Below are 72089 nucleotides of genomic sequence, written 5' to 3'. Positions count from 1 at the left end.
ATGGATCAAATGATCAAATTGGGTCAAATTGACTGTTGTTAGACACCTCTGCGGATGTGGTTCCCCTCAGGTCCTCCTGTCCCAATCAGAACGTAGAATGCTCCACACTAATGTTTACAGAGAACTGAACTTCGGATCAAGTCTATATTCAAGCCTACCTTTTATCAAGTCCACGTCATCTTCAAATCACAAAGGTCTAAATCTAAATCATGTCCAAGTTGCAAAGGTCCAAATCCTGAGAGTCTGAGTCAAAGTCCAAGTCCAAATGAGATCTTGCGTCAATCTTAACACAGAAAAATACTGTGAGAAATTTGATAACATTCAAGACTCTGTTTATGGCATGGAACCCTTTGCTTTAGTAACCATATAAAGAGTTTGACATGGTAGCATACGTCTCTAAAATTGTCTTTGCACAGAATCTGCAGGCTGACTCATGTTGTTTTTTGACACATTATGGCTAAATCCAGATCTCAAAGGTTGGTAAAACCAAATTTTTAGAACCCCGGTGTTGGCCGACAAAGAAAGAAAAAAAAGTACCGTCTTTAGGGCTGACATTTAATCAATCAGCTGGCTATTTTGACGATTTGAATTGCTAATTTCACACTTATTTGAAAGGTGATGTTAATTTTCAGGAATGAAAATAGCTGGACGCGTTCTTGTTAGTAAAACAATTGCGAGTCAAATGGCCGAGTCTGAGTAAAGTCCAAGAGGAGAAGCGGTAGTAAAACAGGCCAAAATCCAGATGTTAGTTGGGGAGGCAGAGCAAGACTACATGCATACAAGGTGCATGGGAGTAGAAGTATGTCTTAATTTGAGAGCAAAATAAAGATAATTGTTATGTCAAATGTTAATTTTATTTAGCATTTAGTTTGGGGTGACTCACTCAAAAAGATGAAAGCAGGTTGCAAATGGCTCCCAGGCCATAGTTTGGACATTCCTGGAGTATATCAAACATCCCTATTGCATCGAAGCGCTATTTTGAGTATTTAAGAACATACAGATCTTCCATTCTGTAGGACAGGTTAGAAAAAATGGTGGCGAGGGGGGTCATTCCGTGGTCGGAAAAAGAAGATATGCTCGAGATCCCCGTGGTTGTAATTTATCCGGCGGGAAAAAAACGGCGTGACTAATCTGAGCGCTTCAAAGCAATCAGAAAGTCCCTCGCTCTAAGTCAGCCCCGTCCACCTGGGAATAATAATTGAGAGATCGCGGAATTACCGCTACAGCATTTACCTCTCTACCTCATGTCTTCTTTTGACCACCCAGCCAGCATCGGGACCCCCAGGTTCATTCTTGGCAGACAAAGTCCAAAAGATCTTCCCTCGGGATGGAAAAAAAAAGGAGCACTGTGCTATTCTGGGATGAGGTTTGCTCCTAATTTAGCTGTTCCGCACCTTCCGCTAGAGTTAAATCACCTTTATTTACCCAGCAAATACTAAATATTCATTAATGTCACCTCCACAATTCCTCACATTCTTCCACATTATTTTATGTCACTCCTCTCGGCAATCCCATGAGGGGTTTATCCTTCCAGAAATAATCCCAAAACCAATATTGACGCCGGCTAAAGATTGCGGTGGTTGCATGAACAGAGGTGGAACGAGGAACAACGGAGCATCAAAGACCTTGAGGTGAAGAGCTCCTCTCGTGCATTTTTAGACCGAGGGCAAACAGCAAAGTCTCCGAGATGCTGTGAATGCTGAGAGATGAACATTCACTGGAAAGCTGTTTGAGCATTTATTCAATATCCTTGACCCACACATTAAAGTGTATATAGCAGAAATCCCTTATTAGTAAGAGTGAAACAAACAACGGTTTGAATGGGAAAAACTTTTTTTTTCATGTTTTATTCCAAAAATGCAAGTGCATCAGATTGAACCGAATTGGATCATGACACTTTCAATTGAATTGTAATCCCGCTCAGTCAAAAGAAATTAGATCAGGTTTCAGATGTTTCAGGATTAATTTGCACTACACCTACCTGCACCTCTGACTCAGCACTTACTCAGCGCCACTATTGCATTTTCCATCCCATCCCATTGTTGATTGTATGTTTGTTCTGTGGTAATGCCTAACCACCTTCCTCTATGCTTTTGACATAAATGGCGATTAAAGAATCTGAAATTGTTCCTTTTTGAAAGCGAACCATCCCTGAATCGTCTCAAAGACGATTCACATTTTGTGGAGGGATGCACAAGCCTGCTACTAGTCGTGTCCAAAAGTTTTTCTTTGTGGGCCGCATTTACAAGAATTTAAAGACACTTTAACTTATCAAACACATCAAAAATCAATCAAGCTATACATATCGTCGGTATACTGAGTTTTAAAAAAACTGCAACGTCAAGGCTTTCCGTTAAAGGTGATGACGTAAATCAGATTTTTTTTTTTTTCCACACTACTGTTTACCATCAAACCTTTTTTACAATTTTAAATAGCATTGCCGGGCATTTCAAAATGTATTTTTCCTACATAGCGAGAACCTCAAAAATGTGGATGTCAGTCCACAAATGGCCCCTGGATCATGACTCGTGGCAGAGTGGTCGTCTCCCAGCCGAAAGGCCGTGGGTTCGATCCCCCGACCATCAAGACCATGTCTAAGTGTCCTTGAGAAAGATACTGAACCCCCAGTTGCTCCTGATGCTGCGTCGTCAGTCGGTAAATGACTAGTTAGTGTAAAGCGCTTTGAGTATCTAAGGTAGAAAAGCGCTATGTAAGTGAAAGTCCATTTACCATTTACCATCATAGTTTGGACACAGGTTAGAATGATTCAGCGCACTAGTAGAATGTGTCTTATCCCACCTTTTCCCACTATTGCTAGCACAACGTAAAATCTAAAAAATCACTCTGTTGCATAAAAATACAGGCTTAAACAAGTTTTTACACTTAAACTTATCACATAGGGAATTCGGCCCATTAGCGGCCCGCCTCTGCAGAGGACAGACTTGGCCGGGCCTGATCTCTACGGGCACTGATCCCGTCCTCACACGGAGGTGATGAAGGGAGTTTGTGTCCTTCCCTCTCGCCTTTATGAACCACACAGAGGTGAGGAGGCACTCAGGGGACACGGCGGCTAGCGTCCTAGGCCGCCGCGTTCACACGGCCGGCAGCGAGACCCCAGCGAGGGTGAGCTCAAAGCGCTGGTGCCAGCCTGTCTTGCCCACTGCCTGCCCACGGTTGCACTTTTCAACCAGCTTTCCCATCTCTTCGGGTTCATGTCGGATGTGAGTGTGGAGGTTGTCCTTTGTGAATTTTGATTGCGATGCGTTCACGCTCTTGTTTTGGATGAACCAGCAGTGCCCGCCAGCCCAGGTGCCGGTGAATGAGCCCCGCCGTCACAATGGGCCTTTAAATGATGGCGCATCAAAGCCGCCGGTGTTGATTGAGTGATGGGATGATGTGCCCTGCATGAGGGTAAGGGGGTAGGGCCTCCCCTGGCTTCAAAGCACCACCATAGAGGCTTAGCTTTGCTTCTGATTGGCGTCTTTGGTTAAGTGCTGCGGTGGCGTTCAAGTCAGTTCCACGTCACTGGGACATAAAAAGGTTGGGTTAATGGGTCTTTGCTTCATTGCAATGTGATCCTGGTGGGACAGAGTTACAATAAATTGGGTAAATCCAGGTACCAAGTTCAGCGTTGGACAAACCTCAAGGGGCTTATTAACTCGTTCAAGCCTAAAGGCGTGTTTTTATGTCAGGAGTCCAGAACATTTAATCTCAGGTGTTCATGTTTTGTCATTGTAAGTAATTCGTTATTTTGGGTAGTTTAATACTAAAATAATCAATTCAATAATCGATTTTTAATTCCTTTAGATATTTAAGTATTATAGCAAGTAATTTATTATCAATTCCTTTAGATATTTAAGTTTCTAGTAAGTAATTTATTAACCCAGTAATTCTTCGTCAATGTTTTAGTACCATTTTCAGACTATCCTTTAGAGCACAGGTGTCAAACTCAAGGCCCGGGGGCAAGATCCGGTCCACCATATCATTTTATGAGGCCTGCGAAGTGCCTATTTGACTTCAAGATTCTGGCTAAAATACCAAACTTGCAAGTTTTTTTCAACCTTTAAATTTTTTGGAGGGCAAAAAAAATAAATTCATTTTTTTCGTCCCAATTTCTTCGTTTTTAGCCTCTGATTTCAAAACTACATTTGTTGAACACACTTCAAATTTATTTCACTTCGCCGTCATACTGGCCCTCTGACAGAAACTATGACTACACTGCGGCCCACAATCAAAATGAGTTTGACACCCCTGCTTTAGAGCAGCCCTTGTCAAATAGAATAAATAGGATATGATATATAGAATAAAGCAAGGATTGGCATCATCATTTTTTATGCACTTTGATGCACTTGGTTATTTCAGTTTTAGACTAACCTGTAACTTGTATAAACACTGTAAAAAGTAACTGTTGATTAACTTTTTTTTTCTTTTGTTCATGTTAAAAAAGGATGCAGTTCAAGGTATATTTCTACTATTTTTTTAGACAAATTAAAAAATGATATCATGAAATAACTAGAACTGAATGCCTGGACGCTTAAAAAAATGTAAACATATCCCTTTAGGATTGAATGTTAAGAACTAAGCTGAGCACGCTGTGGTGCGTACCAGATTTCAAAGACAAATAAAAAGAGGATAGATGAAGATGGAGTGAGATAGGATGAGTGAGAGATAGCTAAAAGAGATATTTGATTTAATTGGAGAGCCGCAGGATGCTGATGGACAAAGGACAGTGAAGGATGATGGAGGAAGTGGGAGGGGATGCAAGATAAAGTGGAATATCTTGAAGGAGAGCACTCCAGCTGCTGTGTATCAGCATGGCTCACTGCCTGCCTCCTGTTTGGACCCCCAGAAAAAATACCTCAGGGTAAGTTTAAACAATACAAATACAATAACACCGACTACAAATTGAATGAAACAACAAGGAGAAAACGGGTCACGCACAGCGACACGAAAATTAGAGGAACTTCAGGAATTTGTCGCAACTAGTTTTTGAATAACTAGGTCCAGCGGTCTGCGTGTGTCTTATGCCTATGTTATAAGGAAGGATTGTAAAAAAATGAACTGGAAAAGGACAAGTTGGGGGGGGGGGGGCAAATTGATCAACACCAATTGGATGTTTCCTACATGTGACAACAATCTCCCATATTCATTTTATATCCTGGCGATCAATAACACAAGGTCGAAAATATTACCAGGAACAGGATGTCCCTCATAAAAGATAAGATGGACGCTGGCTAGGGAGACTTCATAGAGAGTTAGCGCAATTGGATGTGCTATACACGACAACAGTCTATCGTATTCTTCACACTGTATGTCAAGGCTATAGGGAAGGATTTAAAAAATTACTAGGAACATTACCTACCACCAAAAAAAAAAAAAAAAACATTGGCAAAACTGGTCAGAGATGCCACATGGCGAACTCAATGAACTGGATGTGCCCTATGTGTGAAAACAATCTTCCATCTTCTTTATAATTTCCTGGCTATGGGGCAGGGTTTAAGAAATTACTGGTAATATCACATCCCTCCTAAAAGACGCAAGTCAGAGAGGACTTGCTGTACATGACCCCGATGTGCCCTACATGTGAAAACAATCTACCCTCTGTGTCATATATCCTGTCTATTGCTAAGAATCTCACAAAGTAAGACACAGAACGCATCTGCTTGACTGGCTCCGATCTCTTTTTAGCACAGCCAGACTGGCAATGCAACGCATGTGTGGGGCAGCAAGTGAGCCTCTTTGTTCAACAACCAATCCATCCTTCATTTCAGAGAGGTCGCTCACTGACAGAGCACTCAGCCATCATGAGAGAGACGAATGAAGACACTTTGTACCTTTAAGAGAGACAGAAAAAGAGAAGGGGGGGAAGTGAACTGATAGGAGCCGGAGATAACAGAGAACACAGTCAAGAGGCTACAAGTAAAGCAATAAAACCATATTTGAGAGGATGAAAGAGGCCAAATGTGTTAATTGAGGATTCATTTAGTTGGGGTCGGGGCGGTGGGCTGGGGGGTGGTGGACAGCAGGTGGGGCAAGGGTCAGGAGTTTGAGCTTAAAGCGGCTGACAGACAAGAGAGATTGATGCTCGTTGAAAAAACCCAAGCTCTCTTCATCTCGGCGGCAACCCTGCCTGTTCCTCAGGGGACCCAACCCCGTCTCGTCCCCAGAGATCCCCATGCTGATGACAGCCTTCTTCTATCAGGAACCAGGTTTTTCTTGCTACGGTTGGGGGTTTATATCCATTCCTCCAAGGGTATCCATTGGAATACATGGTGGTCTGCATGAAATGCTCACATGGCCCGTATGTGGTCCTCAGGCCGCTGGAGGAGGAATAAGTTAACAGCACAGGAAGGGCCCTGTCATATACTGTATTTTGTTTCAATTAGTCGTGAATTCCTGCAAGGTGACAGGCAGGGTGATGTTGCCATCTTCTTTTGAAACACGTAACTTCTTTATCGCTTTATCGTACAACGGTAACCTCAGATGTCTAATGGGGACGTTTTGAGAAGACATTTTCATACCATATCAAATAGAGTTGTAATCCCAGAGTTGAGTCAATTTGAATATTTAAGTATTTGGACACTGCACTAATATATATATATATATATATATATATATATATATATATATATATATATATATATATATATATATATATATATATATTCTCCATACTTCCATCCATCCATTTGTAGTGCTGCGTATCCTCACAAGGGTCACAGACTTGCTGGTACCTATCCCAGCTGACTTCGGGCAGTTGACAGGGGACATCCTGAACTGGTTGCCAGCCATCTGCAGGTCACATAGAGATGAAACACTATTCATGCAGCCATGCTGGCTCGGGGAGAACATGCAAACTCCATATAGGAAGCTGTATTTATATTTATATTAGATTTATTATATATATATATATATATATATATATATATATATATATATATATATATATATATATATATATATATATATATATATATATATATATATATATATATATATATATTTGATCCTTTTGGGATTGGGATTGGGGGTGTTGGAGATGACAAGATCAAGGTGCGGCTTGGATGTAAACAGAAAATCAGCGGCTTGTTTGAAGCCTACCACCAGGCCACGTTCACATTCCGGCCCACACTTCCACCCTGTTTCCTCCATTGATTGGAAATGTTTATCACATTACGGAGAGGTCAAAGTAGGAGGAGGGGGTGGTCTCAGGAGAGGGGGGTCTGGCCACTGATGCTATCCAGAACCTGACCACAGGCGCAGGAACCTCTTTGGTTGTAAATTTAGGAAGGGAGTCAATGGCGCTTTGTTATGAGTGCCTTCATTAACTTTATGTCCAGTAGCGGCTCTCCTCCTCTTGGATCTGCAGACTCACTTGAGGCAGAGTTGAGGCTCTGTGATCTGCCTGGGCCTTGCCGGGAGGCATTCTGGACACCCCTTCACCGCCACTCCCCCCCTTTCTTGAATGACAAGGCTGGGACCTCCCTTCCCTGCCTCCCCATTTGACCCCCTTGTTGGCCTAATTGTATGTAATGCCAGTGTCATGCCCCACCCTCTCCTCCATCCATTCGAGCCCCCACCCCACACATCTCCTTGGGCTCTGAGAGGCCAATTATTCCCTTATTGTTGACACGGACAAGCTGACAGTCTCCCTCCCACATAACTCCTGTCCTCCCCGTCCACTCCTGCGTCTCCCTTCCATCTTGCCACGGACCACCTAGGTGTCTGTTGCGCAGCATCATGTTACTTCTACTTCTATTTTGTGTGTCTATGTGTGTGTCATACACGCTCTCTGCATACCAGCCTTGAACGGCAATGATGATGACGCCTCCAGGCACAACCGTGACGGGAAGAGCCGCGAAGGGGGCCCAACTTACCTACGATCAGTGGTGGGAAGCCAAAAAAACCCAACCAAACAAAAAAAACCTCTGGTCTTTGGAACCTCGATTTAAAAGTCAGGGAGCCAAGATTAAAATGATTCTTGAAACCTGTAGAACTCCTTTGTGAAGTGAATACATAGTATGTATGCATACAGCAGTTTCATCACTAAATACAATTCTGAATCTGTCCTTTGCGGTTTGAAGCATGTATGCCCTCACATTTTCAGGTACTTCCGGAGATGTGACGTCACAAAAGTCTTGTCACTAGGGATTTCCCAGCCATTTGACCATGTTAGCAAAGGTTAGGCTTCTGTCGGCTTCTGAGTTTAAAATAATATTGCTCGCCATTGAGTATTGCGTGTAGGGCATGATAAAGTGTGCAGTGTCTGCATGGTTGATTTCTAGCTATTCCTACGTTCCCGGTAGCCCTAGCGATGGTTGGAGGAACTTCACCTGCTTAATCTCAAGTAGGCTCAGAAACACTTGGAAAGTGTAATAAAACCTAGTTTATAATCATACTATCGTTGCTAATGTTTGAGATGTGTCTTGTATTTACGAGCTGTATCATAAGACACAAGCGCCTATGAAATCCCTGCTCCCTGTACTTTAGCTGTGTAATTGGGAAAGAGCAGCTAGTCCGTTACAGCTTAGTATTTTTGTTTCTATGGTATAAGAACTTTGAACACAAAACAACATGATTGTTTTGTCCTTCCAACATAGTAACCACATTGATGCACATTTTGGCCTGCTCTTGCATACTGTATCTGTACTTCTACAAAAGTTCATGGTGAGAGCACTTTTGCCACTTCTTCAGACCAAATGGGAGATACTGCACAAACAGGCAAAACAGTGGACTAGTTGTTTGCAAATCTGCCTCAGAGAACTGAGGTTCAAGGTTTGAATCTTGGCTCTATCCAGATATGCAGTATGAATGGCTGGCAACAAGTTTAGTCTTCCCCATGCTTCTCACCCAAACTATAGCCTCCAACTTTCCTGTGACATAAATAAGAATAAGCGTTATAGTGAGAGGCAGTAGTTTCTATGTGTACACAGTTCAGCGCGTCAGGGTTTGAATCCTGGCTCACCATAATACATTTATATCATACATTTTGATGAAAAGAAGCCTCTGTATGACTTCTTTTCACCTGTGAATCAATTTGAGACCCGTCATTCAGGGCTACACAAATACAGTAAACTTGATTGATTTATTTAAAAAAGAAAATCTGCTCATTAACCAAGTCTGTTATTAGCGTGGATATGTGTGTCACAAGGCCTTGAGTGGTATGTTCATAAGTTCGGTTTACCAGACACCCCCTCATCACTCCTCCAAAGAATCTGAAACCTGACTCCTTGGACTTCAGTGGCGGAATTATTTGGGTGGGGGGACCCACCACGCTGCTGGTGTTACAGTTTGGCTCAGGTGTCTCATTCGTCACACTGGAGACCGGTCTGAACCTGGACCGACAACTGACCACCCTCCCCCTGTCCTCTGCACCGTCTCTGGGCTCCCGAGTGGAGCAGTCCAGGCCCCCGATGGCTCCCTTGGGTCCGACCTACACCCTGTGGCCCATTAAAAGCGTGCTAAATCACTCCTGTCACGTTTGTCATACACACCTGGTGGCTCTTGTACACCAGAGGAACGATAACTGTCACAAAGTGGCACATGTGTAGGACAAGAATCAAACATAAACATTCCCTTCTTAAAACAACAAGTCACTCGATCGTAAATTCTACGATTTGGTGAGTGAGTGATATTCGATATTGTTCCACACCAGGCCGTTGGATGGCGCTGATGTTTTCAAGAGACAAAGACGTTCATCATCTTCCGTGAAATTCAAGTGTCAGTACAAGAATGTGACAGCCAACACCTGTCTGTTCATTCACATACATCAGTGATGCGAACACCAGTCCGTCGGGTCGTTTGAGACGTTGTGTCCGTATGAGTACTTGACTGGCCCGCCAGCAGTCCAGACTTGTCTCCCAATGACAATGGGTGGCACATTATGAAGCTCAAAATACTGGTTGTAAATCAAGCAGGAATGGGAAAGAATTCCATCTATGAAGCTTCCGCAATTTGTGATTTGAGCTCTTTTATGTGCACGAGAACTCTAAATTCATAGTTTTGAGAAAATCAATTCTGGTCCAGAAAAAAAAACTGTAAACTCACATGCTCCGTTGGTAGAAACTGAAGTGGACACTGAATAAACATGCCTCTAAATTTGTCTCTGACAGGTAAAGTTGGCCTACTTTGTGGTTAAATGAGAGATGCTGTGAAGAAGTGAGCGGTGGATGTTTGGGCCTAAACTAAATGCTTTACCGTGTTAATTGAACATCTAATACCTTGCGCTCCTGTGGTGGAACAAATCTTTCCTTCCTCCTTCCTGCCTTGATAATAACGATGATGTTGATGATGCTGTGCCCCTAACCCGCCCGGGGGTCTCAAAAGCCTTTCTGTTCCTTCCCCTCATCTTTTGCTGACACGCACCGCATCCATATTTAGGTGAGAGGAAAATTACGCGGGCCAGATATTTCAGTGAGCGCTGTGTCAATAATGAGCGGAGCCAAGCTAAACGGGCTTTTGCACTTGTTTCTCTCCTTAATGGCTCATCTAAACAAGCTGGTGGGAAAGGAGGAAGAAGAGGAAAAAGGGGGGTGTAAAGGTGACGAGGCAAGAGGAGGGGGGGGTTGCCAAAATAAATGCATGAATGCCGTCTTTGACTGACGGCCGTCTTTGAAGTGAGCTATAATTGCAGGCCTCTTGTCCGGCCGTGGAGCCTGCGGCCTGGGCTGACACGTCTGGCTCGAGTTGGGCGGAAACGTCACGGCTCGACGATAAACAAAAAGTCGAAAGGCCGATGTGGCGTCATGTTTTGGAGCGGGGCCGCACAAGAAGGAAATCGCTTATTACGTATACAGCTTCTTTGTTCCTTTGTGATTTGTTAATTTCGCTATTGGAGGACTGCATACTCAGTACGGTAACTTAGTGGTTGGCGTTTAGTATGCCTCATTGTCTAGAGGTTCTGGATTTGAATCATGTTTCTGTTCCATGTTCATTTTATTTGATTTTTTTCAGTTAATTTTCTAGTGTTATGCAGAGCATTCCAACCCACCCTGACTTTAAAATACGGTATTAGGTATTTTATTGGGGAGCGTGATACACATTAACAGTTAACTCTATATATGTATAAATGAAGAGTTTTCAAAATGAGGCTTATGATATGAAAATTGAGATCGATATATTCAAATTGAAATTTGAATGTTGCCAAGTTGAAATCCTTAGCTTTGATTAAAACAGGGTTCAAGTTGAGGCAAATTCCTCTTTTAATAGTGCACAATCCCGTATTTTCATAATCTTTTGGGATTTGAAAGTTGAGACTTTGAGGAAGTTTTTTTTGTATAAATATCTGTTAAAACAAATCTGATTTTTTGGTCAATAATTCCAGATTAATCTCTGCGACAGGAAGCTGCTTTGTGAACGTGCATATATACGGTGTAAATACTACAGAAGCTCGTAGGAAGGTGAGAGTGACTTTTATCTCAGTTTTAAAAGCTTCCACAGTACCTCCAAACTATTTGATGACGGGACGCATGGAAGCCTCCCCAAAGAAATCCCTCCAAAATCCTGGAACGGAGTCTCACAAAGGTCCATTCAAGACCATTAGGTAACTCCATTCCACTCCATTCCTTTGGGGGACACATCAACCTGCGTGACTAGCGGTTGCTATCTCGCAGTGTTTCAAATGTCGACGCTGGTGTTTTTTACGGGTCCCTGCACGGTGGTGCCCATGAGACCACAAAGGGTTTCAAAACATGAGCGTTAGATTTAGGAAGAAAAAAAGACGCTTGGCGACCGCAAGTAAGGACTTTCCAGTGCAATCGGGATACTAGGCCCTGTGATTAATACCCCTTGATTTCCTTGTTAGAAAATAAACCACACAAGCAAGGAACGTTAATAAACCAAGACTCCCAGAAGAATATCGTTCACAATGCACCTTTCAGTTGCTCTTTTTATTTTTTTAATGTTCCACTGCTGTACATGTGAAAAATAGGGGGAAAACCCAGCTTTGCCATTCAATACCCCCTCGCTGTGTACATATGTAATTTTTTTTTTTTTTTTGTATGAATGGAAAAGTAAACAGAATAGGGATCAGCCTGGTGTTCCAAGGAGCCAGCTGGGGCTTTTTTTGTCGCACTGATGACAAAAATGCTTCGGCTAATCATCTTAAAAAAAAAAAAATGGTGCTTATTTGATGTTTGGAGGCAGAATGCCAACAGCACATTCCAGGTGGAGCAGCCGTAGTTGCTTCATGCTGGCTTCAAAGTGGCGAGGAGTTATTTCTCAACTGCTTTCAATTTACAGTATACTATATAGCAAACATTTTGGGCCTTGTTGTTTACATTACAGAAATTCTAAAACTACGGTTAGTATTGTATAGTATCAGTCCACATGTGTGGCTCTCGTTTTCATACCTCTCAAAAAAGTGTTTTAGTTGAGGTCATACTTTAAATATCTCTTACCTAGACATTTTTCATATTTTATTACATTTCTAAAATTATTTTACAGGATAATTGACAGTAAAATTCTGATAACAGGTTCTTTGACCATTTATTTAACCTATCTATCTATCTATCTATCTATCTATCTATCTATCTATCTATCTATCTATCTATCTATCTATCTATCTATCTATCTATCTATCTATCTATCTATCTATCTATCTACATATAAAATGGATAAAAGAACTTGTCTCAACATGTACAACAGTCACATTATAAGGTAGCATTTGACTTTAAAAAAACGAATCGAGGGAAAAAATAAAAGATAATCAGCAGGTATTAAAACAGCTGGTACTGACTGATTAAATCAACCAGCTGATTCATCAGTCAGGCCTTTTTGGATTCACCCATTGGGATAATGCATGTCACTTACTGAAGAAATGTAAACAGTATCATAAGGAAAAATATTAATGATTTCTACTAAAAAAAATATGTGAACGTGACTATTGAAAAAAAAAATATATTTTTTTTTAATGAATCCAAATCATCTGTTTATCGAGACGCATCTGTATACTGTATGCATATGGTACATTACATCCATACTGTAAGAAAATGAGATCTTAATCCCTAAATCTACATGTAATCTTTTTCCAAATGTCTTAATCCTTGCTGTAATCCAGCACTATGCATGAGTTTGCATGCGTTACAGTATATGCACAAGCAGGCTCAGTATGGATGGCTGACGCTGGCAGCCATCCAAAAGCAAAACTCAGCCCCCAAGCCCAACACACACACACACACACACACACACACACACACACGCACGCACGCACCTGTGCCTAGCAGGGCCTCTTTCGAAGCAGCCCTACTTGTTTGATCTGACAGAATCTGAGATTTCTCTCTACGTTCACACCTGCACTAATGGTTTAAACTCCAGTGGCCACATGTTGGTTTTGTACGTCCATGTTTGCGGGCCAGTTGCCAGCCCAGATGGCATCTCCAAGCGTTTTGACGTCAACTTTGCTCTGATAGTCAGCTTTTTGACACCTCAAGAGGCAAAATCACTGGAGGGGGTGATGTCTGCAAATGGCATTCGTTTGTCCACTTTGCAGCAAATTCAACGGCTATGCAGTGTGAACAGAATACATCGGAAAAAAGTCAAGCTAACCGCAGTAACATGTGTTCATGCTATGCATGATAGTAACATACCGAGAACATGGTAAAAAAAACAACTTCAAAAATAAATCTTATTACCCAAAATAACACACGGACATCAATGACTTGGTATGCTTATGTTTTAAAGTAGATCTTATAAATTCAAGTGTAGTTCAGTTGCTTATTATCCTTAGTAATACTTACATTGAAAAAGACTAAATTGTGCTGACATTGTAATACACGGGGATTGTTGCCAGTGATGATTGACAGCTCTGTTAGCGGCACCAGATGCTTGCAGTATTCAACTGCCCCATATAAGGTTGGTAAGAGCCGTCAGTTGACTATTCAAAAGCAGTTAGATAGATGCAAACACCTGAATGACTCAGTTGCCATTCCTGCTGGTCACTTTTTAATAAAGCAGACTTATTTGAAAGTGCTGTTATGGGAGATATATGTCTAATGCAGTATCTCCTAATGTTTTTGCTCAGTTTACCCCTTTCATTACATATTCTTAAAAAAAAAAAAAAAACAGCATATATTACTTGTTTATAACTCTAGGATACTTGGAAAATTAGTTTAAAAATTCCCACTTCCATAGATCAGGTTACAGGCCCTGGGATTTTTTTGTACCATCGGTATTATATACTACTACTACTACAACTACTAAAAATAATAATAGTAATAATAATAATATGTAATAATGTAAATGTGCCAGAAAGTGAAAACTATCACCAAACACCTACAATATATAGTCATAAGTGTACTCTATAGTAACACACATACAGTAAATGGCACATATACACCTACCTTGTTGACAGTGGGCCCAGCACTGGCTTGTTATTTGTGAAAAAGTTACTAAATGCCACTTGAATCTGTAGATTGGTGTGTTATAAACCACAAGAATGAAAGGGTTAAATTAAAGTTCTTAAAATTAAAATCTTACATTATGAAATGGAAGTGTGTTTTAGTGTCTTCTAGTCAGAATTTTTCATTAACTAGCTAATAAAAAAAATTCTATATATATATATATATATATATATATATATATATATATATATATATATATATATATATATATGGCAAACAGTCTTTATCATTAAAAAAAACAAGACCTATTTTATATTGAATGTATTACTATATCTGGAAGCACTCAGGAGACGGTGGAAATGTCATCTTTGAACAATGAAACTGTAACCCTGGTCCAGATTTCCCGGGTTGCTTTTTGAAACATTCACATGACAAAAAAACCAAAAAACACTGAAATATTGTATAATACTGTACCTGCATGTGACTGCACAAAGTTTTCACATTAATGAGAAGCATACGCACACAAACACACAGGGGTCATAAATACACCTGCGGCCACAGCCGTTCAGCACCCATTTCATCACTATTCATCCAAACCACACTGTGAGTGCTTTCAGTCTGGGTTCAGAATCCGGGCTTTGGTGTGGTCGGTCGCTGTATAACGCAGAACAAAGTGTGTATGTGTGGTGTGTGTGCGAAGCCTCCATTCCAGCATTTATCGCACACTCACCTACCCTGCTCCCACCAGCCGGCTCAGATGGAACGGGGTTCTGAAATTACAGGCGGTGCAGCCTCCAAATCTCTTCCCGATTCTCCACACATGCCAGACAGCGGGGAGGAAAGAATAACAGGCCTTTACTGCCTTTGGGCCGGGCCCGAGGCTCAGACGCACCCGCAGATAATCATTACAGCACATTCAGGTATGAGGGGGGAAACAGGGGGTGTAAAGGAATACAAATAGAGGGACCGATAGGGCAATGAGATAAAGTCTGGTAAAGGATTGCTCGTGGTGGTGTGTCAAAAGTTACGAGGTGCGATGTGAGTATGCAAAATTTGAAGAAAATCAGAGCATCGGGAGCAGAGTCCTAGCATGTGATAACACTTTTGAGCAACCTCTGAGTTTCTGTGGCGAGTCCTCCAGCATTGACGTCTTGTTAAGCCAACACACAAAGGCAGAAACTACAAATTTGCATGATAGTGCATAGTGCTATGATCATGTCCACCTTTCTCAGGTCCAAGTCAAGTTTGAGTCATAAAGGTCCAAGTCAGAGTCATAAAGGACCGAATCCAAGTCAGGTGAGTCCCAAGGGTGCAAATCAAGTCAAGTCAGGTTCAAGTCCAAGTCAAGTGAGTCTCAAAGGTCCAAGTCAAATCAGACTCCACAAGGTCCAGATGATATCATGAGTAAACTTTAAAACGTCCACTGTAGTTTGATGTGCTGCTAAAATTCTCTTCTTTTAGAACCTGCATGTTGCTATCACCAGTTGCCCTTTATTGGTAAAGCCAAATTCACAATAACCCAGCTGTTGGCAGGATTGAATGTATACTATTCGAAATAAAAATACAGTTTGCCTCGGTCGAGTCACTAAAACTAAACTGTGTGTCTATTGGCCGAGTTTGAGACAAGTCCGAGTCCAATGCCCAAGAGTCAAAGTCAACAAAAAAGTCTGGATTCGAGTCTAACGTCAGACTCGAGTATTACAACCCTACTTCGGATCTTGTCCCGAATCATGATCGTTACACCAATAGGCTCACTTAGTACAAAGCCGCCACGCAAGATCCAGAAGAAAGAGGAGAAGTGGCAGGAAAACAGACCAAAACCCAGATATTTGTTGGGGAGGCAGAGCAAGACTACATGCAAGGGGTGTAAGAGCGAGTCTAATCGCCAAGTCCAAGACAAGTTTGGGTTATATGCCAAGGGGTCTGATTCCAGTCCAAGATGACAAAAAATGTAGAGTCGGGGCTTGGACACTACCAGCGCAATTTCAACTAAATTAGCCAAACCACTTAACATGACTATCTTTTTTTTTTTTCATCCAAATGGATTCTTCCTCAACTTATGTGACGCTACGCTCTGATTTTGTACAAGGCTTGCAAAGCAACCAGTAAAAGTAGATCAAAACAAGCCTTTTCATTTTGGCAACAGTAGAAAGAAAAAGAGGACATAGAATAGACCTGGGTCTTATCCAAAACTCAGATGAAAAGCATGCACACTTACACCCACACATACATACTGGTCACACACACCCAACTCCATTGCTTTCATCTCAGAACTGCATTGACCCATGCACATGAAAATAATTCAGGTAATAAATGTGATGTGGGGGTGGTGGGCTGGTGGTCCTCTCCACATGCAGACAAGGTGCAGACAGATGAAGAGCTGATGGTACTATGTCATATCTGGATGGCAACTGAGTGCAGACGGGATGAAAGAGATAAAAAGCTTGAGTGAAACGTTTTTTTTAAAAAAGAACCAGGGCTCAAGATTAAGGAGTAGCCTACAATACCAAATTTCGAAAATTATCTTGAGCTAGAAAATACTATGAAAGTAGAATGGCACTGTTCAAAAACAAATGACTAGCATATGGCAGCTCGCTAGCACAAAAGGGTAAAAGGAACTGTTTTACGGTTTGGGGTCTTGTGTCCAGATAGACTCATTCACCTACAGTACAAGAGATTAGTTGCTGAAGACCTGAAAACGCCTCAAAAAAAGTGTGATGTCTGCACGATACATGTTATGTAAGGTTATTTTATTTACCACAAGACAGAAAGAGAGATGGTGAATGTAAGAGGTGCTTCAAGGTAGTGCGTGAGTACACTGTTGTGTTTTTCATGATGTTATCCGATTAGCTGTAAACAATTCCGAGCAGAGAATGCAGACACTATCAATTTCGTGTGTCATGATGAATGTCAACAAACCTGAGAGATGTCCCGCCAACATGTCTTGATTTTTGCATTATTAATTTCCTTAAAAAAAAAAAAAAATCAGGTTATGGTAAATGTTAGGTCGTCCACCTTGTTTTTATATGCACTTTTTAAGACTGTTTCTGCCAGGATCTGATGCTATCACCTCTATCGCATACCCTCTTCTTTTTCTTCTTCATGTCGTTCTGTGCTGGTCACAGCTCGCTGACACTCCGTCACACGCACTTGCAGGACGGCTTGGCTTGGGTGGCATTGTAATCATTTTGCGTTTGAAGGCTTGCTGGTCAAGGATAAATTATTCCCGCATACCCCAAAAAATGCTTGGAGTGTTGTGCATTCCAATCTCTGTAGAAAAAACACTAGCCCATACTTCTTTAATTGTAACTGACTACAAAGTCAAAGACAAACTGTATCTCCTCACCATTCTGACACTAACCCTTCCGTTAATCATAATTTTCACCATTCTCTAAACTTCCTACAAAACTCTGACGCTTATGTTCCCAACCCTAACCCTAACCCAAAATGTCTTTATCCACCAATTCGATGTTGGAAATCAGGAATAATCCGGGCATCGTGAAATGTGAGATCAACATGTTGAATAAGCGTCCGAATGTTGTGGTCACTGTCATTGGCTGTTGGGTATTGAATCAGTGCACGGGCAATAACAGGATTTGTCGAACGCAGGTCAACAGTAAGCCGGGAAAAGTCTTGACAATTATGCTCGTTTTGCACATTTCGTCATATGATGTCCATCTGGATTGAAGAGCGAGGGTTGAAAATGTCTCCTTTGTACGATAGTGTGTACAGACCATGAGGGTTTGCTTCACATGGAACTTGATTTTGAGTGAAAAAAAGAAGGCATAGTACGTTGTTTATGTTTTGTTCTGCCCCCATAAAGAGCTTTTCTGTAGGCTTTTTATAACAGTGAGAAATAGTGACTACACCCAGTGGTGGTTTTGAGGGGTATTAGTTCTCATGCATGCACAGAAGGTCCTTAATAGATAATGTCTGTCTGTCATGGTCAGTCTAAGGCATTTTTCCAGTGCCGATGGTTGGACCAAAACCACAGGGGGTAGGCATTGTCACATTTGGCCAACATCGTATTTGTTCACTTAGGCCATAACCCTAATTTAACTCATAAATTTAAGCCAAAGACATATTCAGATAATCCTAACTTTAAATCTAATCGTAATCCTAGCGCTAATACCTCTGAAATGGTACAATGTCAGCCTGTCTTTACGTGGAGTTTGATGTCTCGACTGGTTCATAATAAGCTTTAGAATTGCCAAACACAAGCAAAAAGTATGGTGGTACTTGAGGGTTAAAATAAAAATCTCAAAACTGGTTGGAAGAAACCTTAGACGACAGCACATGGGTTAGAGAGCACAAACATAAATGTAGATTTGATGAACGGAAAACCAGAAGACCCGGTGCAGAGGAATAGAAGATGGTGTTTTTTCTAATGCCAGTACCCTGAGTACCCCGAAGATACTATGGTCATACGTAGGCCGTTCATTGCACATTTGAACTCTCAATTCCAAGTGACGCTCAAATTCATCAGGGTCTGGCCCGAGTATCCCTAATGCAGATGTGATTTTGTTTTCTTTCTCCGCCTGAATTGAGATGGAAGCAAAAACGGTTGGAGGCTCGTCTTCGTCTGCGGCACATCCTCTCTCATGCCGAATTGCAGCCAGAAGGGGAATGCGCGGCCGAGGCTCGGCCAAACCATACCGCAAAAAGTTTGGTGGTGTGAGCTTGTGTGTTTTGGAGTGCATCTGTTTCGAAAAGGCACGTGTTTAATGTAATGCGAGTGGGAACATCATGCGTGTTTAATTTCAAACTTATTGAGCACGTTCTTCTCCTCTTTATTCCCTTTCATCAAATGATGTCAATGCACAAAGTGGGACGACACCTTTGTTCTATGAGCTAAGCCACGGGCAATGTTTATGTCTGTCAGCACAAGGCTCAAGAAACAACATGTCTGCGCAAGCCTTCCATCTGAAATCAATCAGCCATTCAGACACAATTAAAATCCACAGCTGGGACACTTTTTAAGGCCTTTTTCATCAAAATGCCCTCTTGAAGCCGGCATGTGCAAAGGCTCATCTGTCTGTATCTGCGCATTTAAGAATGACGATCTTGGAGCGTGTTTCTTCCAAAGTTATGACATTCCTCAGCATGTCTGCTTTCCGCCTGTGTCTCTCAGGGAAGGTCAGCAGGTTACTTGTCCGTATCCAACAACTCTTGTTGCTTTCCTTCCCGTCAAAGTAGTGGGAAAAAGCATTCGATCTTTCAAGGAGGCTGGACAAACAGGTATGTCATCTTGCAAATTCGCTCTGAAAAATGATCGGGCCTTTCAGCCTGTTCGGAGCCGGCAACTTTAAATATTCAAAGAGTATGCAGACTCTAGAAGCCAGTAAACAAACAAAACCTTTTAAATTGATTGTCATAGGCATAACAATGTGGAATCGCCACAGATGAATGTATTTGCAACAGTTAGTATTCTGGTAGGCAACGCAAACTGTAGCGACAGCAACAGTAGACTCTATGAATCGAGTTAATTAAAGTTACGGCCTATGTTTTTACATGATGGGAAAATGGAAAGCGCTTTTTAATGGATTCGTTATCAGGTGGAGACTATTTGAGGAAATATGGAAGTTCTTGTCCTTATTCTTTGCCAAACTGTTTCTTTTAACTATTTCCTAGATTAATTCAAGAGACAAACCATCTGGTGCGTCAGGTTAAGGGAGAAATATATCTCAAAGCGGTGGACCAAAACTTGAGAAATTACTTCGCAAGCGTCCCATGTCTGTCTTTAAGGACACATCCAGCTTTTCCTCAGTAAGCACAACACACGGAAATAAATAGAGAACAACCAGACAACATGGAACAAGAGGGGAGTGTCTAAGAGATCATGTAATGCGACTGTTAAAATGATAAAGGACGCCGGTGTGAAAGGAAGCGGGGGCGCGTCTACTGTTGTCCTTCTTGTGGATGTAGAAGGCGGTAACGTTATACGCCGTCTGTGTTTTGACGTTTGAAGACTAATGGAAGTGCTCCTAGGCCAGGCAGTTATTAGCCCTCTTTGTGAGACATAAATAAAGGGCACAGAAGCATCACTTTCCCATGATGACCCCATTGCAAGTCTAATGAAGGAAACACAAAAATGTTTTCCACCATGTTTTAATTTGATCACATAATATTCTCTGAGTGCTGAAACCTGCAAATGTAATTCAGGAAATCACAGCTAAAACCAATGGATTGTAAAGACTCACAACACCATGTGTTTTTCTCTCATTCACTGAGGGCTTTAAACCAGACAGGGAAGTAAGTACACTTAAGGAAAATTACAATCCCAAAGTCGATCAAAATTAAGTAACACACTCCATCTAGTACATATTTTACATTCAACATTAAGAAAAGCAACGATGATGTAGCTTAAACATAACATTGCTGAAAAGACAGTCATTGCAGGTGCATTTTGCATCAAATTCATGCTTAGTGAAACTAAGCAAGAATTTCACATTCTTGCTTAGTTTGAGTTGCCTAACCCAGTTTACAACAGAGTTCCATCATTCATTCATTTTCAACAGGTTGGTCGGATTGGTCTTTCAAAAATCTTTCATAAATCTTTTAAATCAAATTTCACAAATTATTGATTGACTTATAGGGCCACTTTTTGGAAGAAAATGAACACCATCAAAATGTGATTCAAGGTTTTGACTCAGCTCCTGTAATGTGCAAAATAGAGTCTCTATTTTGCCAGAAACCAGAGTAGTAAGAGAAGTGAGCACAGGGGTCCCATGTAAATTCAATGTAGAATGACTGTGACTCAAATCAAGCCTTTGACTTGACATAGGCAGTAGTTCAAGTTTGAAAGTAATATGGACAAAATACATTGGGGGTGAGAAATATTGTTTCGGACCGTGGTAGTATTCTGACAGCTTTCATCCTGAATCAACTTAGACTCTGGAAACTGTACAAATGATTACCAGGAGGTCTGATAATTAGTTCATTGGTGTAAATTGTTCTTGTCGTCATCTCTATAATTGCAAACAGAGATGTCTTTTGTGTACTTTCCCTTCACCTGCCCGCAACACCTTGACACTTTGTCCAAGTCTGGCGGCTTTTATCTTTCCTCGAGGTGTCATATCATTCATCTCGAGCAGATAATGTCGCCAACCACACGCCACGGTGTTGTGGTGCGCTTGAGGAGATAAACCGGGTAATATCGTGTTTGTGTAGTCTGTGGGATCTCAGATAGAGTGTGAGTAAACGGCTGAGTTGTCTTGCTATTTGGGGGTCACGTTACACGGAGCGTTACCCTGGCTTACTCTCCGTCTGAACCTGCTTGCGTGTCACGTCTCGAGAGATTGCCATTTGAATTCTCAACTTTAACATGTCTGCCTCCTCCACCGCTCTTGTCGGCAACTAAGTCTGTAAAGTCCTGACTACAAAGGTCTATCTGCAACGTTACCTCTCTATTAACCTCCACACTTCCCAGCCTCTTTTCCCTCTTTCCGTGTGACCTTTTCACCTTTTGCTCTGTTTTTATATCCCGGCCTCCCCCCTCTTCCAAACACAGGAAACCTGTGCTGGAAACTCCAGCTTGTGTGTCACTTCACTTTAAAGTGAGAGTATCAAGCGGGAAAATAAATATGGGAGAGTGAAAGTAGCTGCAGAACAAAGTGCAAGAGAACCAGTATAGCCGCAGTGGCGGCTTCTGGCTGATGTCCATGTTGATACAATGGCTTAGGCCCGAGATGCTTCGGATGCTAACGTTTCATTAAGTTCGCCCGTGATGCTATCACATGCCATTGGGGTGTTAGTAGACTTCCATCCTTGTGTGATTTTTGCTTTGATTGTGCTTTACAGAGTGTAAAAGGCAGACCACCTGAATTTCCTATTCCTCAATGGGTAATCGTCTGGGAAATCCAAAAGGATTAGCTTGTGCCCACCCAAGGTAACGACGTCTTTCAATCATCTCAGAATCTTTGGTTTTTCTTACCTCTGGATCCCAGTGCACGCCTTATGCTGAGCTGACTGAATAATCCTACATGGCTAACAGCATAATTTATCATTGGATCACTGTCTACCTGCAAGGGAACTCCATAACCTTGCAGGAGTTCATGTTAAGTTGAAGTTGAATACCTGAGAAGTTGAACAAAATGGAGTTTAAGCGAATGTTTGTTTCATAATGGGAAACCTCGTAAAAATACATGGACCGAGAAGGACGTTCTGTACCGACCCCGATCGATGCACATAAACTCTTCAGTCAGTGCCCAGTGTGTGTATATTTTTCAAGGATTCGTGTCATAATGCAAATGCCCGAAAATATGAATGCGCTCACTGAAGTGGAGTGTTCTATTTGCAACGGGTCGATATAGTGACTGAAAACTAGCTCTGGTTGAAATAGTTTTGGGATCTCAAACCATACATTTGGAGAATCGAAGAATTTACCCTGTGTAAATTTGATCTTTTCCTTTACCATTTGTGGCCTTTTTAAAGACTAAAGAATTATGAGACGAGCAAAATATCCACTGGAAAAATTAGTGGACTCGTTTAAAATAGAAAATTGAGCATGGTGGAGTGGTGAGGCACATCTGCTTCACAGTTGAGGTTCGGGATTGTATATCAGTTATGATACTGAACGATGGTGAACTTTGCCTGGATAGTGATGAAGTTTTGGGCTCTGAAATATGTGATTCCAAAATATAATTGAGCTAATCTGACAAATTTTGCTTTGAAAGTCAACCAAACCGTCAACTTACCAAGATAATACCACGGTGGCTGGTTAAAATAGTAATAATAATAAAATAAAAGTTTATAGCAGCAGTTTCACTGGAAAGACAGAACTTTTTCCCATTAAAGAAAAAGCAAAAATATACTAAAAGGCCTTTATGGGTGGAAAGAATGTGTTCACCCTGTCCCATGACTGGCTACCTTTTGACCTGATAGGGCTGTAGAAGCTCCAAACCGTTTTTACCTGATCTCATTCGTCCCAGTTTGGGAAATCCACCAAAGGTTGGTCACAAATCCTCAGAATGCTTGATGATGTTGTTTCCAAACTATGCTCCCCTCCCACAAGTGTTGTATCAGGAAATACAGCCTGTCAAGCATTGGGAGTTCATTGTTTCAATGCATCTGTCGCACGTAATAGACAAGTACGTGTCACCGCAATTCAGGCTGGCCCATCCCATCTTGTAAACACGGTAAAAAAGGTCCTTCGGCTTCACCGTGGCTATCTGCTTATACCTAAAGTGATCTCTTGATGGGTTTTCTTTGGGCTACCGACCGTGGTGCCTGCATATTAACAGCCTGGTGCAGTTGATGCAGAGGACAGACATGTTTAGGTGTCTATGGTGGAGGCCAAGCTAGACATTCCTATAAAGTTGCTGTGGAGACAGGCACCATGTCCACTTGTTGACAGCTTTAGGCCCACTGTTCTGTACTTTGGACAAACTGAATAACCCACGCTTCTCGAAAAAGCTCCGGTGGTAAACACATTAAGGACAAGAAAAGGGGTATTTTCCAATGAGAATTGGACGGTATTCTGCCCAATTTTTTGTTTGACTAGTATCAAATGTCCACCGAGCCTTACCCGACAGGTGCTGCACACTGAATCAAAACAAGACCTTCAGTCTGCGGCGCATGCACGGTCACGCTGCTTGTGTTCAGCATCTTGTGAACCGTTCGCCCGCAAAAAAAAACAAAAAAAAAAACTTGTCTTTCTCCAGCCTGCCTCACCGCTCATTCTTAATCACCGAGGAGGAAACGCTGTCGCTTTGGGGGCTTCGGGCAGAAAAACGTCTCAGGTTGTTTACAAGGTGAAAGGGTCACTTCACCCGAATTACAAAGAAACACATTATCCCACTTGCTCTTGTTTTACGTAGCTGTGACATTTTTGTGAGTCTTTTTTCCTTCCTCCCCAGGGTAGCTGGTGTGTGATTTCTTTTTGATTTTTTTTTAGCTTCTAACAAGGATCAGAGAGATTCCTTGCAATATTCTAAATAGACTAAAAAGACGCACAACCTCTTGATATCAAGCAATTTGGATAAACATCACTCTCTTTGTGTGTTTTATATCTGAATATATTAATTATGATCATGGTGTGAGTCAAACTGTACACAAACACACTTATTTATTTATGTATTTATTTATATATATGTGTCTATGAGCAAGCTACTTTTAGGATGAGGTGAGAAACCTTTTGCCACCTCCTCCTTTGGGGCATGACTGAGATTTACCAGACCATTTACACCGACTCTTGTTCCTATAAGGGTATGCTTACACAGCAACAATCTCATAAAAACACAAAGTGTTTTTGTAGCGTGAAAAGTTTCCAAGATTGTCAAACCTATCTTCATCGACACTGCCATCATGTAAAATGATCTAAAAAATCTAAAATGATATGTTTATTTCAGCACAATTTTAAATTAGTAGTGCAGCAAATCTACACTCAACCGTATTTACACGTAAGCAAAGACTGTTTTTGGAACAGAACTGACTTTGATACCTGGCTATGAATATCTGTATTACTTTTTTCCAAACCTAAAAAAACGACCTCGTAAATGAATAATCAAAATGATGTTTTTGGTCTTATTCACTTAAAACTGGCCCCATAAACTTCATGCATCCAAATTAAATAGAGGAAGCAATTTGTCATTCACATTTCACAAGTTTCTGACAAGAGAGCAGCTACAAAAGTGATCTTTATATGATGGTCATAACTCGCAATGGATGTTCTCTTCTCACCTCCACTTCTTCTTGAAAGACCTTCATTTGACCCTACATTAAACTTTATGACAATGGCTCATTATTGTCCAGATGGGATTAATTCCACTTCATTCCAAAGCATGAATAGCCAACAGAGAAGCACTTGGTATGTATTCCATCACCTAAAGCTATAACAAAAGACATTCATTGGAAAATCTCTGCATTTCAATGTATTTCTATCCCACTAGTTTCTTCATATTTAACTAAATACAGTTAGCTCTAAAACCTCCGCAGTTCAGTGTAGATAGAGGGTAATAAAATCCAACCAGCTAGATTTCTGGGACACTTGGCTTGTAATATAAGTTAGTAGTTAACTTTCTGGGCTATTTAGCCAATAGTAAAATCAGTTATTCTCCTGCTGTATCTTGCTACAAGTATAACTGGAAAGTTGGGGGTATATATATATATATATATATATATATATATATATATATATATATATATATATATATATATATATATATATATATATATGTATTCACATCTGAGTAACTAGAATAGGAGTAATAGGAGTAAGATAGATAAGTTTTATACAAGTTTTATACTTCTTCCTACTTCCTTTTGAACATATAATCATGGTGGTTAAACCCTGACCCTTATTGGCACAGTTAGTTTTTAGCAAAAGCTAGTAATTATGAGCCACTAGAAAACTCGACATTAGCTGTAAAAGCTAGTTAAATTTCTGAGATAGTTGGCAAGTGTATTTCAAATCTAGATCTGTAAATATTAAGACAATGAACAATCATTTATGGGTTGTTTATGGGTATATTTGCAAAAATAATTGTTAAATTGCATCGAGTTCCTGCTCTAGGAGGGAATGGAGTTCCGTTTACCCGCCTTACTGATATCAATTCAGAGTCCAGACATTTGAGTACAAAAATGGGAGCGTCACGCCAGACAGGAATGTCCATCTCAAGGGCGTCTTGTGGACACTGCCCTGTATTGCCATGATTATTGTTAGAATGCGCTGGAGTACAGCCAAAAACTAAAGGGGTGGGGTGTGGGGGCCAAAGTTAAAGAAAATTTCCACTTGTCTAACACCAGGCTTCCCTCTTCTCAACTTTATTTATGAGCGACAGGAAGAGAAAGACAAGAGAATGACAGATCTATGAGGTGGCGGGTCAACACGGGAATAGCTTGAAAGAGAGGATGAAGGAGGGCGAGATGACAAATGGCAAATAAGTGAGACAAAGGAGAGACAACTGTAAGACTGTCAGGTATGATGAGGGAGGAAACAAGAAGAGTAGATATCAGATTGGCCACAGGCAACCAGGCGGAAAGACGGAGGCTTCTTGTTTGCCTGACATTTTTCGTGTGTTGGGACATTTGTACACAGGACAGACTGACTCGCAATGGAAGTAAAGTAGCAATCATGCATTATAATCCCATTACCAAGTGACAAAGCAGCTTGTAGGTGGTAGCTTTTCAAGTTCTGTCAAGCCAAATCTCAAAAGAAAAAGGAACCAATCAGCATAATCGAGGTTACCAAAAAAAAAAAAAGTGCGTTATCTTTGTTCCTGAAAGCCCTCTACGTCTCTTGAGTAACACTTCTCGACTTTAAAAGCGCCGTGTGCTGGTATGACCTAATGCAACAACCTGCTTGAGCTTTCAACAGCAAGAGGGCCAAGTTGTGCTCGCTCTGTTTGTATCAACGGCAGCCGCACTCCCATGTCGAGCTTCCAGGTGAGAGGTCAATCGAAAAAACAAAACAAAAAAAAACAGTAAATCATGACCCTGGTAAAGGTCTTTGATGCGAGTAGGGTTGCTGATTTGCATTTTGTTGAAGTAAACATCAGCTATAACTCATTAAAGCTCCAAGGAGAGGAACGCGTCACCGGCCACCTCGCGAGACCACAAAGAGACCGCAGTCATCGGTACATTCCACCACGACCGGAAATGAATCACAATGCTGACGCGGCGGAGACGCCCGTGAGTCCTGGTGACACTAGAAGGAAATAGTCGCCCAAAAATGTGGATACTGGTTGCTACATGGTGATGCAATTGTATAAAACGTTTTAATTATTGCATTCAGGCCAAGTGGACAACTTGATTTTACAAGTCACGCAATGCTGGAGTAATGCTACATAATATTATCTCAACAAACTAGAAATGTAAAACTATGTTCTAAATTATGCTGCTAGCCAAATACCCAGTATTAATAACTGGAGTCATTTTCAGAATTGTGGCAGAGATTATTTTTTTATTCTCTTCAAAAATCAAACATTAAGTTTTTGGATGCCATTGGGGGTTGCAGTTTTGGATAGTTTTGGCTCATTGTCTCCATCATTTATCCTCCTTAGCAAGGCGTAAACCCTATTTTGCATTCTGGTGTAGCAGCTTAGCATAGAGTTTTTGTAAACACAGGCGGTTATCTTTCCATAGTAGATAGTATTGATTAAAACATTGTAGTTAGCTTATTAGTTCATAGTAAAGGCCAGTCATTAGTTTTGTTAGAAAACTTAGCTCATGAAGAATGATCATATCAATTACATGAAATATTCATTTTCTTGGGCATTTTTTAGACTATTAATGACCACTAACTGGTAGTTTTGGCTGGTTCTTTCTTGCCTGCTTAGCTAAATGTAATCCTAGCAGGTAGGATATTTATCATATAAAAATGACAGTGGACTCCTGTGATTTGAAGGCAAGAGGGATAAGACCTAATTGCAAAGAGTGAATGTTCCCGAATGGTTAACTTTTTCTTAATTTCATAAAACATTTCATGGTTCTTCTCAAAACACTATCTCAAAAGGAAAAAAAAAAAAAAGGAATAACTGGAGGATTAGGAAAATGTACCATAAATAACAGCAAATATGCAGAGGGCCACGGGGTTAGTTGTAGTAGTAAGATCTGCCCTCTTGTGCTATTAGTGACAGATCAGGTCAGTCAGTCCGTATTTTACGAGGCAGCGCTCAACAGCCTGACGTACAACACGAACAGGTGTTCAACAACAGTGCTACCTGAGTCAACTGTCACATTTTTTCAAATTCTTTTATTCTTGAAGACTCCCCATCTGTTACCTCATTAATCCTCCATGCTGTACCTGGCGCCAATTGTCCCTCTTAAACATGTTTAGTGTTGTCAAGTCTCCAATGCTCAAGTCTCCAATGCTCAAATGTTACAATGAGGCAGCAGTGAGGGTTTATTTTTGTGTAGTCGCTTTGTAGACTTTTGTGACTTCCTTGCACATTATCCCAAGTAACTCTACCGAGATGCGTGACGCAGCTGTTCACGGAGCACATGCCGGCCATACTTTGTTCTTGTACTAGCCATCACGTGTTGGCTCGTGGGCCTCCCTGTAAATGTGATGCGAGCTATGTCATTTTAATTTAGTTTGATTTCATGTGAAAAATAAGCCACATCAGATTTGCTGTGATATTATTTCAACACAACTCGATTTAGTATATGTATTCCCCAAATTTTCCCATCTTAAATATTAGCTCATACAAGCTAGCTCGATGAGATTTTTGTAAAAGCCAATAGTTGTCTTTCAGAAATAGTTTTTTCATCGTAAAAATTAAGATCGCGGTAAAATCTTGTAGCTTGCCAGTTGTGAGTCAGCAATATATTATCTTATATTATGTCCTACTCCGCAAAGCTATTGGATTTTTCTTTTAGCTAACACCAGAAAGCTAACTACAGATTAAGGCTAGCTATGGCACGAAATCAGTAAGTGTGCCTTACCTGGCTGCCTCTTGTCATAAAAACCGAATGAATGAAAGAAAGAACAAAATGTGGCATTTTCTGCCAGTGATTCTACTATTTGACTTGGCATCTTTGTGTGTTATCGTGAACGGGGAGAAGAAAGAAGGAGAACAGTGTGGGCATGTCTATCTCACTTCTCCATCAACTCCGCAGCAAGTCACCCAACAATAAGAGGACAGATTTTCACTGAACCATAGCTGCAACAGGATCTTCAAATACACCGGCAAACGTCTTCACGACCACACTTGTTGGACTCAATGTCATCACAGTCTAGCTTACCCCCATAGGACTTACATACTTACCAGGTGCATGTGCTACTGTAAACAAGTAAACTGAAGTTAAGATTTAAGTTAGACTTCAAGAGTATACGGGATGCTGGAAAAGTACTGAACTTGCAGAGTGAGATAATGAAATCACCCTGACCAGATTTTTGTGGGTCCTCAGTTGAGAGGACTGCTGTCCAAAAATCTTTCTCTATGAGCTGCCCTCTATTATTATTTTAAAGAAATGCAAACATTACTAGTCAGTCCCTGATTGAAATGTAGTAAGATCAATAAAGATAGTCATTTTGGGACTTTGTCTAAAATATGCTATAGACATCAATTTATCTTGACTTCTGCTTATCTTCAAAATCACCCTACTAAATATTGACCAAATTGGTAATGCTGTATCCCCTTTCAATCATAAAAAGCCACAATCCCAAGACTATGATTATCAAGATTGAGTCGTGTCCATGCATGCAATTTGAAGCAAAACTAATGAGCCATTGTGAAAGCCTCCTTTCAGATTAATTTCTCAAAACGATATGATCAGTTCCTTGAATGAGCAGTGACAGAGCTCGTTTCCAGACTTGATGCTCACCAGCCACTTCTCTTTTTAATGACCCAGCTGGATTACAAGCCACAATTTATGACAATTGCAAAGCAGCAAGAAAAGGTTCACAGTGGTTTTCCTGGGACGGTGAGATATTTATCAGTGACTCAAGAGATGAATGTGATCTTTATATGTACTGCACCAGAGGTGATTTGAAAAACCGCCACTGTATGTCAGAAAGACATATTAGAAGAAGAAAACAAATCTTTGAAACATTGCCTGAACCGACAGGACCAGGTCGGCACACACGGATTATGGCGAGTGGGAAAATTTAATGGTAAATGTTAACATTATTTGGTAGCCCTTTAATCAAATGGTATATTAGAATGATAAGAAGAAGGTCTTATTATCAGACCTTCACTACCTCTCTACTCAAGGACACTCAGGGTGAGCTTACTCAGTTGCTGTGTCATAGTTTCCAATTTAAGACCCAAGACTTAGACGATTCGGTCCTGCACCTGACTGAGGTATTCATATGAATTAAAAACCAAGTCAAGATCAAAAGTTTTAGGCGTTGAGACCAAGTCAAATCCAAGATGTTGAGTTGAAACCCCCAGACTTTGAGCAGTTGATAACAAGTCAAGAGTAACACTGAGCCAAAACCAGGTCGAAACTAAGAATTGAAATCGAGGTCAAAACTTTGGATTGAAAATTAGCAAAGTTCCAAGATTCCGAGTTGAGAATAAGTCAAGACCAAGACTTTGGCTTCAAACTAATGTTATGTCCAGACACCATGATTCAACAGTCAATTCTCATTCTTTTGTGAAATCCAATTTTTGTGCGGTCTCTCACATTTCCAAATAAATAGGACTTCTATATGATCTGTATTTGAACTGCAATTGACCCAAAACTGTCATGCATGTGCATTGAGCACACCGTGACATCACACATAGCCGACGTGCTTATCATCAGTGTTCACGGAAGTACCAGAAAGGAGTGCCAAATTGAGTACCAGGCATTGAAAATGGCTGTCATACTGGAGCCCTTTTTATTCGCAAAATTGTGTCGTTTGTTGAATGAAAGCGACCTGGTCGTTAAGACTGAAATCGTATTACTACAGATCGGACATGAATCGGTATCAGGACTACATACGCAAGTGGCCTGAGTCACATTTGAAAACATCGGATCTACCGTTCAAACTGCCATTAAAAGATCAGATACAGGTCGTATAGGGCCAAAAAAAATTGGAATTGCGTCACTTCAAACTGCTGTCTGAACGTAGCCCGACAAGACCCATTATGTAGTTGAAATCATATCTCGGCGGAGAGTTTGAGAAACGGGCGCTGAGTCAAAATGAAGATTTTGACTTGACACTAACCAAAACAAAGACAAAATATAATGAAAAAGTATTTATAATTAAACCAGGCCAACCTCTGTCTTTAAAATAATGTACCGGATTTTTCAGATTATAAACCACGACTTTTTGATCATGATTTGAGCCCTGTGGTTTACAGTCCGGTGTGTCTTATCTGCTGGTTTTTCCCACCGGTCAAGCAAATATGTGTTCAAGGAGTCAGTTTATTGAACAACTACGAAAGAGAACTGAAAAGATGTGAATCACTGGCTGTGCTCAAAGAGAGTTTTAAAATATATTATTAAAAATAAAAACAACGGGAGACAGAATGCTATCGAAGTATTGATTTCGAGTTTGAACTGCTATTTAAAGCTGCAGTATTTTGTTGGTAATATCCTATATTTTCTATAAATATAATGTTGGGACTAAATATGCAGGCATGTTCAGTCTGTTAAAGAGAGGATGTTGCAGTTGGTAGACAATTAAAAAAATCTATAAAGAAAATTTTAAAGTTTCAGTTTACCACCATGTACCTGCGGTTTGTAGTCCAGTGCGGTTTATCCGTGACGTTTTTTTTTTTTGCTCAATTTTTGCTGCTGCGGCTTATATACCAGTGCATCTTATATTCCGCAAAATACGGTATTTGTTTGGTAACAATTGAAAATATGTGAAACATTTGATACTTATCATGACTTAGCAGAAACTTGACTTTACTGATTTTGAGTGCTAAACCTTGTCTCCATTTAGCTTCTGTAGTCTGTTTTCTTGCACTTGCATAATGTTGTCCAAAAAAAAAAAAAAAAAAAAATCTGCATTGTCTCAAGACCAGCTCCAATCTTGAGTAAACTACTCCAAAGTCCCAATTTGGCTGCAGAGGCTCTTTTTCTTGCTGCTCTCAGTCTCCTTGACGAAAAGTCTTTGAATTATAATCACATGCCAAGAAGTATGTACAAGGGCCTGTCATTTTTCATTGTAGTTCCTGAGGTTCCTTATTCTGACAGATGCATTTAATGCAGTATGATCTTCACTGCTTTCTGAAATGGAAACATGCCCTTTCAAAACATAACCCAATTATTGTTCGACTAGGTAATTTGGGAAATAAGTCATTTGTGTTATTCTCGGTTTAATATAAAGAAAAGAATACATGAACAAAGAAACCCCTTGTTCGGGCATCTTTGGGTTTAGGAGGCTTTCGGTGAGTCACTCCAAACTTTTACTCCAACTTCCTGTTTTCCTATCACACAAAATCCAAAAGCGCTTTCTCACTTCCTGGCCGCAGGACTGCAGGTAAACCAAAATATTACGTCACCGAGGATCTAACGTCTGGCTGCTAGGAGCCTTAGAGAGGTTTTTTGTTGTTTTTTTTCTTTACCGTGGGAGAGGGAGTTAATTACTGAAGTTGATTCACTCGCTAATGACTGCTCCACTTCTGTGAGGCGTTTTTTTTTAATGGGATTCAGAAGTCCGAAGGAAAGCGAGCCCAATCTGTTTTTAATGGCACTTTGAGTGGTTTTAGTTGACGCTGTTGCGTACAGCAGCAAAGGCGTCTGTTTTTACTTGGGCTTGCAGGGTGATCTCATTTGAGGCGAGGTAATAAAATCATAATGAAGTGATTAGCTCTGAGGGAACATAGGAGGGAAAAGGGAAAAAAGAATATTATCGCCCCTTTTCACATTGCTTAAAACACAGCCTGAAGCGGTTCTTTCATCAAGGTCACACCTCATTTAATTAGTGTTCTAAATTGTCGTTGCCATGATGAAACTTGATGGAAACATTTTTGCTTGCGTTTGCAACTCAGGTTGATTACGGTTACGTAGAAACAAAAAAAAATTAAAAAAACAAACAGAAATGTAGTGTGAGATACACACACACACACAGACACACACCCACACACATCACAAAAATTAATGGGGCTGTGCACGTCACAAGTGCATGTATGTGTGTGTGTGTGTGTGTGTGTGTGTGTGTGTGTGTGTATATATATATATATATATATATATATATATATATATATATATATATATATATATATATATATATTCTTACATTTGGTTACACTCCTTCCAGTGTTGTAGTTTTAGGTTAGAGATTCCAACTCCATTCAGCTAATTTGTGTCGCCAGGTTGTATGAAAATGGTAAATGGACTTTCACATAAAGCGGTTTTCTACCTTGAGTACTCAAAGCGCTTTACACTAACTAGTCATTTACCTACTGATGACGCAGCATCAGGAGCAACTGGGTGTTCAGTGACTTGCTAAAGGACACTTCAACATGGTCTTGATGGTCGAGGGATAGAACCAACAGCCTGTCAGCTAGGAGACGACCTCTCTACCTTCGAGCCATGCCGCCCCTATGAAATCTATGTATGTATGAAATCTGTCTGCGGCCATGGACATTGCAATCAACAGTTGTGGGCTTCTGTGCAGTGTGCAAAGACGGGCCCATATAGGTAATAGTCATTTGCAATAACCAATCAAGTCATAAGGTGGCCATCTAGAAGCCTCACTTTGAACGTGACATTATTGGATATGCACTTGTCCTAAGAGGAAACTGCATGGGAGGCGGTGCTTTGTTGATCAACCGTGTTTTAGCTTCCGGCATATTTCAGAACATTCCCCTTGAATTGAAAGTATATTCCCGTGTGTGTACTGTATACCAAACGCAGTTACCATGGTGTGAGTCACCGTCAAGCATCTTTAAAGACGCAGTGTCTGACAGAAGCTGTCAACTGAGTCACCGCTTTGATGTCATGTCATGTCGAAAGTTGGCTTCTTCTAAACGAACTGCTTGTGCAAATATTTCTTAGCTTTGATCGTGTTAAAAGATGTATCAGATAGGTGCTCTGGGTGTTGAAATAATTGTCTTACTGTGTTCATGTCAAAATATGTCACACTACATTGCATACAGTGCATCTATCTATCTATCTATCTATCTATCTATCTATCTATCTATCTATCTATCTATCTATCTATCTATCTATCTATCTATCTATCTATCTATCTATCTATCTATCTATCTATCTATCTATCTATCTATCTATCTATCTATCTATCTATCTATCTATCTATCTATCTATCTATCTATCTATCTATCGTATTTTTTGGACTATAAGCAGCTACTTTTTCCACATGATTCGAGCCCTGTGGCTTATTGTCCAGTGTAGCTTATCTGCTGTGTTTTTTTCCACTGGTCAAGCAAATGTGTGTATCTGTTGAAGGAGTCAGTTTATGGAGCAACTTAGAAATAGAACTCAAAAGATGTGAATCAATGGCTGTGCTCAAAAAGAGTTTTAAAATATATTATTAAATATATTTAAAAAAATGTCTAAATTGAATAAGATCTTGTATAGATGTTTGTGATGTGTAAATTTGATATACGGTATACAGTATATAGGATTGTATTTATATTATTATGATTGTATATATTATTTCGGTTCAGTGTGTGCAATGGTCACTAAATTAATTTATCAATTAAACAATGGGAGACAGAATGCTATCAAAGTGTTGATTTCAAGTTTGTCACTGTCTATACTGCAAAAAAGAACCATAAGGATAATTCATAACACTGGTAACAGAGAACATATAAATCAGCTATTCTTAAAATCAGAAACATTGAAACTTACTGATCTGGTTCATTTTCAAACAGCACAAATCGTGTATAAAGCAACAAACAATCTACTTCCGGGAAATTTTCACAAACTATTTTTTCAAAGAGAAGGGGGATATAATCTGAGGGGGAACTGAATTTTAAACATCTCTGTGCTCGTTGAATATTAAAAACTTGCTGTATTTGAATATGTGGATTGAAACTGTGGAACAGACTGAAGGGGTAGCTGAAGACAATGTCCAAGTATGAGCAAGTTCAAACAGCGGTACAAACACATAGTATTCACAAGGAATACGGAAGAAGAAATGAGTGACAACCATTAGTGTTCTCATATATTGTCTCTTCTTGGTTATTTATTTTATTTGTTCCTTATTTTGGGCACATTCATGTTATGAGTATGTGATTTAAAATGAAAAAAAAAACAGGATACACAGAAAAGATGAAGTATTAAGTTAAGGATAGGATTAAATTAGTTTATGCTTCCTTCTACTCTTTTTCAAACATGTTAAGCCAATGTTGTTTCAACTGTTTTCATTTTTCGGTTGTTCTTTTGGTTTTTTTGTTCTTTGTTGTTTTGTTTAATCGCATGTTCGAAATAAAGCATTCATTCGTTCATAACTGCTATTCAACTCTGCAGTATTCTGTTGGTCGATATGTAGGTAATATCGATCCACCCATTTTCTGTAAAAATAATGTTGGGACTAAACATACAGCAGTCTGTTAAAGAGAGGATGTTGCAGTTGGTAGACTTCTTGATAGACTTCTATATACCACCCTTTTGCATAAATATCTGATGTTATGACCTGCAGCTTATAGTCCAGTGTGGTTTATAGTCCGGAAAATTTGGTATCTTTATGTTGTTTTCATGTTATTTTTCTTTCTACCGTTATCTGTACATTTACCATATTAACTGTACATCCTGTCTAGACTGTGTAAATAGTTGTGCGTACTATCCATACGGTATATACTGCACAAGCTCTGCATGTGCAATGACAATTACCACCTTAAAGTTAGAAAAATACAACCATTTAAAAATATGTCAGTTTTCTGTGATTGTTTTTCTTGCAACCATATTAATTGCCTTAAAAATGCTCCCAGGCCAAATTCAGATTTTTATGGCAGTTGATTTAATGCATAAAGTTGTTGCATAACACTCCTGTTAAGTTATGGGTCAAATTGACCTATTTGGGTAATTTATACTATAGAAAACTGATTAGACCAGTCCTTCTCAAATAGAGGGGGGCACGATGCAATTATATTTTTCAGGAGTTAACGGTTCAGTTGGTCACAAATGTTTCTAGCTTGAAAAAGGATTGACATGTTTTTATTCCAGCGACTTTGATGCTTTTTTTTCTTTAAATAAATCCCTATCCAAAGTAAAGTTAACATTTTCTGAAAGTTGATTTAATTTGTGGGTTTGTTACATAAAATGTTGAAATTGTACACAATCTTGTGTACCCTTATGCAGTTTTCATAGATGGTGTTCTCATTTATATTCACCACAGTGAGTGTGTGTGTGTTGGGTGAGGGGCAAAAATATTTTCTCTTTCCTCGGGAGGGGCTTTGCAAAAAATAATTGAGACGCACTGGATTGGACTGCTGTTCTTTATTTTTCTTTTTAGGTGATGTGATATTTTTGATGATTGAACAGGACGAGTCACATCGACCCATAGGCATTGCTGTTAAGAAACAAAGCCAACATTAGGGATAATCAGAGGTGGCTGGCCGATAGAAGGCAGTGTTTTGACTGTTTGATTAGCGTGTGTGTGTTGTTAGGTCAAGTTTAAATAAGGAAGGAGGAGTGAGAGGAATTCCTGGACGCTGAGCACATGTTCTGTTTGACCCTCCTTTTTTTTCGGGACCGGAGGTGTCAGTCATGCAGCGTTTCGTTGGCGCACGATTGGCCCACAATGGTTTACACAAGACCCGACAATAAGCGCCTCATTTGAAAATAACAGGTGTTCACACGCTTCTTAGCTCATGGAAAGCAACACGGGTTTAGGTGTGGGTGTGTAAAGTCTCATAAACGGCGTAGTCAAAACTGGCATTCAGGTCAGCGAGTTTCCCAAGCGCCACCGCGCCTGTTTCTCATCCCGTGACAATAAGTATGCCAGGCAACTTCCAGCGGCGCTGGAAGCAGTTATCCCGTCGCTCTTATTAACTTTGGTGAAAGTCACGTCGGAGATATTCAGGTCAGGACTAAAAACCGCTGGATTTAAAGCGCTTGGGTTAAGGGGGAAGGGGGGTGCACATGTGAGGAATGACATCATGTTGAAAAGTGAAGAAGAAGTTGGTGGGAAAAACATGATAAACCCTCATTGCGAGATTAAGTGAAGTGAAAGCATGGATTTCTTCATCGTGTCGAAAAAGGGAGTTCTAGTTTTGCGTAATTATTGTTCATCTGAAAACGCTGAAGTAAACGATGCCTTTGCTTGAAAGTAGACTTTATTCCGATCTGATCGGGTTGTTCGTGATTAGATGATATTTGGCATTTTATGTCAAATTGAAACATGCATGGCAGGTTCATTGGATAAATTGTCCTTAGGTGTGATTGGGTGCGTGAATGGTGGTTCACCTCTGGGCGCCCTGCGATTAGCTGGCAACCAGTTGAGGATGTCCCCGCCTACTGCCTGAAGTCAGGCACCACCAAGCCGCTGGCCCTAATGCATTTAAACAGCTATAGAAAATGGATGGATATTTACAATAGTCCCCTCCTTTACACGAACACTTGAACATAAATTAATGCCTAGAATTGAATACCTAGACTCATGAAAAGCATGTTAAAAAGTGCCTCTAGAAATGAACGAGTTCTGCGTAAGCTCTGAATGTTAAATTTATATGAAAACAAATTTAAAATCAATATAAGTGATGTATAAATACTTTTGATTGGATTTATTTGTGAATAAAACAAATGTTTAAATAAGTGTTTGTTGGGGTTTGTACTTGAATCAAATTCTAGAATGACTAGTGAAAATACCACTTTTGTTTTTGGGCTTCATTGTTCAGCTTTTGCTGTAATGTCATGATTTTCAGGGCAATCAATGTTGTCATAGATTGGTTTTGCAAATTATATGCTGTATAAAAGGTTTAAAAGGGCAATATTATGCTTTTCATTTGCACAATTTTCTAGTCATAGAAATGTTTGCTGAAATATCAGTTCCTTATTTGCAGTGTTTACTTGGTGCTGAAATTTATTTACAATACATCAATTATTCATTGTGTCATTATTCATTGAAATCATTGAAGTTTTTAACTTGTGCATCGGTCAGTTTTTGGCACGGCAAAATGTATATACTGTATGTACAGTATATGTATGTATGTTTGTACATGTCCATCCATCCATTTTCTAGAGCCTCATATCCTCACAAGGGTCGCAGGCTTATTAGTGACCATCCTAGCTGACTTCAGAAAATAGGCGGGGGACACCCTGAACTAGTGCCGGCCAATTGCAGGGCACGGAGAGACGAACAACCAATCGATCATAAGGACAATTTAGTTTGTCCAAATCACCTGCCATGCATGTTTTTTTGGAGTATGGGAGGAAGCTGGGGTGCCCAGAGTGAACCCACGAGGGCTCGGGGAGAACATGCAAACTCCACACATGAAGGCCAGAGCAAGGTGGATTTGAACTTGGGTCACTGACCTATAAGGCGGATGTGCCAACCACTGCTCCACCATACCCGTTTGCTCCACCATACACAAGTTTATGCAGTGTATTTTGTCCAATCATTTACTCTTTACATCAAAGGCATTTCACATCAAAGGGAGGGAGCTGAAATTTCACCCAAATGGTGACAACATCCCACTTAGTTATCACACTACCAGAAGTGTGACATCCCTTGACTAAAATACTTTTATGTGTTGATGTGTTGGAACCAAAAATGGTCAAAATACTGCACTAGGCACTCAAATCCCGATTGAGTAAAGTCTACTTAAAAGAGACAGGCCAGGTATTCCTTTTCCAGGTGAAAAGTATCATTGATAAACTACTACATTTAGCCTAAGTATTTTTTGATGGCCTTATGCTTAATCCTCCAAGCTTTTCAAATGTTACACCTATGAAATATTTTATCTGCTAAAACAGAATACATCATAATAAGGCATGCAAAGTTTTACACAGGAGTTACTAATATACATTTGAGGAAAAAGTTGCTTCATGTTCTAATTAATTTGCTCTTAATTTTAAAATTGTCACCGCATTAAAACTTAATAAATTAGATTTTCTGACACCTGAAAAAAAATCTGTTCAACTCTTACCTACCCTCTTTTGAGAACCACTGGCCTAAGGCATGTTTGGAAAAAAAACATACTTGAAAGTCAAACTCTTGTGTGGTTAAAAAGCCGATTGCAGCCAACAAAGGTAGTACAGTTGTTGACGGTAGATAAAAAGAGTTTGTCATACAGACGTACTCCAACAGGGGACCCTCATGTTGCATCAAAAGACTTTTCAACAAAAAAGCATTTGAGAACAAACGCGGCGCTATGAAGTCCGAGATCCGACAATGTCGACAGACTGTCAGAGATCCCCTCGCCATCTTTCCTCCCCCGCTGTCGTGACCTCCCTGTCGAAGCCACTCCGTCAAAGCCGCCTTCCGCCCTGGCGCTCCCGCCTTTAGCCTCACCTCACTTCAAAGCCGCTCGCGTGGAGGCGCCCATTATCGCTGCCAACATCTTATCACAAGCATACAAGCACCTTTTTAAAACATATTTAACAGGAAGCCCAGAGTCTATTAAACAGGAAGGTTTTTCTTTTTTTTTTTTTTTTCTTGACTGTGCAGCTTTCCTTGATTCTAGCCAAGAACAGTCGGATAAGACTGGCGGACGCATTTGCATTTTTCCAGTTTGTTTTGCGGGAGCGCGGCCTTTTTCATTTTATTTTGTGGGATTCAAATTCAGCTTGGAGGTATGCCGAGTACGAGTAGAAATGGTTTGTGTTTTTCTCTGCAGAAGAGATCATGTTTGACGGATTTGTAGCTGCGAATCGGGATACGTGTCAGGGCAGCAGCAACTGAAATATGAACATTAAACTTCAGATTATATTCAGAGAACTTGTATCTCGAGGCGCCTCTGTGCCTTGAGATACAAGTTCATTTACGTCTTTGACCATGATCGTAATTCGAAACGTTTATCAAATATTTTTCCCCGTTGAAATAACAAGTACCTTAAGTGCAGCGATTGCCTCAATACAAACTTTAGCGTAGTGGTTCTCAAAGTGGGGTCCGCGGACCCCCGGGTGTCCATGGCCTGACTGCAGGGGGTCAGTGAAATAATTTGGGTAATCAATAAAAAAATATGTATTCGTGTTCATTTCATTTTATTTTATGTTAAATTGTGAAAGTATTCTTGACTATTCAATAAAACAATCAATTCATCCAGTTTAATTTAGTTTTGAAGTGTAATCATTTTGAATTTTGTCAAATAGACCCAAGTAATATAGTAGGTTATTTTGGAAGCTTAAAACGTAACAAATATGTTTGTTGTCCAATTGAAGATGTTGGTGAATAAAAGGGGCACTTATGTTGGGATTTATTATTTTTAATTTGTTTGTTTTCTTTTTTGATTCTGCAAACATTTGCAAAGGGGGTCCTTGGAAAATGTACTCATACAACTCCTTCAGTAATAATTAAATCACCCCAAATAAATTAATAGTAATTTCAAAAGAGTTACCATATTTCTCTGTGTACAAGTCGAGTTTTTTTCCCCTCATTTTCAACCCCCATATTTTAGGGGGGGGGGGGGGGTTGTCTTAACTCAAGAGCAAAGTCTTTCACATTAATGTGAACGTGAAATAAGTAATAGCATGTCATTTACAAGGCTTAAAATGATTATGTATCCCTCTAATTCGATATAGAATTAATCCGTTTTAGCATGTTTGCACTTTCAAATGCACCGCCTTATTGCCTTCTTGTTGTCAGCAATGAGGCTACGTGGATCATTTTTTCAGCAGACTTTGGCGCATTATGAAAAGGGAAAAACGGCTTGACTTGTCTCCTTCAGCCCCTGGACATGTGCTTAAACAAGCCGGCATGGATGTTGGCCGGGGGGGGGGGGGGGGGGGGGGGGGGGGGGGACATTAAAGGGCAACCTTCCACACCCTGATCTCACAACAGTTGTCAACTGGGTAAAGATTGTCCCAAGTAAGATGATCAGCAAATCATATCCGAAGACCTAAATTTCAAATAAATTGGACGGCTACGAAGATGACTACCCGTGGAAGAGAAATGAGGATTTTTGCTCAAATGACAAGTAGTAAGGGGAGGACGTCCGGGATTTGAAATGGGAGGAGCTATTTGGCATGTCAGATAGTGATGATGACTTCGAGGTTTTTTAGATGAATTCATATTCAAATGTGTGAACAGGTAAAACATCAAAACTTGAAATCATTTTATTGCTGCTTTTGCGTCAACACGCGTGCAAATTGCCTCGCACTTGTCTCGTTTACCCCCCCCCCCCCCCTCCTCCCAACCGCAACAATATGTTACAACATTTTAATAACACACACCATGTCAAACTCACCCAACTTAAAGTAAAGAAGGGGTGGTCAACTTCAAGGTAGACTTGTACGGTAGATAATTAGACTGAAAAAAAACAAAAAAACAGGTTAATTACACTCTTTTTGATGGAAATGTCTCAGGCATTAGCGGCTAGTCGCTAACAGGATTGTTTACATCTCTTAATGGGCATAGGACATGCGGTGCATTCAAATGCATTTAAGCATTTTAAATTTCAGGTAGAATTTATGTTATTACTGATCATCTGTGATAAAGATTCATTCATCAATTAATTAACTTTATGATCTAGTGTCATCCACTGCCTAATTTATCAGACAACAGTCAAGTAAGGAGAGTACCCGTCTTTATTTTTTTCCACTTAAAACAATGATGTCCTCGAAATACACTAATTGACAACTTTTACACACCCTTCTAAGGCCAAACAACGCAAATAAACCAATTTAAAACACCCATCGTAAATTAAAAAAAAAAATTCTGTGAAAGCATACATACCTAATTATATATGATGTAAATGTGCTACAGTTGAGGCGTGTCCATCATTAATTTCAGAGAATAATTGGACCACTGGAGTAATGCCGAGCTTACCATCTTAAAAATCAATCGTAGGAAAGAGTCCATCCAGGACATCAAAACATTATGTAACGTTGAATAGGTCTATGATTTATGTTTTATTTACTTCTGTGTTGACACTCATGTAGATATTCTCGTCCAATTTTGGCATCTGTGTATTTGTTCCAGCATTATAAACACAACCATATGGAATATGTGTCACTTGAAATATACTGAACATGTAAAGAGACAGTCATAAAAATTGTACATAAACATCAAATCAGAATTGGTGCTTGGACCTGCATTCAAAGTATTCTATTTGTTTTTTGATGTCTCTTGCGACTCAAAACTTTAACTCCATGTACAGTGGAAATAAAAATGTCTCGTAAACTTCAGACAGCACAGTATGGAGCCATGTTAAAAACCCTGACTGGTTTGATTTTGAAATATTGCTAAGTGTAAAAATGAAGCTTCAAAATCGTAACCGCTGTGGCTGTGTCTGCTGATTGCATGAAACCACGACCATGAAAAATGATGCTACCTCAGCTAGCATCTGCCTAGATGTCAAAGCTGAGAATGTAATCTTCTTGTGACGGCTGTTGCTATGACGACATATGCTAGCTACTAACTAGCTCATGAGCTAACAAGCTTCCAGGGCTCTTTGTTAGCTGACATATGCAGGCTCATTAGTAGCATCGCGTACTGACTTGGAAGATCAACATAACTTTAGTCAGGTCCACTTTCCAAGTGAAGTTGATGTCACAAAAGTCAGAGTCCAATTAGTCAGAGTTCTCAAAGTCCAAGTCCAAATATCAATGAAATGGAGAAAATTCTGAGTAATTCCAATAACCTAAGAACTTGTAATAACAGTTTATAATAGAATCATGCTTTTAGTTGACATGACTGGCTATTTTGATCATCTGAAAACAAATAATTTTTCAGAAATAACAGCATATTCGGACTCTGTCAAGTCAAAAAAAATACGGCGGAGTCCAGGAAAAGTCAAAGTCAAATGCCAAAGAGTCAGGGTCAAGTCCAGACTTGGACTCGAGTCACAGTACTACAGCCCTAAAATTTGAAGAAAAATGAGCTGTTATTTGGAGTACATGCTTAGCTAGCTAAAGCTAACTGAATGCTGTCATACTCGAAATCTAGTTTTAGACTCGAAGCCTAGTTTTAGTAACTCACAATCGTACCGGTTAACCACTGAGTTCTTATTCAGTGGGGGACGCCCAAGTGTGTCACTGGGCACCGTTTCAGCTGCGCTTCAAAAATCAGCAAGTATGAATGTATTTTGAAACAATTCTCAATATTCACTCTACAGGGTCTTTAAGAGCAGGATGAACTCATCAGTACCAAAGAAAAACAAACGGGCACTCCACCCATGCCCACTATATTGTTTCTGCCATGGTAAACAGATCCAGTTCCAAAATCCAGTGGGGTTCCCCACACCCCCTTGGAACACGTCCTGGTAATTATGCAGTCACGCGTACAAAGCAACTGATGCAGGTGGAAAACATGACCAAAAAGACCTTCTCATAGATCGGAGTGCTTCTATCTTTCATCTGTGTCGACACCGAAATCGTCAGGCAACAATTGTGTTAGTAGGCCACAGCACCAAAATACTGAGATGAACATTTACAAGAGCGTCAAAACATCCATAAAAATCTGTCCAGCAGTCATCATAATTCACAATAATGAGCAGCGCAACTGCAATTTTCGCATAAAAATGTGTCGCCCCGGTTCTTGTGAGAACTGAGTAGGAGTTTGTTCAGAAATTACTGCACTGTAATTAGTAGAAAATTGCTGTATTTTCGGGGTTACATCAAACGTCAAAACATGCCCTGACTGCTTAACCACTGGGAAAACAATTGAGCAATGCACAATTTTCATGACAACAAGACTCACTGGCACATTGGTGAACTATATATGCAAATCAATAATTGGCAAACCAAACAATCCATTGGAGGACAGTTACCAATGACATGCATGCTGTTTGTTTTCCTAAGGGCGTCTTCACGCGGCAAAACAGAAAATGCCACATTGTTAACATTTGGACCAAAAGCAGAACAGCTAGATGAGACAGTTTGCTTTATTTTTGCCAACTTCGAAAATGTAGCTGTCATACTCCGCTGCCACACAGAGACTGTGGTTCCTACGTCTTGACCAAACAGATTTTTTTTTTCCCACTCCTCGGGCATTCTGCTTTCAATTGTGCAGCTGGAGATGGCTTTAACATTATGTCAAACAATCACCGAGTTATCTGAAGCGAATTTATTGTAATTATAACATAGTGTGAAAATGCCATAATCATCAAGTGACTTCTGAATTTAAACATTTTGCAAAGGAACTGTGAAGTGTTTTCAGATGGTTAAGATGGAAATTGTGATCTTAGACTACGCAACTTTGAGATCGTCAAAGCTGTTCATTTATTTTTTTATTTAAAGCCCCGGACAGGCTGATTTTGGCAAGTGTCATCGAAGATAGCATCTCCTTCGATCTTGTCAGGTTTTGTTTAAGATCATGATTGTTCTTAAAATGTTCTTAAGAGATTTCAGAATAGTCTTAATTGTTCTGCAAGTGGATTGGTTATTGTTAAACTTGTTCTAAATATCATTACCGACATTTGCTAGTTTTGATAAACGTAATCAAATGTGCATTCAGGTCAGGGATTTTTCAGGGTTCGTTGAAGGTCATAATTGTTCCTGACAGTTGTAAGACATTCTTAACATTGTCTTTTTTTTTTTTTTTTCAGCCAATAGAAAAAGAATTGAGGCTGTTTTAGAACAGTTCAGGCTGTCTTATAAACATCCTGAAACAATTGCGACTGACCTGATACTTTATGGACACTCGATAATTTTCGCCCCTCAGTGGGTTGGGAGCTTTGAGACTGTTTCATAATGTTTTAAGTCTCTATCCCACTAATGGTCCAATACTGGCAAGTTTCCGCAAAGGTTGCTTAGATAGGGTTGGTTCAAAGTCCCCAGAGCTCACATAAAGGGCACCAGCAGCCGACAAAATCATGTCAGATGTTATTCTTGTTGCGGGGATAGTTTGAAGGTGTTCAACATTTCTTTGCGGCAAGAGTACGGTCGAACCTCTAGCGATATTATGGCATATCTGGCAACCTTTTGATGACCTCTGGCGACCTTGAAGGAACATTGAGGAGATGGAAAGAGCGGCTACCTCTGCGGACACTCACCAGAGTTCGTCCCTAGGTGGTATAGTTGCTTTCGGAATGTCTTTGAAGTAATTGCAACCTTGAATGAAATTCAAATTTCATATCTCAGTGGGACGGGGTATCAGCACTTTTACTCTACGAGCTCATCTTTCAGTCGCACAGGTCACACTAAGCAGCTCCGGACTGGTTTTAAAAAAGTGTCAAAGTCAAACTACCACGCATACTTTCGGAACTCATTTCCTTAGTGTCTTCTGGGCAATGCTAACTCGCGCCACAGTGGAACAAAGTTCATATATGTCATATGTAAGTAGTGTGCATTAGCAGCAATGAGTTGGGGAGCCTCTCTTCAGTGCTGACAAATAAACTGACCTACTAACAAGTAGCGGTCTCACCAACACCAAACAAGTAGTCTCTATGCATGCTGATCGCTAACGTAAAATGCTGAGTCGGGAAAAACCAAAAATAAGTCCTTGGGTGTACAGTAGGCTTGCCATTGAACCCCTTTTCAGGCCCCAGGTGTGTCGGCCACCTGCCAACCAGTGTCAGGTCATGATTGAGGCGGGGTGTGTGGTCGTACATGTGCCGCAACAACAAAGCATCGTTCGGTATCTCCTATCCAGCCGTTGGTCATCGCCGCCGGATTAAAGGAGGATTCTGCCGACAGGAAAGCGCGAACGAGCGCCAGGTCGGCTGAGGCCATTACTCCACTCCCGGTGGCGGGGATCAAAGTAAACAGCGATAATAGTTCCGCCACAGTTAATAATGCTGCCGCCCAAGAATGTTGGCTGGGGCTTTCTACTCCCGACCTCACACACATACACACACTCACTCACTCCCCATTCCACTGCTGCAGTGACACATTGCAAGCTTTCCTGCTTTCTTCCCACAAACCAAACACTTCATTCTAATTGTAACACTTTTGATTTATTTGATTTGTAAAGGAAAACTGGCTTTGCTAGCTGCGCTCCCACTGGAAAACTCTCGCGCACACACACAGACTTTGTAATTACAACACACGCAGTCTTGAGGGCTCATTAGAACCTAAATTATCTCCTTCCACAGACATCCACTCTCAGCAGTTCCTTTCCCTTCCGTCTTTGTCCTTCCCACCCGCCATTTGAGAATATACGACCTGTCAGGTCTCCAAAGGCTACACGGAATGGACTAAATATTGACACGTACCCCTTAGTTAGGTCAACCAAAGGTTGAATTAGACCCCTTAGATCTAGGGATCTCGATTCAACCCCTTACCGCGACAATTTGGACAATTGTACGCTTCCAAGTTTGTGGGAACAAGTTGGGGAGGAAGAACCTTTTCTGGTCCCGGTGCTTAAAACCAAGTCCTTAAGGGCTTAGATGGGTTTGCTTTGGAAGAACTTGAGAGCCGTGACTTCTAGCCCATCAAACACCTTTTGGAAGGACTGGAACGGAGATTGTGAGCGACGCCATCTCATGGAAGTTCCCACGGAGGCACTCCAACTTCTCGGTCTTCCCAGAAGTAGTGAATCCGTGGAAAAGGAACTTTAATGAAACTTTCCTGAATTTTTTCTACCACTGCTTCAAATGCACATGAGCAAAGCACTTACTCCACTGGCTTCAAAAAAAGCAGTAGTTATCTTTTGCTAAGACATTAGGTAATGTTCTCAAGATGAAGAAAGGTCATTTTTTTTGGATGAACTGTGAAAACTTGAGAAACATTTTCAAAGTGAGGCTTGAAAGTTGGAATTTTCTTGAAGATGATATTTTTCTAGATTAGCTCATAAAGTTTCTAGATGTCAAATTATATTCTTGACATATGATGTTTGAAATTATACTCATGTTATTATTTTTCTGGTAATTTTTAATTAAAAATGAAAAAGATCATCGTCCAATTTTGACCTAACGTTATAGTTTGTTGTCCTTTTAAATGTGGTCTACATTACCCCTCAATGGAATTCATCAAGAAGAAGATGAAAGTATATGTTGTCACGTGTGCAAGCATTGCTCCTGTTCTCTTTGATCTTCTTTTATTAACGTTCCGATTAAAAAAAAAAAAAATGCTTCGCCGCAAGCATCCACACTGCCGTCTTTGTTGTCGGCAAGATTTTATCCCGCTTTGCTTTCCGTCTCCTGAAAAGACGTTGATTGGTTCATTCTCAGAGCGAGCGAGATGGAGCGGCCAGATTACATCCATGCGGACGTAACCCGCCTGCTTTACATTTAAATCATTACCTGTCCCGCGTGCGTAACGGGACAAATGTTTGTGAGGCTTTGCCACCCACGGGTGAAACCGGAGAGCCGCCGGCTCAGGGGACCCTGTGCCAAGCCGGCTGCCGTTGACCCTCCCCTCAATCAAGCCTGGCTGCCCTAATCCCGTGTTTACACAAAACGCCGGGCAGTAATGATAACCATGAGACCACCCCACATCCCCAAACGCCCCCCATCACCTTCCATCGCCTTCCCAAAGCTGTTTTCACGGGAGCCAAATACCTTAAATACATAATTAGCGGGGTCATTTATGTGATGGGGTGTACCGTCGGGGAAGGGGGGGGCAGGATGTGAAAACGTGAAAGTGGACAAAGAGACGCATTCATGAACGCCGTTCGGGACAAACTTGGCTGTCGTCGTCTTCAAAGGCCACCTCTGCCTTTCCTCAAAAGCCAAGGACCGCAGAGACCAGAAACATAACGGGGGGGCCTAACTGAGCAGAAATATGAGGGCTGCACTGAAAAGAAAGAAAATGACACTGGGGAAAAGTCTTTTCTCATTTGAAAACTGTCAACATTTTTGGACTCAATCTCATCCTCAAAAAGTTAGATTTGCTTTTGAAGAAGAAAAAACGAATCATGGTAACGTTACTTGTTGACATCCCTTGATTGTTTTGCGTCAGTTTGCTTCTTTTTCTCAAATTTCATATTTGCAGAGTACTACTTACCAAGGACGAACATAATCCCACTTTAGGCCAGATTCTCCTCCATTGGCTGCCAAAACAACGGTGATACTATCACATGGGAACACTTTGTGTTTACAGTAAACAGAAATAGAGAATTAAATGCACTCAGCTACTTTGCCACTCCGTCCCCGCATCACCCCCACTGAGCCCTGACCCCTGACCCTGCCGTGTATTATGGCTAAAGCCCAATCATTTCAGTAGTCAAAGCGGCCCAAAATTCCAGTGGTCCGTGTTTCACACCAGGAGGCCGCCTTTGAATTTGGAAAGTACACACACACATGCACAGGCACACACACACAGGCAGGGGCCATTCACACAACCTCTTTACACCTCGGCTGCTTCTTGGTCCCCCTCTGGCATTGTTTATGAAAGCATGTCCACTTAGCACTCCCACCCCCCACCCTCTCCCCACCCCTCGACTTATTATCCACATCCTGAGTCCACTTGGCTTTCTCTTCCTCCGCTCCCATTACAAGCTGTCAATTTGACATCACAAAAAATTAATGGGGCTGTGCACGTCACAAGTGCAGGTATTTGTGTGTGTGTGTGTGTGTGTATATATATATATATATATATATATATATATATATATATATATATATATATATATATATATATATATATATATATATATATATATATATATATATATATATATATAAAACGCATATATACTTGATGCGTTGTCGCAATAGAAAGAGATTAGATTTTTGAGAGAGTTGTCCATTTTGAGATTTCTACAGAGACAGCATCTTTAAGGTCTCGACTCTCATTTCCAAATAGCCAAAAGGTTGAAATTATAATTGAAGGGTATGAAACAAAGGGTTTAGCAGACCATGTGTACCATTAAGAAATAGTGTGGCAAAAGTTTAAACGCAAAATTAAGGATTTAAACATTTAAACTGCTGTAACTTCATCTAGTTTTGAGCTGCTTTCAGGCTACACGTATTATCTGTAAATTTAAATTCAATTAAGTGTAGAATTCGAACATATCAATACCTCAATTTTCATCTTCTGAAACATAAGCTTGATTTTGGAAAACACATCTTATATACATATATATTACATATATACGTGTATATATGTTCACATAAATACTGCATGCACATTTTTATATTTATATATACTGTATTTATTTGTGTGTATGTATATATGTATGAATTAATTTTGTGAAACAAATGAACAAAATATTCTAGGGAAAAAAACGTTTTTTAAAAGAACCTAATTATTATTTTGGCCATTGCCTTTTTTTGGCCATGAAAAGATTATAAAACAGGTTTTAGATTAAATTTTCAATGGAGAAAAATAAAAATAAAATGTTAATGTAAAAGTAAACACTTTGGGAAAAAGTCATATTTTATGATCTCATTCACTGCCATTGATGACTAAAGTGGTCAAAGTTTCATTTTTTAAACGTGTGGACTTCTTCCTCTACATCAGGAGGGTTTTCTCAAAAGGCCCTTTCACATATGGTATCGTAAGTTCCCGTTTGTGTTTACACCAAAACCGGGTTAGGAAGTTTTCATTAAGCCTCTTCCTGGAACCTTCTGAACTCCTTGTTGAGACTAGGGTCCCCGTCTGTGTACCCGGGTAGCTTGTTGGGGGTGTGCTGTACTAGCTTGTGCTAACTAATCCTGATTGGTCGGTAGAACTTGGGGGTGTGTCATTTCGTTATCAGCATTTCGCTTCGTTTTCACTGTGGCCAGATTTTGAAATCATGGAATGGGAGAAAATTAATAGGTGGATGGCTGCCCTGGAACAGACTCTACTGCATATTGATGAATAACAAGACATCCAACTCCAATTTGCTTCAACTATAAGAAAAGGCGAGGCGCTGACCGTTTGTTTTTTACTTTGTATAAATGTGTTCTTCGTTAACGTATTCGAGTGACGTGTGCGAGAAAGAGAGGTAAAGCGGTAAAGTGAGAGTGATGTAAAAGGGGGGGGTAAAAATAAAGAGGAGACGTGACTACGCATTGGTTGTGTCGTGTCGTTCCCCCCTCCCACCGCCTCACGTCATCAGTCCAATTTGAATAAGCGACCTCAGTCCCTCGATATGAACGCAAACTTGTGCGACCTAAGGGATTTCGGAGCGGGAACCCCCTCGACCAGGCACTCAGAGTTCCTGGACTGTTTGGTGTGAAAGGGGCTAAACTTATTGAAGTCAGGGACCACTTTAAGAACGTACATTTTCCAAGGACCGCCATTACAACAAAACAAAAAGATCATTTAAGTCTTAGCAAGCAATTGTAGACACATTTTGACACATTTAAAAATTATGTCATTCCTAAAACTCATTCAATGCCAGGGACATATTTTCACGTTTTTTCAAGAGTCTGGAAACTCGATACATTAAAGACATTCATTTTCAGATACTAAAGTGTTAAATCAATACTTAAGTATCTGGGCTTAAATGTCAGGTCTTAAAAAAAAAAAAAAATCCCTGGCAGTCAATGACTTTAACTGCTTGAATTGATTGCTTTATTGAAGAGTCATGAATACTTTAACAATTTAAAATAACATGAAATTAACACAAATATGTGTTTTTTTAAATTGTATTTATTATTTTTTTTCATTATTAGCCCAAATTATTTCACAGGCCCTCTGCAGTCAGACCACGCACCCCCCCGGTGGTCCGCAGACTCCATTTTGAGAACCACTGCTCTATGTTTGCGGTATGTGCTCACACTATTTCAAATCAATATGAATGAGACTGAAACACTTTAAGAGCAGAAATACATTTATTGTTGAACATAAATAGATAAATTATGATTACTGCTGTTTTAGCCAATAAAGGAAGGCTCCTTTTGTTTTCTTTATAAAAAAAAAAAAAGACTTTCATGAATTCATTTTTTGTTGTTATGATCTGGATCGAAAAACAATAAAACAGTGGCGAGACACGTGGTGGCATTAAAAAAAAAAATCCTTTGACGACGTTCGGACTTTGTCAGCTCAGCTGATAGCGTCGATGGTCTGACGCTGACTCAAAAGCTCGCTCCATTTGACAGCACTTTTCCAAGCCATCAGTTTTTTTTTTTTTTTTTTCTGTGTGTTGTGGAGAAGCCATTGTGATGTGATGAGAAGGGCTTGCGTGGAAAGCAAGGCCGCCCTTCAAACAAGCGGCTCATTCATGCTCTGCTTATTCATTCACTCTTTAAGGCGGACTTTGCTCTGTGCGAGCATGCGACTGTGTGTGTTTCTGTGTGTGTTACAGCAGACTGGGTGGGCATCGTCCTTATCAGCATTACAGTGATACGGCTGAAAAATAACAATCCCGATAGCGTCCGCATATTTCTGGCACATTAAGGACCACTTATGTTTCTTTTTTTTTTTTCTTCCTTGCCCAAATGGATTAAATACAGACATTCAATAACCAATGAAAAGTAAGCGTAATATATTTCATAACAAAAATAAAGCATCTTCCTGCAACTGGCTTTCCCGCGTCTCCTCCTGTCGTTCTCCAAAACAAGAATCGATACACTGTCAAGAATAAGAAAAGGACGACAATAGCCAAAAGAGTCCTCTCGAGCGTCCTCGGGTATAAATAGTTTGTAAGGAGCGTCCGGGTCGCTACGTAGACGGCCACGTCAGTGTCTTTTGTGTTAAAGAGGGGCGGGGCAACATTGTTGCCCTGCAGGAAGTCATCCGCCGCTTTCATGTCCAAAAAAATGGAAAATCCCTTTCATCGTCTCTCTTTGCCTCGTCGCTCCTCTTCATCACTGGCTCGTCTTTTATTTGATTTGTTTTGAAGGAAAAAAAGCACCTTTGGCATCATTGTTTCTCATCAGTCTAAAAGAGAATAGTTCTTTGTGTGGTGATGATGGGCCCGCGCTGACGTCCTCACCTCACGTCCACTGAGGAGGGGGGAGAAGAAAGACAAACGTTAGAACGCACAGCCCAAAAAATCAATAAATCAAGGCAAAAAATGTGGTTGGTACTTGATTGCATGCATGCTGGTCTCCAAATACAGTGGACCATCGGAATTTGAACAATCACTATACATTAAAACTCGAAAGTGAGGGTGAGCCATATGGTGCATTCGAATGCACTAGGGAAAATACTTTACTTTCCCTCCAAAATTAAAACCAAAATGATACAATTGCTCCTCAAATTAAATCAATGATTCACAAAACCAATCAGCAAAATAAATAAATAAAAATAATATGTCCAGCCACATATTACGTTATATTAGTCTTTTGTTACCTTTACAAAATACACATTGCTCTAAATTCTAATAAGAAAATATTCTTAATGCTAAATTTTAAGAGGAAATTGTTCTTGTTTTCTTAGTGCATAGTGTCCATGAGGTCCAGAAGTTGAAAAACATGTTATTTTAAACACCTTTTTTCTAGTATAATTTCATTTTGCAATATTTAACTTGACCTCTTTCATTCATTAATAATAGATTAGCCCTCCTTGCATTTTGTAACCAAATATGGTTCCCAATATTTCCATCATTTCTGTGGAGTGTTCCACAATGGAGGTCCAACAGCCTCCTGTCATCAGACTATATTTCAATTCTAAGGGTCCTCTGTATGTGGAGTCAAACTTGGTGGATATAAACAATTTCTCATAAATAGTGATTGAAACGAAACAAAAAACACACACAATATGAGTGGGCCGAATCAAACGTAGGCATCATGACAGTGAAACAGTGTGAGCGCATGCCTTGCAATCAGTGCTTGCATGCAACATCTTAAAAATCAAGGAGCTTGGCGCCCTCCTCGAACCTCGTGATTGGTGGCTCTGCAGTGATTGGCACCCAGCTGGCGAGGCGAGAGGACGCCTACCTGTTCCCTTCTCGGCTTTCCATTGAGGGGAGTTGGAGGGGGGTGGGAGTGGGGGTACGACGGGTACGACTTGTGTTACGTCGCCAATAAATCCTTGTGGGACCTTAGCTTTTTAGATTTCCTTTTTTTACCTTTTACCCTACGATGGCCTGAAAGCACAAAGTTGGGGAGGGTGGATTAGGAGATGGAACAGGGGGGCAAGGTTTTATGATACAGAAAGAGCCCTGGGACAGAAGCAACCAGCGCAATGCTATGACACTAATAAATACTTCAAATGCCTTATCATAGCACTTATCTGCTCCAAGGGAGAGAAAGGCTTCAGATCAAGGCGCCGGTTGAAGGGAGGAGAACGTATACGGGGAGACGAGGGGAGGGTGGGATCAAGTCGGGGGGATTTTTACGTGGTGTCGTGCCAAGCAGCCTTTGGACATCCTGCCTTAACACACACGAATGCTCACTCGAGAGAATTTACAGTCGGGAAGTCAAGCACGTTTTTGTAGCGGCCACGTCTTAGTTCAGGTTCCATCAGAGCTTTATCTCCATGAGACCATCCATATACAGTATAATTACTTCATCTTATTATTATTATCATCTTATATGTAACAGAAACAATTGGATTAAAAGTTGTTTGAAATTTTGTGACAGATTATTTTTTAAGAAACAAAGTCAACGCTCATGATTCAATGAAGCAGGCCGCATAAAACAATGTGGCGGGCAAGATTTGGCTCCAGGCCATGGGTTTGACACTTTACAGTGTTGCAATAAGCAGCCACCTGACAGGTGTGTCAGTCAGATCAGGAAAAGGTCAACGGGTGCAAAGCTAGATGAAAGGAATAGAAAGGAAACATTGGCCAGACACGAAGAAGGCAAGAAAAGATGATTATAAAAAGATAAGGGCACAACTTTGTGGGGGTTTATTTTCTATATCAGGAAGGCAACGTGTCTGTTAAGGTGCTTACACAGCTAGAGGTCTCTGGTTGAAATAATTTCCCCTCTAATTTTTCAGATGAAAAAAGCCACAACAGACATTATCGCTTTATAATGTATAATGATATTAATTTCCGTTCCTATGGGGGCAACGTTTCCCTAGTTTGTACTTCAGAAAGCACTACAGTCTACAACGAACCTCATGTCAGAATATTTGTCTGCCTCTGCTGTTGAGGCTACCAAAATGGAAACGATCTAAATCCTGTGAAGATTACCAGCAATATTGGATCAGACTAGAATTTTCTTAAATTACCTTCAGAGTTTAAACTGAATCCCAGATTGAAACAGTGTTCAAACCAAATTAGACAAAAGAAAAAAAAATGTTAGTGCTAGTATAAAAACACCCTAGTTAAGGTATCTGACAACGGACACCAAGAAACGTGTGATAAGGCGTACCTGTTTCTGCATCAGAGTGCTCCACGGTGTGATGTTGCGATGTGCACACGCACTCCAGGTGGTCTTCTAACCGTACGAAGACCTCTTTCAGCTTGGGCCTTCTTTTGATGTATTCCACCTTGGCAACCTGGAGGAATGAGGAAAAGAGAAAGCTTGGTCATCAATGAACATCAGGTAACTATGGCACCCTTCCATGGTCAAAATCTTTGCTTGCCGCTCGACTGGGTGCTCTCTGAACTGTTGATTAAATATGTGAACTCTGACAGACGGCAGCATCCTGCCTGTACAATCGGAGGATTGAGGTACAGTTGAGGGAGCAATAGTACGGCCTGAGGAGCCGACTTACAAGGAAATCTCCCATTACTACCACCGTGACCAACGTATGCTTCAACTTGAGCCCTGGAGCATCTAGTTCCAGACACACACCCAAAGTCAACTACCTTGTTCCAACATGTTAGGACACCTGGCCATAAAGATATTTTACAAGATTGGGAAATGCGTCCACTCCTAAGAGACAAGCACTGTGGTCACTGATGTTGCCTTGTAATCCCCTTTTGAGTTCATCTAAAAGATGTTGATACGATTTAGCACCAGAAAAGGGTGGGTCCAACTCATGTGTTGGAGTGGCCCTTTTGAAACAAAAGAACCACTTGAAATCTAACTAACAGCAAGAAGTACAGGAATTCCAAGCTTTCAGCCCAGAAGCATTTTGATTCAAGCTGTAGAGACAAGGCAGCTTGGAGGTTATTGGGTTGTGTAATAAGGGAGGTGGCTGTATGCTTTTTTTTTTTTTGCTCTCTGATCCAAGTGCTACAGGCAGGTAACTTCCATATTCATCAGTGAGGGCCTCCAGGGCAAACTGAAACAATATCGCACCCCAACCATCCTCCTGCCTACCTCATGTCAAGTTCACCGACGGTTGAGGATATGAACCGACAATCCTCCGAGCTGACTCTCTTGCGATACGGTCGGCAGAAGACGGGAGAGGCTTTCCTCCTCCATCCTGCGTTGGCCCCGTGCCCGGTGGCGAATTAGTCACACAGACAAGAGAACATACCAAGTCTGTCTGGTAAAACAAAGCATGTTGACACTCACGCAGCACCATGTCCCTCATGCCAATGCTGCGAAATAAAGGCTTAGTGGGGGCAGCCCCTGTAGGGCCATAATAGAATTGAATGCTTTAGCCTTTATAAAAGTGTCTCTTCATACAAGGAAAGGAGGAAGATGTGGGAGAAATGTGGCTGAGCAAGGGCAGGAGGTATGCAGCGAGCAAACAGAGGACAATAGCGTCTGGCTCGTAGATGGTGTGTTTACCATTATTGGGCCTTGACACGATGAGGGCTACAGGATCGCGACGGACCGACTGCGTAAGGCGAAGCCCTCCGCCGTATGTTTGCAAACACGAGGGGGCTATTTGAGGAAGGGGGCATAGGGGCCCGACTGTGATCATGAACGGCATCAGATGACATTCATGTGTTACCTATTAACATCAAGTTTCTAGGTTACCCGCTGAAGAAAGGCAAACACGGGCCAGATAAGGTAAGGGAGACTGTATCAAGGGTTTATTGTTCTGGACAAAACATGAAGACAGTATGCCGCCCTGACATTAATTAACCTAGAAAAACATCGGTAATACTCAATCAGCATCGGATTAAGGTTGATCCCACCTGGCTTTTGGCATTAATGGTTTTTCCACTGCCATTTTCTTGTAGCATGGTTTTGGAGAAGCGAGACGAGTGTGGTAGGTCTCAAGCTCAATCTTTGTCTTGAGGCCAGTCTCAAGACCACATTTTAAAAGTCTCTGACTTTTCTCTGCAGTTTACAGCTGAACTCCTTTCTCTGGTAAGCACTACAGTGGCACCAAAAATCCTTACAGAAAGGAGTTTTTAGTACATAATTGGCGGTACCAAAAGCCCTCATAGAAAGGAGTTGTTTGTACATGGTTGTACAACAATTCCGTTTGCCACTTAAAAACCTGTTGGCCAATAAACAACTATTGAGAGTCTACTCTAGTGATAGGAAATCCCCTCCCCCGAGTCAAGACTCCTCTTTTCTTACACAGCAAGGTCAAAAACACTGTGCGGGAATCAACCGTATACTGGTGTGAATGTATGCAGAACAATACTTTGCTTAAACAACTCCATGCACGGCCTACTTTGTCAACACGGTCACATTTTTCTTTTCTTGTGTGTGTGTGTGTGTGTGTGTGTGTGCATTACGGAAAGGTGTTAACAGGGAACGCACGGTCCCTCCCGACTCCTTTCCCGGCAAGATTTATTTCGTGTGCACTTCTTCGGTCCGAGTACAAAGGCTTCTTATCCGGCGCAGAGTCAATGACTTCCCACATAAAACACACATCAGAAAAGAGACCCCCATGCTACGACGAGGGGGCCCCTACACTCTTTGTATAAATCAAACTGCTCCCGAGCAAGCCGGGGCCCTGAGAAAAGAGTCCCTTGAGTGGCTTGGGGGAATGATATCCGATCCGTGGGGTTGGGGAGAGGCTGGGGGCTCTGGGAAGTGCACCCCCTTTGGTTAGTCCCAGGCCCCTCCCTCTTCAGACAAGAGCCTCTGTGTGAAGCCGATTGTCTTGCTCGGTTTTAATTGGGAATTCCCTGAGTGCCGATGAGAGCATGACGGAGGGGAAAGTTTTACTCATGCCTTCCAAGAAAAACACAACGGGGATGTGAATGAACACCAAGGGGTCGGCAAGACTTGGAAGTTCGACAAAAATGGAGCGAAAAATAAATAAAATTGCGTGTTTGTTTAGGGAACGGAGAGATTGAAAGTGACCGATGGCGACTCAGGAAATTAGGCCAGTGAGACAATATGAGCTTGTGCCCCGCAAAAAAAGTACAAACCCAGAGGAACTCTCTGAAAGGAGAAATGATCTTCTGACAAAGGGGGAGGAAAACCACAAAGAAGCGAGACAACCTGCTGCTGCCCTCTTCTTCAACCCGTCATAACATGCACTCAGGCTGACGAGCGGCGGGGTTATCACAAGCGGTGTGCACCCGACAAGAAAGGAGAGCATTTATCACGTCTGGAGCTAATCCGCGATGCCCACAAAAACCCGGCGTGGCACAACTCCCGAAATATAACGGATCGCCAGATGTTGATATCTGAGGACGGCAGAAGGCGCGAGATCAAATATCAAAGAATCCCCACGATTCACATCTTTATGTTCCTCCGTAGAACAATGGAGGAGGTCAGAGAGGTCGACCAACCAGACGGGTGGAAAAGGCGAGAAAGAGCTAGCGAGGGAGTAAACGACGACTTCATATAACAGACAATCAGACTCCAGCAGTGCATAAGGGAGTGGAAGATGAAGTCACAGGAGGGAAGGATAAAAATGAACCGTATTAAAACATTAACTGATGCGATCCAGCCGGCGCGGCAGTAGTCGAGTGACTCCTTGGCCTTGACGGGATCCTCCCATGACCTGCCGGGTCGCACTAAAAATGTCTCAGAACACACGTCTTCATCTGTAGCATGCAAAGGGACTTCAAATTGTTTATATTTTTAATTTGTTACTGTACAGCTGTCACTTCACTGCTGAGTGCTTTTATTGCCAATTTTATTCCCATGTGGACGATTGTTTTTTTGTGAATGGTCGTCACATACAGTATAGCTCTGCTGACAATGTTTGCTGCTGTTGTTCACTTTCACTTTTGCAAATATTATATTTAGTAGCCGTATTGCTGTGTTAATGTATGTACAGTATATATGGTGCATCTATATCGTGTCTCCTCTGTCTCGGCAAGACACCAATGTGAATGTGAACACAAATGAATAGGCTGGGTCTCAGAATGCTATAGACATGTTATTGCTATGTGTAACTTATTGTTACAACGCTGGTGCAAATTCTTGCTGTGGTTCACCTAATATTTGCATATCAATAGGCTCAGGCTGAAACCTCATTAATCACATTTTAATGAACTTCATGTTATTTCAGACTTCCTTACTATTTGTCACTATTTGTCAAGTGTGGGTGGAATCTAAACTTTTAGAAATAGTTTGTTTGCTTTTACGCTTCAATGTTAATGATTGAGTTACCATTTTTGGGGCTTTTTGAAGGGCAATGTTTTTGGAGATACAAATATTTGGCCAAACTCCAACGATATACACTGTATATGCAGTATCTAATTATAGTCCATCTGGCTCCTTCTCCTCACTGGTCCTCTATTGCCTGGAGCTTTCATTAAGCAGGTTGTTCCGGAGTCTCTGTATGAATAAATTATATGTTCTTCTGAGACCTAGGCTATTCAATAGTGTCCACTTTAGTGGACATTTGTTTTTGGTCTGTATTATTAGATTCATTCTAAAGCAACTGTGCTCAATAGAGGACAATCTGGATTTTGCTGGCTTGCTGAGACAAAATTGACACAACAGAGGACACAAATGAATAAACTGTGTCTCAGTAGGATCTATGTCCCCTGCCTGGAAATGACAATTTTTTTCTCGCGTGGCTAACTTAGCGGCCTATTCCATTCTTTATTCTAAAACAGACAAAGTGAGAGTCCTGCATCTAGCATGCTGTCATCAAGGATACAGCCGGTTTTCGTGTGTGTCATGGTTGGGAGGGGGGAGAGTGGTGAGTGGGGGGGTGTTGCGGGCAGGGGTTCAGTGGCCAGGACCCTTACACTCAGCAGTGTGGCTACATCCGCCTGGCCTCTGTCAAGCCAGCGCTTTGATCGGATAGCCATCAACACTTCATTACTCTGCGGCCCCGTCTTCCTCGCACACAAATGGCCTTGTCGCCACGCTGCGGTGGGGGAGTTTATGTAGCAAAACATAGAGCGCACTCTGTCTCACACACACACACAGATGAAAACAATCTCCCTCTTAGGTTTACACAGATGTGAATCGATGACCCTCGAGGACCTCTGCCAAATACTTGTACACGGGGCCATCAAAAGTGACTTGTTGCCATAATACGCCTTCATGATTAGATGAAGCTACCTTATACGGTGTCAGGTTGAAAGCGGTTGACATAAGTCAGCATGTTCTCATCATTCATTTGTAGAAATTTGCATAGGTTGTATTAAGAGCGAAACCTTTTGCTGTGATAATGTCTCACCACTGTATCTTTAGTATATGATACAAAAAATGCTCATGAATGAGCAAGACCAAAGCTGAATGAGTTCAAGCCGTGTCGTGGCCTGTTTACGGTGGAAAACAAACAGAGCGGCATCGCTATTCATACGTGCGCGCACACGTACACAATGAGCGAAAGAATGCAAGAGCATACTCGCGCGTCAACTTACTTCCTGTCTGAAAAGGATCAGAATAACTGGACACAGGGAACAGAGTGAGTGATTCATAAATTGGAGTGTGCTTTCTAGCGAGCGTCCTATTATAATTAAAGTTGTCTTTTTAATTCTGCTGACAGAGTACCAGGATAGGCTTTTACAGTACAGGGCCAAAGCATAAGGGAAAAAAAGGGGTGGGAATAAACGCATAAGTAAATACATAAATAAAGGTAATATTTGGACAAATGCGAAGTGGCAGTGGGTGTGTTCTTTTCCTAGCCACGGCTTGGCGTTAGCAAAACAAGCATGGGATGTTTTTAGATTTTGAATAAATGTGAGAACAGGCACAAAGCAAACGTTTATTCAGGGAGGACGCAAAGAAAATGAATAGAGAAGATGCAAGGCTATGCAACTGATGGATTGCATTTTCTTGCAATTCGTGTTGCCTGTTTCGTTAGTTTCTTGGTCAGCTAAATTAAATAGCTTGGTTACTGGCCAGCTAGCCAGCTAGGTTTAGTTAGTTAGTTAGTTAGTTAGCTGTGTCACTGTCCTGCTAGCTATCAAGTTAGTTTTTTTTTGTAGCTGGGTGACCTAGCCACGTATGTAGCTAGCTAGCTAGCCAACTAACAAATACCTTATCAACTCAGTCAGTCCAGGAGATACCCAGCCTCTCTCTCAAAAGTCAAGTGAGATGAGCTCCAGTTCACTCCGGGGCCAAACAAAGTGCAAGCAAAAATTGATGCATGTGGAATGTGTTGCATTTATATGCTCCAAAACACTAAAAGATGTACCCAGACACATATTTGTTCCCTTCTCTTTGGCAACCGAGCTCCAACAGTGTCACACAGGGGACAAAGTGGCACGGCTCATGACATTCCGTCTGAACGGAGGCTCGCTCACCAGTGTCCCCCCGACAAGTCGCCGTCTCGTTTGAGCCCAGACAGAGCCTCTATTGACGCCACCGACCGGCTCGCATAAGAAATAAGACGTGTTTGCGTGCAGACAGACTCTCCCACTTCCACGTGAGTCAGCATTTCTCAACGTTTAAAAACCAGAACATCCGAGCAGATTCGTTTTGAATCCGGTGGCGGATGGTCAGGCCAAATAAGGTCTTCTCTGAAGAACTCAGTCGGGTTAGGCCCAGGTACCAAACGCTTCGCTCGCCGCCGTCCGGATCCAAAGGCGGACACATAAATTCACACACTGAACCGAGGACGGAGCGTCGTCCCGATGATTAAAGAGCAAAGACAATAGAGTCCAGACTCAAACACACATGACAAGGAACATTCCAGGTCTGTCCCGAGCTTCTAGCTTGCCATGCCGTCCGGGAGAGCTACGTCTAAATAGAGCAGACGTTTGACTCATCTCAAGCCACCGCGTCCACGCTGTTGACGTTGAACAGAATAGGGGGACGTGTTTGAAGCGAGCCCAAAGAATTCTGGGAACCACACAAACAAAACGGCCCCTTTCAGGCCTTGGCTCTTTGTCACATGGAGTCCTCCAGGCTTCCGGACAAGACAAAAGGGACAAACAGACAGACTTGGGACAGCCATGAGAAATCCGTTTATGGATTTTTGATGATTAGAAAGATCCAATGCGGGTCTGAGCAAAGTTAGGGTGAGTTTAGGCTTCTTGGAGGGGTCACTGAGTTCATTTGAAAGCAGCAGAAGGAAAAAGAATGCAGGTTTGCTGCCTTAGATGGGTTGAGTTGGAAGTGAGGATTTGAACAAGGAGTGAGCAAGGTTTGAGTGAGGCTTCCTCCCTGGCTGGTGAAGTTAGCTGATCAATACTTTGATTGTATTTACCGGAACGTTATATGACTGAGCATTTTCATACATGTTTGTTTGAACATGAAGACATTTCCAAAGTTTCCACAACTTTCCCCAATTTAATGTTGCATTGTTTTTGTTAATTCCAGAAAGACTTCCAAATGACAAATAGAGAATTTTCCGTGTCACTTTTTGAAGTCGGTATTGGCTGATTTTAATTGGAGTGAGGTTCCTCAGGTTGGCAGAGTTAGCATATTGATATTTTTTCATCCTTTCAACGTTGGTAGTTTCATAGCAAGTTGCTTCTTGACTTTTTTCATTGTCATTTTTCCAAATTTTATTTGAAGAGGTTCAGCTTTGAGCCTCAGTTTTCATTAACTGCTTTTCTTTCTTATGAACAAGTTCATGGTAATTGATGTCACACAACTTGCACAAAAACATTCAGGTTTAGAAAACTACATTTTCCATTAATTACATTACAAAATGATTGAATTCGAATGGACTGAGGTTGCCCTGGTGAGAAAAGTTATCTTTATGATGCAGTCATTTTAATTTTGTGTTTTGGGATAGCTGATTTCTTGACTTGTTTGTATTCCTCCTGAATTTCTTTGAAGAAGTTCAGCAGTTTAGCTCTGAGCCTCAGTTGTATTGGCGAAGCGTTGTGAGGTGCTGCTTACCTTAACGGTGCGGTGGTGCTTGCGCGAAGGCTGGCATCGCATGTTGCTGGTGTTGCAGCAGCCCGTGCAGCGTTTCACCTCCACGCAGGGCGGCCATATCAGGAAGTTGGCCGACGTGGGGTCCACCTGGCTCCTGGGGATCTCGTAGATCACCGTTCGCGTCTTGCACGCCGCTGGGACCGCCTCCTCCACTAAGATAGTAGAAAAAAAAAGTGTAATTAACTGCAAATTTCTAGTGTATTTTGCCGGATTGCTTTTCATGTGCCATTTTGGCTTCCCGATTGCTTGCATTCCTTCGTTGACTATTACTCGATGACTCAGTCCACGCGGGAGACGTTTGTCTTGCCTCAGATCACACCCAACCTCGTTTGACATTGGGCAGAAGACACCCAAAATACTTGCTCGGTGCACGTTAGCCACAAAAGTCTTGGGTCACACCTACTGAGCAATTCTTTGGATGAATCCGCTCGCCCCAACTCATTTCCATAAAAACATGCATGGATATGTTTAGAGGGGAACAATATTTCAGTCTCTATTTTCACTTAATCTGTCCCAAGTATTTTGCTCATATTATGCTGAAAACAAATTAACATTAAGAAAGAAAGTGATAAGGTTTAAATAAGGGATGTTCAATAGAACTTCTTTTTTATACCGTATTCAGGTAAACAGATACCAAGCACCGATACCACTGTTACTTTTGATACACAAAATTCCCCCCTCCCGAAAAGTAATCTATAATTTTAAAGACAAACCTATGTATTCCAATTTAGCAGTTTCTGTAAATTTGCATGAAATGTATAACTTTCTAATGTTCTAAGTTCTCATTTCTCATTCCTGGTTACAACGGAGTGATTTATACCGGTATCAGCTGCCAGCACTATTACCGATATCTTGATATGCGTCCATGTATCAACCCGATACCAATAACTGGTATCGTACTCATCCGTCCTAAATTAAATAGAAATTAAAGGAAAAAAAATAATGGGAGGATTTTCATCTGTGAATAACTAATATAATTAAAACATTTCCTACATGAGCTGCTATGAATAAAGTAAAATATAATTGAAATAACAGCTAAAAATCTAACTGAATTAAAGCTTCTCCACTTATGTGAACAGATATAGTAAAATGAAAAATATTTTGTCCTGCAATAACATTTTATTGACTTAAACTACCATCCTTTTGAGCTCCCTATTAAATTCTCCTAAGAATTGAGTTAGAACACATTCAAAGGGTTGACCTTTGACCACCATAGCAGTATCATTCCGGATCAAATTCTCAGATTTCAAAACTTGAAAAGATGTAATGCCTAACATATTCCGCACATGAAGCTCTTTTGGGCCCACTTCCAACATACGCAACGAATCTCATCAGGCACTTGACATGAAATTGGAGCATAATGCAAGCATGGTGCCATCGGGCCAGAACGCACGCGGCGCACTCTCCCTCCACGCCTCGATCAGATATCGAAATGTGACAGAAGGTCTCGTTCGACGAGCTGCAACTTGACGCCTTGAATGTCTGGAATTTCCATGCTCAAGGACATATTCCTCTCTTGACGCGTGTCTAGCCTCTCATCATAAAAACGCATCCTCAACGTGCTCAAAAAGACGAGTTACACCGCTATGCGAACGTCACCAAATATTAGTCCACTCTGCCATTGACAATGTGCATCCTTATAAAACTTCACAGAATAATAAAAGCATAAAAAGAGGGGATAATAACATAGATAGATAGATAGATAGATAGATAGATAGATAGATAGATAGATAGATAGATAGATAGATAGATAGATAGATGGATAGATGGATAGATAGATAGATAGATAGATAGATAGATAGATAGATAGATAGATAGATAGATAGATAGATAGACAGTATATATAACAATTTAACAATTTAGCTATACCGTACACATATATATATATATATATATATATATATATATATATATATATATATATATATATATATATATATATATATATATATATATATATATATATATATATAATATAAATGGGAGTTGCTTCTTGTTCCAATTAATTTGCTCTTAATTTAAAAGGTATGCGCATAGCTTCACTTGCATGATTCCAATGGAACTTCAATGCAGCATTAAAACAATAACATTAAGACATTACACAAATGTGACTGAATATTCACATAAAAATGCTTCAAGTAAAAACGATTTATTTTTTTAACATAGCTAACATCGCAACACTGTCATCAAGACGATCTTACCGAGGCTCCTCTTGCGGCGGCTGTGAAGCTGCGAGCTCTTCAGGTCGCTATAGTAACCTGGATGTCGGGAGGAATTCTTGTGCTGATGGTGCTGATGCTGATGCTGATGATGCTTGTGATGTTTGGGCCCCTCGATGACATCATTTCCCGTACCTCGTCGAAACAGAAGGCGGCCACGTTAATATGGGCACGGTTGCACACGCCTTGAATTTCAATTCAGTTAGCATTTATTCCATTACAGTGTTATATTACTTTAAGCTATGAACTCATCAATCCCACATATTTGGGCTTTTTTTTTTTTTCACAGTCTAGACATTTCTAAATGTTTGATGAAAGGAAGTTCTAAAATCTGGTTGGTACTAAATCAATTAGGTACTAAAGTTATCAATTACTCAAACTAATGAATTACTAAGTTATCGATTGTTTGGGGCAATTAAGTACTAATTTAAGTTATTTACTAATTTAGGTAATAATAATATATAAATTTATGTAATTTGGTACTAAAGAAAGAATTCAATTACAATAGGTACTATTGAAATTGAAAGTGTTAAAGTGCTTGATTACTTTAGGTAAATAATTACTAAAATAATCCATTATTTTTGGCGACTAAATACTAATTTATTTTAATGTATTTACTTTCGGTAATTACTCATCGATAGCAATGTGTAGTTCCGTACTAACCTAATTAGGTGTTAAACTATGTGATTACTCAAGGTATTAAGGTATTACAGTACTCAATTACTTAAGGTATTAATGAATAAACTCCATTATTTTTCACAGTTAACTAATAATTTGATTTACTTTAGGTCATCAAGTACTAATGTAATTAATTACATTTGCTACTAAAGTGTCTAAGTACTTGATTACTTCAGGTACTAAGATGTTGTAGTATTCAATTACTTTAGATAGTAAATTTCAAAAGCAATTCTTTACTTTAGGTTTCTAAGTTAATTATTTTCTAAAGTAATAAATCAGTGTAGTGCTTAAATAACAAAATTAGTCAATTACTTTAGTACCCGCATCATTCATCATCAGCCATTACTAGAGTCTCCTTTAAAAAATATTTTTTTTTAAACCTGGGATTGAATGCCTGGATCCTTAAAAAACGTAAACTAATCACGAGATTGAATCAATTAATGATGTTTGATTGTTAATTACGTCAATTCATAATTCTGTTATGATAATGGAACTTCAGTGTAGCATAAAAATATGCGATATAAATAAAATCAATATAATTCATCCATTTTCTTAGCCACTTAGCCTGCAATAGTAAAATATAGTTTAATTGTGCTTTTATTTGTGTAGTCTGAGCAAAAATAATGACTAACCTCCAAAGGAAAACAAGAATACAAAAATCTAAAGCTCATTCGTGTAATATTTCACCCAAGCATGCACCGTGAGCTGCGCATTAGTCACAAGACGGGAATTGAGTTTGCAGTCCCGACGTGCTGACGAAAAGCAACCAGTGAGGTCACCGCTTATCAGTACAGGTGGAAAGTCTCCAGGTGAGTCAGCAAGTTGAAACACAGTACCCTTTTTCTCTAACCAGTGCTTTTATGTCTCTCATTTTACCCAATGTTTACTTTCCAACATGTTTTCTTCCACTTGCTCAGCGTGTTGGACTCATCTGATAAAGCTTGTTTTGATCGCCGCCCTGAATATTACAGAGGAAGGCGCAATAAAATAATAAAGCCTGCTCACAGCGTGGATGTTTGCGCAGCGGGCGGGGTCAACCTGCGTGTGCGTAGACACCTGCGGCCTTGGCGTAAACACGCTACATAAACTCCTCTTGTTAGCCTGCATTTGCGTGTTCAAATCCGAGGTTCAAGCAGCGCAACAAAAACGAAGCCCTGGGGCAAATGTTACACACGATGTCACCGGGTTAATGTGCGTCGTCCGGCATTCACACATTGACTACTATGGATGTATTGGGCCTAATGTGATGGCAAGACATACTTTGGCCAGGCAAAAAAAAGAATCGTTTATAGAAATGCTCTTGTCATCATTAACACAGCATTCACTCAATAAATAGTTGGAACACATAATGTTACTATCATCTCTCAGTAGTCAGTCAACTAGTTTGGATCTCATTACTTAGCATTCACACAATAATGAATTGGGACATGCTCAATGCTCATACTTCAGCATTCACTCGATGAATAGTTGGAACATGAAGAGTATTAGTAGAAATCCTCATGTCTCTGCATTCACTCAATAATTACTTTGGGCATACAGAAACATTGCTAATGTGAATGTTCACCCTTCAGCATTCACTCAATAAATAGTTGGAACACATTATGTTAGTATCCTCACACAGCAGTCAGTTTGGACCTGGAATTTATCACAAGTCACTGGATGATCAAAAATGTGTATGCTTGTAAATACAAAAAAAAAAAAAAAAAAAAAATCACACAATAACTGAAAGGGATACACAAGTCAGCAGCAAGGTGAAGGTTCACAACTCTGGGCTCACATAACACACAAAACACAAAAGTGTACTAAAATGAATGCTCATCCGAGCATTTACTCTAATTATTTTGGTTGTTTGTATGAATGCCTATCCTTCAGCATTGACTCAAATAGTTGAAGCATATCAAAGTGTTAATTGAATGGCCATCCCTCAGCATGACATCAATAATTCGACTTCATCTCAACACTAATCATAAGTCAAATGGACCAGCAAGAAATTAGTGAATTATTGTCTCAGCATTTACACAATAAATTTATCACATGCAAGATTCAGTATTAATGTGAAGATTCAGGACTCAGCATTCCCACAGCAGCTTGGATGCAAAATAAAATATTCTGAACGCTCGTCTCATTCATCAATCACTCTAATCGGATGCATAAAAAGGTTGTTAGTATGAATGTTCATCTTTCAGCATTCACTAAATAATAGTTGGAACACTATTAATTGTGGTCTTCTCACAGCATTCATTTAACACCTATTTTGGTCCACATCTCTAAGTCAATTTGGAAGAGAACAAAACGTTTTGTGAATGCTTGTCTCTCAGCATTCATACAATAAATGTAGTGAATATGCACAATACAGTATCATTGTAAAAGTACATGTCTCAGCATTCATACAATAAATGTAGTGAATATGCACAATACAGTATCATTGTAAAAGTACATGTCTCAGCATTCTCGTAGTTTGGACACTCAAAAATGGTAATTTGAATATTCATCTCTCAACATTCAGCAATTCATATAGGACAAGCAGTAATGTGAAGGCTTGTATCTCAGCATTAAACATACAACAACAGAGGAAGTGTTGTACAAACCGCAGTGCCGCTGTCATGTTCCTTCCTGAAAAATCTTTTTGAACACCGCGGGTCACTGCCTTAAATTTGTCCCCCAGGGTGCAGCCACTCATTCGCTTCATTGCACTTCACGTCTGAATATAGAGAAGTTCTCATAAAGCTGCACCGCCGTGTTTCAGCACCGCAGAAAGAACTCTCCGCTTGCTGCTTTTTTTCCAATCTTGTTTTGATTGTCCAAAATCGCCTGATATTGTTTCAACCTGAGTTAGGCCAGATTTCCAGAAAAATACCTAGAGTTTTTTTGGTGAGAGCATATCTCAGCATTTAATGGCAATTAATGAAACAAGTTTGTGTGAGTGCTCATCCTAATCTGAATGCTCATGTCTAATTATTCAATGAAATAATAAAAAATAGTTATAGCTCGGACGTTCAAAAACATGTTAGTGTGAATGTTAATTTTTCAGCATTTATCACAAGTATTTTTGCACAAAGTTTGTATATATTGTTACTACGAAGGTTTTCAGCACATATGAGGAGAAAAAGTGTTATTAGAGATGCTCATTATGCCTCATCATTGAATGAACAATAAATACAGTATAGTGTAGTTGATGTTGATGCTTGATTCCAAGCATTCACTATTCAGTGCACTCAGTGCATGGTTTTCATGCAGAAAAGGCTAGTATGAATACTTATCTCTCAGTGTCCATACAAACATTTTCAACATGCATTATAGAATAAATGTGAATGCATATCTCTGAGCGTTCACAGACAACACACACTGAAGTGTCCACGCTGTCGTGTTAGTAAGAAGGTTTGTCATTCAGCATTCACTCAGTCAATATTTTGGACTGGATTTGGGGGGAAAAATGTTATTATGGATGCTCCTCTTGTCTCAGCATTCAATGGAAAATAAATATAAATAAAGTTTTAATGGTGATGCTTGTTTCTCAGCATTCAACACACAATCTCTCGGCATCCATGCCGATATTTGGAATATGCAGTGTAGAATTGATAACAGTGTTAAGCAATTGATGTTTTGGACTGGAGATGAAAAATAGCGTTAGCATGGACGCTCCTCTTTTAGCAATTGCCAATCTTGCATTAACATGACAACTGTTTCTCAGCATTCAACACACAATCAATATTTCGCATGCTTAAAAAAGCAATCACCAAGGAGACTTTGTCGCACATCATTTTGCATTTTTTTTTTTCCACGAAGACATTTTCATGTCTATTGCAATATGGAGGCATGAATGGTTATCTCTCAGCATTTAGCTGAAGTCATCTTGGAGACACAATATAGCTGTGTCTTCCAAGTATTCCACACAGTTATCGTCTTCCCGCAATACATTTGAGTTGACATGAATGCTCATCTCCCAGCATTCAATCATCCTTTCCTGGGAATCATGTCCCTTGCCCGTCCCAATTTGTCTTTCAAGATAAGCACGTAGCCAATCATCAACATCTTTGCGTCAAAGAAGAAGTTCCCACTTTATCACCGTGACACTTTTTTTGTCCTTTCTCCCACGCCCCCCGAAATAGATGTCAGCCATCACGTGTGTGTGCTTTAATTAGTCGTTAGCCACAAAAGCTAGCAAGAAACCGTCTAAACGCCGGTGGCTTGGGTTTGTTCTTAGAATTGCGCGGCGAGCCGCTCGAAATCCCGTCTCGCCGTCTGTGTAAATAGAAGCTGAGGCGAATTACTCTGAAATCCAAAACCAAGAAGATGGACCTCCAAGAACCTGAAGCTTGCCATTGGCCATCTCTGCTTACAAGATATTTGACTGGCCGTTGGCTTGAAAGCCACGTTACCGCGGTAACAAATGCTACTTGCCAAATAAAAAACCGTAGCAGAGGTGGGGGGTAGCGCAGAAACTGCACCACTTATTGTTTTCCCGTGTACGATCGTACTGTAAGCAGAGTTCTTTGGGTTCAAAGTTATTTCCTGTCCAGTGGCGTTACCGTGGCGATGGCCTCCGCACTTGTTTCCAGAGAGCAGAGCTACTACTTCCAAGTCTCGGCATCTCTGGTATTCGCTGTATGTGAATGCTGAGTGATGAGTGCAACTGTGTATAAGCAAATATTTATTAGCCTTCTGAGAGACAAAACTTCCAAGCGAGTCGATGCTGAGAGCTGAGCGCTCATTCTCACATATTATGCGAGAATTCTGAGAGATGTGTTCAAGATGAAGCTTAATTGAGCATTCAGCACTTTTGTTGTGTAAATACTGAGAGATTAGAGATCATCCCTACATTTTTTTTTGCACCCAAGGTATGTGTTATGTTGATGCTGAAAGGCAGGCATGAGCATTACTGCAGTATTGTGAGTTTAAAAAATTGTGGTGACAGCTGGGTGACAAGTTTGAATTAACGCAGTATTTTAGGTCCAAAATAACCTATATATATATATATATATATATATATATATATATATATATATATATATATATATATATATATATATATATATATATATATATATATATATATATATATATATATATATATATACATTTGTAGTGCTAGCACTAGGTATATTTATTCACCAAGTCAAGAAAATGGAATGTTTTACATCATCTCGTCTGCTGTAAAAGTGTCACTGTGCATCAGTGTAAAACTTTACAAAATAAAAGAAATTAAAGTGTCACCATAATCAAAAAAAGCAAGAAGTTTCTTCATGTTCCAATTAATTTGCTCTCAATTTGTAAAGACAGCTGTACTGTTCCTGTCACTGCACTTAAGAGCACTGAAAATAAATTTGCTGCACTGGCAAACTGTTTAAAGTGTTTACAGTAAACATAATGCCTACGATTGTCTGGACTTGATCCAAGACTAAAATTGTACTTTGACCTGATCCAATAAACGCTGACGAGGCAGAACATACTCTATACGAAGACAGTCCAAACTGAGCGTTGGCCTATTACGTGATTTCTTTACAGCACATCCACTCGCCACACGTTTTTTCACTCGCGCGAAATCAGAGGAGCAAGAGGCAGAATTTACCTACGGAGTCAATTTCAAGTAGCCGCTGGAGGTCGCTGATGCTGTGGATTTCGCTGTGGGACAGCCTGTCGATCAGCTCTTGGGGAAAGTGCACCTCCTTCAAGTTGCGAAAAGGAGAAATGTAAAAAAAGAGAGAGAGAAAGTAAGTTAGACATGACGATAGAGGGCCAATGAAATTGTAACTACATTAACTGACTCGGTAAAAATGCATGATTCCAAAAATTACTACATCCCCAAATCGCACCCCTTTTTTCAGTTGGTAAAAATGCATGGACTCGAAAGTATAACCCCCATCCCCTACATACTGACACACACGCACACAAATGCATGCAATAGTCAAGTGCATGGAAAACAATTTGGATTCTGGGGTCCGGAGTTGCAGAAAACTGGTGCGCAAAGTGCGCATTTTTTCGCTCCCTTCGCAGCAACGAGCGCCTCAACGCCAAGCCTCGCTCAGTTGAGGGGTGTCTGCTGCTCGTAGTGTCGCTGGTGGTCTGACAGCAACTATTTATATCACCCGGAGCAGTTCTCATGAAGTTTGCCCACTTGGCTCAGGGTACAAACAAATTAGGCGACAAAAGCCCGAAAGCCGTTTGGTTGTTGCACGAAACAGGGTCAAAGTTGCTTTTGGGGGGTTCATACCTGAGCGGTGGTCAGCAGCAGGTACGTCGTCCACAGCAGGAAGTAGTAAATTGCGACTCTCATCTCCCTTTGAATTTGAACTGAACCCCAAAAGAGACGAAGCGGTGTTGCTGGAGGAGCCGCGCAGTCGCTCCTGGCCCCCGAGGACCCTCGACCATCCCCTCAGGGCGTGTGGGGGGAGAGAAAGCGAGATTTGCGTGAAAGAAAGTGCTTTTTATTCTTATGTATTTGTTTTACTCCTACGCAATAACGCAGCTCGGCATAGCTCCTCAAAAAAAAGAAAAAAGGGACAATCCCCAAGTAAAGTCCGGTGCACTTGTCCTTCACAGCCCACCCCTCAAAACAATCACTTTTAAGTTCTCTTGAACCAAAAAAAAAAAAAAGCCGTAATCCAGAGGTGGAATCCTGTAGGAAATCACAAATGCACCAAGAAGAAGTGAAATTCTGGAGAGGGGGGGTGTGCTTGACGTCCGTTGGCGTGGAGGCATCCGCGGCGCGCACCGGAGTGGAAATGGAGTGAGAGAGAGCGTGTAAGCGGCTGGTTATTATAGAGAGAGGCGGCGTGCAGCTCCGCAACACTTGCGCCTCCCATCGTTCTCTTGATGGTGCAACTTCCTCCGCCAGGGGAGCTGCTTGGCTGACCAAGGAGCAGGTCCCCCAAATCCTCTCCACCAACTTCCCCTCCTCCTTTTTCCGCACATATGCTTCCCAAACTTTTGACACTTCAAAACATTCAATCTCAAAGGTATATGAAGGAATCAGGAACTAAGGTAGTCAATTACCGTAAATCCCCCCAAAATGAAGTTCAAATGCATGAGTGTGTCCTATAAACGGTAACTTAAAAAATTGAGAAAGCCACATAAGCAGACTTTTGATGCATAAATGCGCATTTTTTATATCAGCCATATTCTTACTTATAATAATTACTTTAACACAGTATTTCTCAATTATATTTTGGAAATCCCCCCCACAAAATAGTAAACAAATGCAACCCCCACTTGCCATAAATAAGATTATTATCGAAAAATTGTTATCTAAAAATTATTATCTAAAAAAAATGGTATATCTAACCTAAAACTATCCTTTTGAACATAAATGGAAGAAAAAGGCAATGTAAAAAAAACTTTCAACAACTGTTAACTACATTTTTACAGCATTTATACAGGTTAAAGGAGGTGTCAAACATACCGGTTCTGGCCCACAAATGGGTTTGATCTAGACTGCGAGATGAGCTTGCAATGTATAAAAATAAGCTAAGTTCTTTTTAAATAAATAATAAACTGTTTATCAGTAATGTTAATTTTTTATGATTAATAATGGTTTTGTGCTTTTACTATTTTGGACAGTAACTAAAAATACTAATACATTTGAATTTGTT

At 40.5% G+C, this 72089-nt stretch overlaps 1 protein-coding gene across 2 annotated transcripts; it reads right to left on the bottom strand.

Moving 5' to 3' along the window:
• Positions 1–50415: 50415 nt before the first annotated feature.
• Positions 50416–71211, bottom strand: LOC148410268 (platelet-derived growth factor subunit A-like). Of its 2 annotated transcripts, XM_088438114.1 has the most exons (7): positions 70712–71211; positions 70070–70166; positions 63805–63957; positions 61565–61755; positions 53867–53993; positions 52484–52632; positions 50416–51547 (listed from the first exon to the last, which is right to left on the bottom strand). In XM_088438114.1, the coding sequence occupies exons 1-6, from the start codon at positions 70772–70774 to the stop codon at positions 52559–52561; spliced, it is 705 nt and encodes a 234-aa protein (XP_088294240.1). In that variant the 5' UTR covers positions 70775–71211; the 3' UTR covers positions 50416–51547; positions 52484–52558. The 2 variants fall into 2 exon arrangements, with proteins under 2 accessions (XP_088294240.1, XP_088294241.1); XM_088438115.1 differs by lacking the exon at positions 52484–52632.
• Positions 71212–72089: the final 878 nt, after the last annotated feature.

The sequence above is a fragment of the Hippichthys cyanospilos genome, chromosome 16 (genome assembly GCF_059441005.1).
Source record: "Hippichthys cyanospilos isolate Australia breed blue-spotted pipefish chromosome 16, RoL_Hcya_1.0, whole genome shotgun sequence".
Classification (NCBI taxonomy): Eukaryota; Metazoa; Chordata; class Actinopteri; order Syngnathiformes; family Syngnathidae; genus Hippichthys; species Hippichthys cyanospilos.
This window is presented reverse-complemented; position numbering and strand designations above follow the sequence as displayed.

Coding starts and splice junctions, on each gene's coding strand:
- LOC148410268 (XM_088438114.1), bottom strand. CDS start 70,774: ATGAGAGTCGCAATTTACTACTTCCTGCTGTGGACGACGTACCTGCTG. Junction 70,167..70,711: donor TGCTGCTGACCACCGCTCAG/GTATGAACCCCC, acceptor CGCAACTTGAAG/GAGGTGCACTTTCCCCAAGA. Junction 63,958..70,069: donor ACTTGAAATTGACTCCGTAG/GTAAATTCTGCC, acceptor TGTTTCGACGAG/GTACGGGAAATGATGTCATC.